Source organism: Helianthus annuus, chromosome 6 (assembly GCF_002127325.2).
Source record: "Helianthus annuus cultivar XRQ/B chromosome 6, HanXRQr2.0-SUNRISE, whole genome shotgun sequence".
Classification (NCBI taxonomy): Eukaryota; Viridiplantae; Streptophyta; class Magnoliopsida; order Asterales; family Asteraceae; genus Helianthus; species Helianthus annuus.
Genome location: NC_035438.2, coordinates 101,891,085 through 101,963,173, shown reverse-complemented (window position 1 = coordinate 101,963,173; position 72,089 = coordinate 101,891,085). Strand labels below are relative to the sequence as shown.

The 72,089-nt window shown below is 35.7% G+C and overlaps 1 long non-coding RNA gene across 2 annotated transcripts; it reads left to right on the top strand.

Annotated features, from left to right (window-relative positions):
• The first annotated feature begins 55,554 nt into the window (after positions 1–55,554).
• LOC110865775 lies at positions 55,555–59,676 on the top strand. 2 transcript variants are annotated; one of them, XR_002550954.2, is made up of 4 exons: positions 55,555–55,719; positions 55,867–56,069; positions 57,342–58,095; positions 58,295–59,676. It is a non-coding gene; the product is annotated as an uncharacterized LOC110865775 (long non-coding RNA). The 2 variants fall into 2 exon arrangements; XR_002550952.2 differs by lacking the exons at positions 57,342–58,095; positions 58,295–59,676 and having other exon boundaries at positions 55,557–55,719; positions 55,867–56,789.
• The last annotated feature ends 12,413 nt before the right edge of the window (positions 59,677–72,089 follow it).

Genomic DNA, 72,089 nt, shown 5'->3' with positions numbered 1-72,089 from the left:
AAAGTCCAAAGCAGACATGACTACAATTAAAACAGGAAAAGATAACATAGACAACAAACATTATAAAAATAAGAAAAAGAAGTTAGAAAAGCAAAATGCATACCCTGACCATCCCTTATGAGTACAGGATCCCGGTCTGGTTTATCCCATAACTTGCTTATCCCCATTAAAACCAATAAAGGTTTAGGAAAAGGGTGAAGCCTAGAAGGGCATGCCCTGATTGATTTTAAGAACCAACTGTCTAACTCGATATCGGAGGGTTCAAGTTCATTGAGGACAATTGACTCTGAAACCCAAAAGAAACGGTCTTTCCATGAACCAAGAGTAGTTACCATAGAAAAAATCAGACAAGTATCAACTTGGGACATCTCAAACGTAAACCAATCGCCATTCTTAGCCAACCGGAAGAAACGGCGAAAGGAAACTAGAGACGGGTCATACCCTGCATCACTGCACAAAATTTCAAAGTGAAAAACCCTAGCAAGGCCTTGAGGGTGCAACTGACCAAAAGAAACTCGATAATACTCAAACACATTAAAAACGAAAGTGGAAAAAGGATGACGGAGGTTTGAAAGCTCAAAGTGTTTGCAATATAAAGCAAAGGAACCAGCCGGACATTGGTCAATCGATTTGTCCAAGCCCGGAGCCTCTGGTTTAAACCGTGAATCAATCCCCCACTGAAGACAAAATGCCTCAACTTGTTCTTGTGTAAGGCTAGAAAAACTAGTGGATTGATATTTCCTTGCACCCAAGATAAACGATGATCGAAAGGAAAAAGTGAAAGAGAAGAAACTAACCTGAATGGAAGATGTGATGAAACTTGGAAGGATGGAGAGAGATTTGTAAAGTGGCTATCCTTGATAAATGAGAAAATAAATAGGCCTGACAGTTACCATAATTAACCTATGGGCTAATAACTGACGTCTGTAAGAAAACTGTCATGTCCGTCAAATCAACTGTCTTTTCAAATTCAAATCTCAGCGGTTTCGCCGCCCAACACACGAAGCTTGGAACCTTTCAAGCCTTTAAGCCTTTAAGCTAGTTAACAAAAATTGCACAAAAGACAGAAGCCTTTGGGCTTACACCACAAATACCTCTGACATGGGGGGGGGGGGCTGATGACGTGGGTAGCTCAAGCTTAATAAACTAACTATAAGTGCAAAATAGCTTAAAGGGTTAAAGGGTTCGAGTAAGCTACCAGCTGTAGTGAACAGCAAAAAGCATTACACACTGTCATGTCCCATCACACTTTACATGTGACTTCTCATACTCAGCTGCAAAAGGGGCACGTGAGAAGAGACAGTCTTTTACCCGCAGGTTCGAAGCCTTCAACCTACCAAAACGGGCAACCCCCTCACCACATCACCGGATCACTAGTCAAATGTTTCTACTCTTGGCTTCCTCTTTCCTTGTAAATGACCACCCTTGGTCGTTCAGCCAAACATTCCGAAATCTCTCTCTCTCTCTCTAGAACCTGCACATTGCATGTTCTATTCTTTACATTCAATAACACTATCACATTGCATGTATCAGATCTGGGTTGAGTCTCTCTCAACCTTGAATTCTAAGCAATTGATAAAAGAGTGATCCGACCCTATGTATTGCATACGTAGGGGGACCTGCGACCTGCGTTAGGCAAAACGAGACTCTGGAATCCTTTTGCCTAATCAGTCCCTCCACTATCCTTGGTCTCATATTTGTTGTAGCAACAGTCACTCAGTATTTCTGAATCTTCTCTTAGCTATCATCCAATCATGTTTCTCTTTTGATTTTTTTGGTATAGTTTCTTACATGGGGTGTCCGAATATCTTGGTTTAAATAAGATTTTTGATTCATAGTTTCTAATTAACTATATTGTTGATTCATAGTTTCTAAATAACTAATCATCGTTGAAGAAGGAGATGATTAAATGGGGTATCCCAATTTTTTTACGTGCAATCATACAATATTAAAAAATGATAATAAATAAATAAAGTAAAACAAATATCTAATAATTTTGTCCTCTTCTTTTTTTCATAGCTTGAAATCGTTTTATCATATCGTCGTCTTTTACTTTATGAAAAAATCATTTTCGACTGCACGAACATGGAAATGTTAAAAATTTCCGAGCCCATTCGATTGCGTAAATCCGTATTGACAAGCTTTAATTTAAAAAGACATCTTTCAACGATTGCGGTTGCAACCGGTAAAACCAAAGCTAGCTTCATTACTCGATAAACCAAAGGACAAGAAGTATGTGTTCCCATTTCAACCATAAGACACGCAAAATCACTTATTATATTATTTGGGCTTTATTAGTTATTACAATTTGAGCTTAATTATCATAAAACTAATTATTTGGGCTTTGTTACCAACCAAGTTCTGGGCTAAATGAATAATATCAAGTTTCATAATTTTCTCTTAGGGGTATACTCATATATGTTTTGGGGTATGCTTTGATAAAACCGAAAAAAATTACACCGCGAATACGGGGTTGAGCCGTAGCCCATGCTACGGCTCTTTCTACATTGGTTCGCCCCTGGTAATGGGTTTTTTAATAAATGGGGTAGATATGGTAGCACAAACAAGATTTGACTAAAATACTTCTCATGTGGAGGCATGTGACTTAATTTTAACGAATAACATGGATGAAGTTAGTGCTTGGGGACAAAAAGGTTAGAAAAAGTGACGTTGGGGGTTGAAATTTAAAAAAAATTCATTTTTAAGCTGCTATGGTTAAAGTAACTTAACCAAAGAGGCTAAAAACCATAATTTTTTACTTTTCATTAAATGGGTAAAAAAAAATCCAATTTGCCCTAATGTGCAAGACACGTGACCGGAGTTAACTCCCATTAAATGAAAAGACGTAAATTGTCACAACATATGAACACAAATGATCAACTGTGTTAATTCGTTATTTTGAGGATGAAAAGTGAATATACATAAAGACTGAAAACTCAATAAACTAGTAAAAGAATAACTTAATTAGCATCAAGATAAATCAAAATGATATTTTCTATAATAGTCGGGTTCCATTTAGAAAGCTCTTTAATTGCAGAGGGTGGTTATAGTAAAATTCGAATTAGGGTAACCTCAAACTTTCTATTTAAACAAGTCTATTCCCATTTCCATTATAACTATCTCCGCCGCACCCTTTCTTCTTTCATCCATCTCCGCCGCACCATTTCCATTTCCATTAAACAGTCGGGTTCCATCTCCGCCGCACCCTTTCTTCTTTCATCCATCGTCATCTCGACCCTAAAGATGACATCTCTTATTCAATACCAATGTAAGAGCTTTTATTTTCATTTTATATAATTTGATTTGTCTCTTAATCTTTCTTTACATTTTTTTAAAATCATTGCTTGTTTTCAAGAGGACCAGTTTGGGAATTTTTGGTTTAACTAAATTTATGGACATATATGCTTTGATTTTGTTGGTGTTAATATAACATATGTGTGTACTAACTCATATTGGTTTGAAAAATGAAGAAATTTGATATCAAATACATTTTTAGGATTTTTTATTTTCTACAAGCATGTTCTAGCATAGATCTATAAACAAATGAAGCAGAAATTGTAATCGATTTTTTGTTCCTTATTTGACGTGTAATTTTGAGGATTTTAAGTTTTCTACTTGTTTTGTTGGTATTAAATGTTAGGTTTGATGTTATTCAACCATCTCACACTAAAGATGGATTTTGCTAATCGTTTTGGTGGAGACTTTCATGGGGTTTCAAGGATCTCAAGTGATAAAGGTAAAACCCAAAGCCATTCAAATTAATTTAGAAAGTCATAAATGCAAATATAAATAAATAACAAATAAAAAAACTAGGCAGTCAAGCCCTATCATAAAATTAGAAATTAAAAAATATTGTCTTATAAAATCGTATATAGATTAAAACAAAAGTAAAACATTAAGATGTGATTTTAAGTTACTAAAATGGAAAAATGTCAAAAGAGAAATAGAAACAAAATTTGTGGTGAAAGGTAGGGGTGTTCAAAAATATCCGGATCCGAAACCGAATCCGAAATTGAAATATCTGAAAATCCGTATCCGAAATATCAGAAATTTCAGATATCCAAAAACCGGATAATCCGAATTTTCAGATTCAGATATGAATTTCACAAATTTTGAGTAATCCGATTATCCGTAAATTAATTTGTTTTTATAAATATATATATATATATATATATATATATATATATATATATATATATATATATATATATATATATATATATATATATATATATATATAGAATACGAGCATTATATTTAGTTTGAAATATAGTAAATAATCGGATTCGGATGTTGATTTATGAATATTTTTAGTTTTCAATGTTTGAAATTTGGGAAGTCGAATATGGGTTTAGTTTTAATCTCGGTTAAATTACACTTTTCATCCTTTATGTTTCAATGTTTCGACAGGTGTTGTCCTTTAACTTTAAAACTTACACTGTGTGTCCTTTATGTTTGCAATCATTAACAGGCAGTTTCTTTTCAGCTAAACCCCAGTTAACCTTTTTATGTTAAAGCCCCTCACGTATAACTTTGTAAAACTCCTTAACAGCAGGGACCATATGTGCAATATTCAAATTCTATTTTATATGAAACAACTCCAGCAAAACACCTAATTCTTCGGCCATCTTCCCCGGTCATCTTCTCCGGACCTAAGTTTACAACTTCACATGATCCAAAAGCTTCTTCCGGTCATGTCAAAGATCAATCTGGAAAATCGAGTTGGACATGGAAGCTCGACACATAGGTATATGATGGCAAAATTGGTATTTTGTTGTTTATTCTTTAACCTATATATATATATATATATATATATATATATATATATGTATATGTATATATGTATATGTATATAGGGAGAGGATCATGAGAAAACTATATCTAATTGAGAAAACTAGAAAATTAACTAAAAAATCCTAAAAAAAGCTAAAAAACATACCAATTTTTTATTTTTACATTTTTTTATAAAAAAATTGCTATTTTTTATATATAAAAAAATTCAAAAAAAAAATTTTGTTGTACTGCACATGTGCATTATATGTGTTCTACACATGTGCACTGTAGCCGAATAGTGGACATGTGCAATACAACAAAATAGGTATGTTTTTTAGGCTTTTTTAGTTAGTTTTTTTGGTTTTCTCATTTAAACTAGTTTTCTCATGATCCATCCCCTATGTATGTGTGTATATATATATATATATATATATATATGGGAGGAATATAGAGAAAACCCATTTGAGTTGTGTAAATTCAATAAACCTTTGTAAAAAAATCCATGTAACATTCTTATTTCTTCTAAAAAAATAGGAAATGTAATATACATATATCTGAACATTTTTATAAAAGAAAAACAAAAAAACACTGTGTAGTTTTTTTTTTTAAATGTTAAAAGTTTCATGATACATAATATATGTGTCAAAAAATGTAGCATACAAATTTTGAACAATATTTTGAAAAAAAGTAGGCGTTTTTTTCATTTTTTTCATAAAAATATTACATAGGGTTTATTTGTGTTTTCTCAACTCACATTGGTTTTCGATTTATCTTTCCCCTGTGTGTGATATATATATATATATATATATAGTTTTACAAATAGTTGATTTGTATATATGATTATAGGGTTATGTCCCAAGGGGCTAAAGTTTCAAATTGTTAGATATACTGAAAGGGAATGCAGGTGAATTTCAAACGTCGTCATTTATGAATATTCTTCATCTCATCGTTAGGTTTTAATTAGGTTTGTATTTATTTTGTGGCCTACATTCGGTTTTAATTAGTCTTTGCAAGGCTTGCCTTCCAGATGTTCGCAGAAGTTGTGATTATTGTTCATTTGTACTGTTCTTTGCTTGTTATCATGAGATGCATGACGGATACTTGCATTCGAAGATCGAAAATTTGAAAGAGATAAAAATGATTAGAACCAAAAGTTCAAATCATTTTTGTCATTTTTGAACGTTTTTTGAACAAGAATGATCCAATCCTTCCCCAAGGTTTGTTTTTTGAACGTTTGGTTCTAATCATTTTTGTCTCTTTTAAATTTTCGATCTTCGAATGCAAGTATCCGTCATGCATCTCGTGATAACAAGCTAAGCACAGTACAAAAGAACAGTAATCACAGCTTCTGTTTACATCTAGAATGCAAGCTTTGTAAAGACCATTTAAAATCGAATGTAAGCCACAAAATAAATACAAATCTAATTTAAACCGAATGATGAGATGAAGAAAATTCATAAATAACGTTTGAAATTCACCTGCATTCCCTTTAAGTATATCCAGCAATTTGAAACTTTAGCCCCTTGTGACATATCCCTATAATCATATATACAAATCAACTATTTGTAAAACAATTAATATATATATATATATATATATATATATAGGTAGAGGATCCTGTACAAAGTTCATCTTTTGTAAGAAGTGTAAGAAATAATTTGGGAATGACAAGTGTCCCTCATCTTAATTAATTCAAAAGGGTATATTAGTAATTGTACATTCTTGTCAATTAATTGATTTCCAATATAACTGAAGAAAAAAAAATAACTGATGATGAGAATGTTTAGGGATTGATTCGAATTTTGTATTTTTTTTTTTTTTTGCAAGATCCAATACGATTGTTATCTACGTATCATTCTTCATCAATTATAAATACAAGAAGTCTTCTGAAATCGCTAGAGACAATACAGTTGTTTAACTTCTGCGCCCTTCTTCGATTCTGGTGTTTTAAAGGGTTATATACATACAACTTCGATCTTGAATTGGTGTTTTAATGTTTTTTGGATTCCAGATAAAACACCATGACTTGAATCATAGTCATGGTGTTTTAAAATCTGGGAATGTTTCGTATTGATTGTCCAGATGTTAAAACACCATGGATGTAATCACAATACAATGTTTTCTGGATTCCAGATAAAACACCATGACTTGAATCATAGTCAATGTCTCTAGATTTTTAAGACACCACGCCATGAACAATGTCTCTAGATAAAACACCATGACTTGAATCATAGTCAATTTATCCAGTTGTTTTAAAACACCACGCCATGAATCTGATTATACAATGTCTCCATATAAAATACCATGACTTGAATCATAGATGTTTAAAACACCACACCATGAACAATGTCTCCATATAAAACACCATGGCTTGAATCATAGTCATGGTGTTTTAAAATCTGGGAATGTTTTGTATTGATAAAACACCACGCCATAAACAATGTCTCCAGATAAAACACCATGACTTGAATCATAGATGTTTAAAACACCACGCCATGAACAATGTCTCCAGATAAAACACCATGACTTGAATCATAGTCAATTTATCCCGTTGTTTTAGAACACCACGCCATGAATCTGATTATAGATCTCATTATGATAACGTATGAAGAATATGCAACCAAAGACCTCCCTACAATTAAGGTGAATAATTAATTCCGATATTTAAGGAAAAAGGAGTGAATGTAGGTGTTTTTGGTTGTGTAGGTTACGGTTACCATATTTCAAACATTGAAAAAGACACTATTGCCCTTTAATTTTTACATAAGGTCCCTCTAATTAAAACACAATTTACATTTTTATACCCTATTGATCTCAACCATTAGATCAAATATCCAATGGTTTAAAACACTTCTTACCCTTCTCACATTTTAAACACTTTTTACCATATCCCTACCCATATATATATATATATATATATATATATATATATATTGCGTAAAATCAAGAAACCTTTGTAAAAAAACCCATGTAACATTTTCATTTTTTTAAAAAAAATAGGAAATGCAATATACATATATTTGAACATTTTTATAAAAGAAAAAAAACACCTAGTAGTTTTTTTTTAAATGTTAAAAATTTCATGTTACATAAAATATATGTCCAAAAAATGTAGCATGCAAATTTTGAACATTTAAAAAGAAAACAAAACCAATAGGTGCTTTTTTTTCATTTTTTTCTAAAAATGTTCAAGTACATTCATGTTACATTCCCTATTTTTTTTTTTTTTGAAAAAAATAAAAATGTTACATAGGGTTTATTTGGGTTTTCTCAACTCACATTGGTTTTCGATTTATCTTTCCCCTATATATATATATATATATATATATATATATATAGAGAGAGAGAGAGAGAGAGTTTTACAAATAGTTGATTTGTATAAATGATTATAGGGATATGCCACAAGGGGCTAAAGTTTCAAATCTGGATATACTGAAAGGGAATGCAGGTGAATTTCAAACGTCATTTAAGAATATTCTTCATCTCGTCATTCGGTTTTAATTAGATTTGTATTTATTTTGTTGCTTACATTCGGTTTTAATTAGTCTTTGCAAGGCTTGCATTCCAGATGTTCACAGAAGCTGTGATTATTGTTCTTTTGTACTGTTCTTAGCTTGTTATCATGAGATGCATGATGGATAATTGCATTTGAAGATCGAAAATTTGAAAGAGACAAAAATTATTAGAACCAAATGTTTAAAAAACAAACCTTGGAGATATTTATCCGATGGATGTATAAGCTGTCCACCTAAGTATATCGGTGGCTGTGACAGAGGTCTTTTCCGTTTAACGTCTTTCTACCGGTTTTACCTCATGAAAGATGTAGAAGAAAGCGCACAACGTTTACTTTGTCGTATTCACCACAAAAACTGAACGGGCTATTCGATCCTTCCCCATGTTCGCTATGCTGGAGAAGATGATCGGATAGCCCGTTCAGTTTCTTGAGGTGAATACGACGAAGTAAACGTTGTGCGCTTTCTGTCACACCCCCAAAATCCACCTGCGGAGTATCACCGCTTGGGAGCGTGACTGACCAGGATCAAGCCACCAATCATATCGAACACAGCATTTAATAATAAAAGTAGATCATGTAATTCATCACGACATGATTGATGTTCAAAACCAAGCATTGTTTAAGTAGCGGAAGCATGTAAGTAAACCCAACATAAATAATAATGTATGAAATGTCATAAGTGTTTAATTAAGCATTCATGATCCATGCTCCACAACGACCTGCTCCTCCCTGTGCAAGCTCCATGTATCTAACGACCTGCAAGGCATGTAACAGAGGATCAACAACTAGTTGAGCGAGTTCACAGTTTATAGTTTAGTAATTGTAATAGTTTAGTAAGCCTTGTGTTCGTTCGTTATGTCATGTATCGTATTAGGTCGTATCGCAGCCCTCTAGGCATGTATGCGAAGATTAGGGAATGTTCTCAAGCATTCTAGACTAGGTATGTTTGTATCGCGGCCACCCGGCACCTGTGCGAAGTTTTAGTGTATAGTTCGCAGCCTTCCTAGGCATGTGTGCGAAGATTAGTCATATTATCGCAGCCAACCCTGGCATGTGTGCGAAGATCAGTCATATTATCGCAGCCAACCCCGGCGTGTGTGCGAAGATCAGTTCTATAAGCATCACTAGTCTAGAAGTATCTTAACCAATCACCTTCCTCACCCGAGGATCATATCATTACGTTCCATTATCTAGAGGAGTACAAATAAATAAATCAATCCCATTCCCACCCTGGGAACCCCATGCCTTGGCTGTGTGAACTCACCTTGGTTTGCTCGGTATGCTATGCTATACACTCACAAGTAATCAGTCAAGTCCTATTGTATGCACGTATTATAAATTAGATCAAGTTTGTAAAGTTTCACGTGCAATATTAATACCTTAGAGTATGTTTGATAATCGATATCATGCATCATTCACCAGTTAGTCACATTCGTACAGAATCCACGTTTCACATAAGGGCTTTCTCAGTTTATTCGAGCAATATAAACCATTAACATGTCTAATAGCGTTTAACAAGTTTAACGAGGTTCCAAATTTGACAAGATTTACACACTTAGCGCAGAAAGCACACGTAACAGAACCATTCAATAGTCAAAGGTCATAAGTGAGTTATTGGAATCATCAAGTAGCATTGTCATTATCCGGACATCGGTATTTCATTAAATTAAAGCAGCATTTGTAGGTTAATCATAAGTCAGACTCATGAGTATATCTGTTCCAAATTGTTGATCACTAAACAAAATATTATCTAACCATCATGCAATTTCACCCATCACCCAATCAGACTATCTAGTCACATGCTACTCAAATTACATCCTTCAACTTCAATATTAATGACATGCATGCAGACTATGTTTACAACATAAGTACTTGCCGCCAAAATAACACAGTGAGACCCCCCCCCCCTTATAACATTCGGTCAACATACAACCTCATAAAAGTCTGACCTTATCTCTTTGATACCCAAAAAGTCGGACCAAAAGCATTCTCTCATAAGGTTCGGACAGTGTATCAACACAAGGCAAAGGTCGGACCTTTGCCCCCCTTTAATAAACTCGGACACACCACACTATAATGAAACTCGGACAAGAAGTGCAAAACTCGGACCAATGTGTGGGGGACATGAAACTCGGACAGGGGTAGGGGGTTCAAAAACTCGGACCCTTCCCTATATCCTTAACAAAGTCGGACTAAGGTTGGCCAAACAAAAACTCGGACCATATAAGGGTCACAAAGGTCGGACTGATTTCTATATAAAACTCGGACTGCTTGCTTATTAACAATATTCGAACTAAATGCTTTCATATAATTCGGACATCACATTTAAATAAAGTTCGGACCACTATTCAGCCTTATATAAGTCGGACCTAAGAAATCAATACATGAAACTCGGACTTCTCATATCATCATATAATATTCGGACTTGATTCATCATTCAAAACTCAAACCCTAGTCATGTACAGAAGCATAGAATGAACAATTTAACAGTTACGTTTCAATATTACGATCAAAACCCTACTTCATGCTTTGCATAGCAATAATCAATTTAGTCAATCATTCTACCATTCTCGTATCTTACATCAGGCAATGATTACACAATAACCTTATTCATTTCTCAATAAATCAGACTAAATAAAGAATCAGAGAATATCAAATGAAACTAGGGTTTAACATGAATGAATCCATCAACAATTAGCAAAACCAATAATTAACGATTACCTTGATTTGATTCTAGATAGATTGGTAATCAAACTTGATGCAAAAGAACTTGTGAATCCAAGAATGATGAGAAGATGGTTGTAGAGAGAATTAGAGGAGGTGCAAGTACGTGTTTTGATTCTTTGTGAATGATTAGTGAATGATTAGGGTAGGAGATTAGGGTTAAGTATGATTTAGATTTCACTAATAAATCTTTACACCCTTTATTAATATGTTTTACAATAGTGCACCATCTCAAACAATTTCACAGTTTCACCACCAAGTTTATGCATTTGACAAGTCTATCACAATTAACACATAACCATGCACAATCACAAAACACTTTATTGTATCACAACGTATACAGTTTCATAGCAAACTAATTGTGCAAGTAAACAACTAAACAACCATAAACGTGCAATAAATGCGGAATAGGAATCTTGGAAATTCGAGTTGTCACATTATCCCCAACTTGAAAGAAATTTCGTCCCGAAATTTAGCATGCGGTTACTGAGGAAGCTAGGTAAGTTGTATCGTTTACTGGTTTTCCTGGGGTGTCACATCATCCCCCCGTTGATTTGGAATTTCGTCCCGAAATTCCGCAGTAGAAGCTTCAGCCTCAGTAGTAGTTGCATTGGTTTCGAATAACTGGGGGTACTTTTCTTTCATTTGGTCTTCGCGTTCCCAGGTGTACTCTGGGCCACGTTGGGAGTTCCAACGAACTTGAACAAGAGGGATACCCCAAAATCCACCTGCAGAGTATCACCGCTTGGGAGCGTGACTGACCAGGATCAAGCCACCAATCATATCGAACACAGCATTTAATAATAAAAGTAGATCATGTAATTCATCACGACATGATTGATGTTCAAACCCAAGCATTGTTTAAGTAGCGGAAGCATGTAAGTAAACCCAACATAAATAATAATGTATGAAATGTCATAAGTGTTTAATTAAGCATTCATGATCCATGCTCCACAACGACCTGCTCCTCCCTGTGCAAGCTCCATGTATCTAACGACCTGCAAGGCATGTAACAGAGGATCAACAACTAGTTGAGCGAGTTCACAGTTTATAGTTCAGTAATTGTAATAGTTTAGTAAGCCTTGTGTTCGTTCGTTATGTCACGTATCGTATTAGGTCGTATCGCGGCCCTCTAGGCATGTATGCGAAGATTAGGGAAAGTTCTCAAGCATTCTAGACTAGGTATGTTTGTATCGCGGCCACCCAGCACCTGTGCGAAGTTTTAGTGTATAGTTCACAGCCTTCCTAGGCATGTGTGCGAAGATTAGTCATATTATCGCAGCCAACCCTGGCATGTGTGCGAAGATCAGTCATATTATCGCAGCCAACCCCGGCGTGTATGCGAAGATTAGTTCTATAAGCATCACTAGTCTAGCAGTATCTTAACCAATCACCTTCCTCACCCGAGGATCATATCATTACGTTCCATTATCTAGAGGAGTACAAATAAATAAATCAATCCCATTCCCACCCTGGGAACCCCATGCCTTGGCTGTGTGAACTCACCTTGGTTTGCTCGGTATGCTATGCTATGCACTCACAAGTAATCAGTCAAGTCCTATTGTATGCACGTATAATAAATCAGTTCAAGTTTGTAAAGTTTCACGTGCAATATTAATACCATAGAGTATGTTTGACAATCGATATCATGCATCATTCACCAGTTAGTCACATTCGTACAGAATCCACGTTTCACATAAGGGCTTTCTCAGTTTATTCGAGCAATATAAACCATTAACATGTCTAATAGCGTTTAACAAGTTTAACGAGGTTCCACATTTTACAAGATTTACACACTTAGCGCAGAAAGCACACGTAACAGAACCATTCAATAGTCAAAGGTCATAAGTGAGTTATTGGAATCATCAAGTAGCATTGTCATTATCCGGACATCGGTACTTCATTAAATTAAAGCAGCATTTGTAGGTTAATCATAAGTCAGACTCATGAGTATATCTGTTCCAAATTGTTGATCACTAAACAAAATATTATCTAACCATCATGCAATTTCACCCATCACCCAATCAGACTATCTAGTCACATGCTACTCAAATTACATCCTTCAACTTCAATATTAATGACATGCATGCAGACTATGTTTACAACATAAGTACTTGCCGCCAAAATAACACAGTGAGACCCCCCCCCCTTATAACATTCGGTCAACATACAACTTCATAAAAGTCTGACCTTATCTCTTTGATACCCAAAAAGTCGGACCAAAAGCATTCTCTCATAAGGTTCGGACAGTGTATCAACACAAGGCAAAGGTCGGACCTTTGCCCCCCTTTAATAAACTCGGAGACACCACACTATAATGAAACTCGGACAAGAAGTGCAAAACTCGGACCAATGTGTGGGGGACATGAAACTCGGACAGGGGTAGGGGGTTCAAAAACTCGGACCCCTCCCTATATCCTTAACAAAGTCGGACTAAGGTTGGCCAAACAAAAACTCGGACCATATAAGGGTCACAAAGGTCGGACTGATTTCTATATAAAACTCGGACTGCTTGCTTATTAACAATATTCGGACTAAATGCTTTCATATAAAACTTCGGACATCACATTTAAATAAAGTTCAGACCACTATTCAGCCTTATATAAGTCGGACCTAAGAAATCAATACATGAAACTCGGACTTCTCATATCATCATATAATATTCGGACTTGATTCATCATTCAAAACTCAAACCCTAGTCATGTACAGAAGCATAGAATGAACAATTTAACAGTTACGTTTCAATATTACGATCAAAACCCTACTTCATGCTTTGCATAGCAATATACAATTTAGTCAATCATTCTACCATTCTCGTATCTTACATCAGGCAATGATTACACATTAACCTTATTCATTTCTCAATAAATCAGACTAAATAAATAATCAGAGAATATCAAATGAAACTAGGGTTTAACATGAATGAATCCATCAACAATTAGCAAAACCAATAATTAACGATTACCTTGATTTGATTCTAGATAAATTGGTAATCAAACTTGATGCAAAAGAACTTGTGAATCCAAGAATGATGAGAAGATGGTTGTAGAGAGAATTAGAGGAGGTGCAAGTACGTGTTTTGATTCTTTGTGAATGATTAGTGAATAATTAGGGTAGGAGATTAGGGTTAAGTATGATTTAGATTTCACTAATAAATCTTTACACCCTTTATTAATATGTTTTACAATAGTGCACCATCTCAAACAATTTCACAGTTTCACCACCAAGTTTATGCATTTGACAAGTCTATCACAATTAACACATAACCATGCACAATCACAAAACACTTTATTGTATCACAACGTATACAGTTTCATAGCAAACTAATTGTGCAAGTAAACAACTAAACAACCATAAACGTGCAATAAATGCGGAATAGGAATCTTGGAAATTCGAGTTGTCACATTATCCCCAACTTGAAAGAAATTTCGTCCCGAAATTTAGCATGCGGTTACTGAGGAAGCTAGGTAAGTTGTATCGTTTACTGGTTTTCCTGGGGTGTCACATCATCCCCCCGTTGATTTGGAATTTCGTCCCGAAATTCCGTAGTAGGAGCTTCAGCCTCAGTAGTAGTTGCATTGGTTTCGAATAACTGGGGGTACTTTTCTTTCATTTGGTCTTCGCGTTCCCAGGTGTACTCTGGGCCACGTTGGGAGTTCCAACGAACTTGAACAAGAGGGATACCCCAAAATCCACCTGCGGAGTATCACCGCTTGGGAGCGTGACTGACCAGGATCAAGCCACCAATCATATCGAACACAGCATTTAATAATAAAAGTAGATCATGTAATTCATCACGACATGATTGATGTTCAAAACCAAGCATTGTTTAAGTAGCGGAAGCATGTAAGTAAACCCAACATAAATAATAATGTATGAAATGTCATAAGTGTTTAATTAAGCATTCATGATCCATGCTCCACAACGACCTGCTCCTCCCTGTGCAAGCTCCATGTATCTAACGACCTGCAAGGCATGTAACAGAGGATCAACAACTAGTTGAGCGAGTTCACAGTTTATAGTTCAGTAATTGTAATAGTTTAGTAAGCCTTGTGTTCGTTCGTTATGTCATGTATCGTATTAGGTCGTATCGCAGCCCTCTAGGCATGTATGCGAAGATTAGGGAAAGTTCTTAAGCATTCTAGACTAGGTATGTTTGTATCGCGGCCACCCGGCACCTGTGCGAAGTTTTAGTGTATAGTTCGCAGCCTTCCTAGGCATGTGTGCGAAGATTAGTCATATTATCGCAGCCAACCCTGGCATGTGTGCGAAGATCAGTCATATTATCGCAGCCAACCCCGGCGTGTGTGCGAAGATCAGTTCTATAAGCATCACTAGTCTAGCAGTATCTTAACCAATCACCTTCCTCACCCGAGGGTCATATCATTACGTTCCATTATCTAGAGGAGTACAAATAAATAAATCAATCCCATTCCCACCCTGGGAACCCCATGCCTTGGCTGTGTGAACTCAGCTTGGTTTGCTCGGTATGCTATGCTATGCACTCACAAGTAATCAGTCAAGTCCTATTGTATGCACGTATAATAAATCAGTTCAAGTTTGTAAAGTTTCACGTGCAATATTAATACCATAGAGTATGTTTGACAATCGATATCATGCATCATTCACCAGTTAGTCACATTCGTACAGAATCCACGTTTCACATAAGGGCTTTCTCAGTTTATTCGAGCAATATAAACCATTAACATGTCTAATAGCGTTTAACAAGTTTAACGAGGTTCCACATTTGACAAGATTTACACACTTAGCGCAGAAAGCACACGTAACAGAACCATTCAATAGTCAAAGGTCATAAGTGAGTTATTGGAATCATCAAGTAGCATTGTCATTATCCGGACATCGGTACTTCATTAAATTAAAGCAGCATTTGTAGGTTAATCATAAGTCAGACTCATGAGTATATCTGTTCCAAATTGTTGATCACTAAACAAAATATTATCTAACCATCATGCAATTTCACCCATCACCCAATCAGACTATCTAGTCACATGCTACTCAAATTACATCCTTCAACTTCAATATTAATGACATGCATGCAGACTATGTTTACAACATAAGTACTTGCCGCCAAAATAACACAGTGAGACCCCCCCCCCCTTATAACATTCGGTCAGCATACAACCTCATAAAAGTCTGACCTTATCTCTTTGATACCCAAAAAGTCGGACCAAAAGCATTCTCTCATAAGGTTCGGACAGTGTATCAACACAAGGCAAAGGTCGGACCTTTGCCCCCCTTTAATAAACTCGGACACACCACACTATAATGAAACTCGGACAAGAAGTGCAAAACTCGGACCAATGTGTGGGGACATGAAACTCGGACAGGGGTAGGGGGTTCAAAAACTCGGACCCCTCCCTATATCCTTAACAAATTCGGACTAAGGTTGGCCAAACAAAAACTCGGACCATATAAGGGTCACAAAGGTCGGACTGATTTCTATATAAAACTCGGACTGCTTGCTTATTAACAATATTCGGACTAAATGCTTTCATATAAGACTTCGGACATCACATTTAAATAAAGTTCGGACCACTATTCAGCCTTATATAAGTCGGACCTAAGAAATCAATACATGAAACTCGGACTTCTCATATCATCATATAATATTCGGACTTGATTCATCATTCAAAACTCAAACCCTAGTCACGTACAGAAGCATAGAATGAACAATTTAACAGTTACGTTTCAATATTACGATCAAAACCCTACTTCATGCTTTGCATAGCAATAATCAATTTAGTCAATCATTCTACCATTCTCGTATCTTACATCAGGCAATGATTACACAATAACCTTATTCATTTCTCAATAAATCAGACTAAATAAATAATCAGAGAATATCAAATGAAACTAGGGTTTAGCATGAATGAATCCATCAACAATTAGCAAAACCAATAATTAACGATTACCTTGATTTGATTCTAGATAGATTGGTAATCAAACTTGATGCAAAAGAACTTGTGAATCCAAGAATGATGAGAAGATGGTTGTAGAGAGAATTAGAGGAGGTGCAAGTACGTGTTTTGATTCTTTGTGAATGATTAGTGAATGATTAGGGTAGGAGATTAGGGTTAAGTATGATTTAGATTTCACTAATAACTCTTTACACCCTTTATTAATATGTTTTACAATAGTGCACCATCTCAAACAATTTCACAGTTTCACCACCAAGTTTATGCATTTGACAAGTCTATCACAATTAACACGTAACCATTCACAATCACAAAACACTTTATTGTATCACAACGTATACAGTTTCATAGCAAACTAATTGTGCAAGTAAACAACTAAACAACCATAGACGTGCAATAAATGCGGAATAGGAATCTTGGAAATTCGAGTTGTCACACTTTCTTCTAGATATTTTGTGAGATATAACCGGTAGAAAAACGTTAACGCAAAAGACCTCTTTCACAGCCACCGATATGCTTAGGTGGACAGCTTATACGTCCATCGGTTAAAAATCTCCAAGGTTTGTTTTTTGAACGTTTGGTTCTAATCATTTTTGTCTCTTTCAAATTTTCGATCTTCGAATGCAAGTATCCATCATACATCTCGTGATAACAAGCTAAGCACAGTACAAAAGAACAATAATCACAGCTTCTGTTAACATCCGGAATGCGAGCCTCGCAAAGACTAATTAAAACCGAATGTAAGCCACAAAATAAATACAAATCTAATTTAAACCAAATGATGAAATGAAGAATATTCATAAATGACGTTTGAAATTCATCTGCATTCCCTTTCAGTATATCCATCAATTTGAAACTTTAGCTCCTTGTGCCATATCCCCATAATCATATATACAAATCGACTATGTGTAGAACTATATATATATATTGCGTAAACTCAAGAAACCTTTGTAAAAAACCCATATAACATTTTTATTTTTTTATAAAAAATAGGAAATGTAATATACATATATTTGAACATTTTATAAAAGAAAAACAAAAGAACACAGAGTAGTTTTTTTTTAAATAAATGTTAAAAATTTCATGTTAGATAATATATATATCCAAAAAATGTAGCATAAAAATTTTGAACATTTAATAAAAAACTAGTAGGCATTTTTTTTTCATTTTTTTCATAAAAATATTCAAGTACATTTATGTTACATTCCCTATTTTATTAGAAAAAGAATAAAAATGTTACATAGAGTTTATTTGGGATATATATATATATATATATATATATATATATATATATATAGTTTAACAAATATTTGATTTGTATATATGATTATAGGGATATGTCACAAGTGGCTAAAGTTTCAAACTGGTGGATATACTGAAAGGGAATGCAGGTGAATTTCAAACGTCATTTCTGAATATTCTTCATCGCATCATTCGGTTTTAATTAGATTTATATTTATTTTGTGGCTTACACTCGGTTTTAATTAGTCTTTGCAAGGCTTGCATTCTAGATGTTCACAAAAGCTGTGGTTATTGTTCTTTTGTAGTGTTCTTAGCTTGTTATCATGAGATGCATGACGGATACATGCGTTCAAAGATCGAAAATTTGAAAGTGACAAAAATTATTAGAACCAAATGTTCAAAAAACAAACCTTGGAGATATTTATCCGATGGACGTATAAGCTGTCCAACTAAGCATATCGGTGGCTGTGACAGAGGTCTTTTCCGTTTAACGTCTTTCTACCGGTTTTACCTCATGAAAGATGTAGAAGAAAGCGCACAACGTTTACTTTGTCGTATTCACCACAAAAACTGAACGGGCTATTCGATCCTTCCCCATGTTCGCTATGCCGGAGAAGATGATCGGATAGCCCGTTATGTTTCTTGAGGTGAATACGACGAAGTAAACGTCGTGCGCTTTCTTCTAGATATTTTGTGAGATATAACCAGTAGAAAGAAAGACGTTAAATGCAAAAGACCTCTTTCACAGCCACCACCGATATGCTTAGGAGGCTAAAGTTTCAAACTGGTGGATATACTGAAAGGGAATGCAGGTGAATTTCAAACGTCATTTCTGAATATTCTTCATCGCATCATTTGCATTCCCTTTTAGTATATCCAGCAATTTGAATCTTTAGCCCCTTGTGCCATATCCCTATAATCATATATACAAATCGACCATTTGTAGAGCTACGTATATATATATATATATATATATATATATATATATATATATATATATATATATATATATATATATATTGCGTAAACTCAAGAAACCTTTGTAAAAAAACCCATGTAACATTTTTATTTTTTATAAAAAATAGGAAATGTAATATACATATATTTGAACATTTTTATAAAAGAAAAACAAAAAAACACAAAGTAGTTTTTTTTTAAAAAAAATGTTAAAAATTTCATGTTACATAATATATATATATCCAAAAAAACGTAGCATAAAAATTTTGAACATTTAAAAAAAAAACTAGTAGCCATGTTTTTTCATTTTTTTCATAAAAATGTTCAAGTACATTTATGTTAGATTCCCTATTTTTTTAGAAAAAGAATAAAAATGTTACATAGGGTTTATTTGGGATATATATATATAGTTTAACAAATATTTGATTTGTGTATATGATTATAGGGATATGTCACAAGTGGCTAAAGTTTCTAATTGATGGATATACTGAAAGGGAAGGCAAGTGAATTTCAAACGTCATTTATGAATATTCTTCATCTCATCATTCGGTTTTAATTAGATTTATATTTATTTTGTGGCTTACATTTGGTTTTAATTAGTCATTGTAAAGCTTGCATTCCAGATGTTCACAGAAGCTGTGATTGTTGTTCTTTTGTAGTGTTCTTAGCTTGTTATCATTAGATGCATGACGGATACTTGCGTACAAAGATCGAAAATTTGAAAGAGACAAAAATGATTAGAACCAAATGTTCAAAAAACAAACCTTGGAGATATTTATCCGATGGACGTATAAGCTGTCCACCTAAGCATATCGTTGGCTGTGACAGAGGTCTTTTGCGTTTAACGTCTTTCTACCGGTTATATCTCATGAAAGATGTAGAAGAAAACGCATATCGTTTACTCTGTCGTATTCACCTGAAGCAACTTAACGGGCTATCCGATCCTTCCCCATGTTCGCTCTGCCGGAGAAGATGATCAGATAGCCCATTCAGTTTCTTGTGGTGAATACGACGAAGTAAACGCTGTGCGCTTTCTTCTAGATTTTTCGTGAGATATATCCCGCAGAAAGACATTAAACGCAAAAGACCTCTGTCACAGCCACCGATATGCTTAGGTGGACAACTTATACGTCCATCGGATGAAAATCTCCAAGGTTTGTTTTTTGAACGTTTGTTTCTAATCATTTTTGTCTCTTACAAATTTTCGATCTTCAAATGCAAGTATCCGTCATGCATCTCGTGATAACAAGCTAAGCACGGTACAAAAGAAAAACAATCACAGTTGCTTCTGTGAACATCTGGAATGCAAGCCTTGCAAAGACTAAATAAAACCGAATGTAAACCACAAAATAAATACAAATCTAATTAAAACCGAATCATGAGATGAAGAATAGTCATAAATGACGTTTGAAATACTCCAGCATTTCCTTTCAGTACATCCAGAAATTTGAAATTTTAGCCCCTTGTGTCATATCCCTATAATCATATATACAAATCAACTGTTTCTAAAACTATCTATATATATATATATATATATATATATATGTATGTATAGGACAAAGATCCATTAGGAACCACCCTTTATTGCGAGAACCGCGAGAACGAATGTGAACACAACCAAAAATGCCTAAAAATAGCTAAAAAACACACAATTTTTTAATATTTTTTATAAAAAAAAACGCTACTTTTATTAGCCAATAATAAAAAAAAATTAAATTTTTTTTTTGCTACTAAAAGTAGCGATTTTAACATAAAAATATTTAAAAAAAATTAGGAATAAGATCGATAGAGAAGGTCTGACCAGCTAAGACGAGGTTACAGCCCTTAACTATGTGTGTGGCTTCAAGACTTTTACCATTTGCTAGTTCTACCGTGTGTTTGATGTTCAGAAGTGTTGGAGTGCGCTTAAGCATTTGGCTAACTTTTAAGGACACATAACTAGTATCAGCACCCGAATAAAATAAAACAGTAACAAAGAAGTCGTCCAGAAGAAAATTACCCATCAAAACGTTGGGATCGTTCCTCGCATCAGCCTGACCAATCACGAAGGCACGACCTCGGGCGCCATTGCCATTATTGTTACCCCTATTGTTGCCTCCATTGTTGCCTCCATTGTTGTTCCCGTTTCCTTGGTTGTTGTTGTTCTGATTCTGGTTCAGCTGAGGACAGTTCCTCTTAAAGTGGCCTTCAGCGCCACACTGAAAGCATCCTTTATTGCCCTGCTGTTGCTGCTGCTGGTGGTTCTGTGGAGCTTGTTGATGCTGTTGGCGATTCTGATTCGCAGGACGTGAGCTCCTGCAATCCTTTGCTTCATGACCAAACTTGTTAGACCTCAGACAACGACCCTTGTGGCACCGCTGGCTGTGGTGCAAATTACATCGATTGCACTTAGGGTGATTTCCCTTGTACCTACCCTGACCTTGATTCCCAGAAGACTGCTGACTGGGACCCCTGTACTCATCTATCTTTCTCTACTGAGACTGAACTGAAGTAGAACCCTTGCTCGAATTTCCATCCCACTTGCGCTTGTTATCACTGGGAGCACCAGTAGTAGTAGCACTAATACGCTTGGGCAACTTGTTCTGCTCAACTACCTGATCGGGGAGACGATGAGCCAACTTGATGATTTGCTGTATGGTGCCAAGATTAGCTGAGGTTACGTGGCTTTGAATTTCTGGCACCAAGCCCTTAAAGTACAACTCGATACGCTTGATAGGAGGATCCACCATAGTGGGACACATGATAGCTAATTCGTTTGACCTCTTTGTGTAAGCCTCGATTTTAGACCCTGTCATCTTCAGATTGAAAAATTCTACCTCCAGCTTGTGGATGTCGTCACGACTACAGTACTCTTCTTTGATCAGTTCTTTGAAACCGTTCCATGGGGTGACATTAGCAACCGCCAGCCCTAGCAGTTGAACCTGTGCTTTCCACCAGGTTAACGCAGCACCTTCGAGTGTTACAGTAGCATATTTCACCCTATGATCTTCAGGGCATTCACACATCTCAAAAATAGACTCAAGCTTCTCGAAACAATGAAGAAGGCCTACAGCTCCTTCTGTGACGCTGAAGGTACTAGGTCGGCAATCCATGATTGTTTTGAACGTGCATACAGGAGGTTGTGCATGTTGACCTGTTGCGCGAGATTAAAAGACAAGGTTAAGCACGAGGGTTGGTTTGCGAAGGTAGGACCTAAAGGTCCTAAGATGGGTTGATATGGCAGGTTATACCTCTTGCAGGGACAGCTGCGAGTGCCTCAGCAACTCGTTCATTGATCAAAGCCGTCAACTAGGCTTGAGTTAGGTTGATACGTCCTCCGCGTCCGTTCATGATCTTCACAACGAAGCAACGTAAGTGAGAAAACTGTCGCGAAAGTGCGTAAGTGTGGGTCGACAGTAGAGAGTAAGCATACAAGGTTCAAATAGCAATTATCACGTTAATTAATACACAGTGTGGACTATCTAACCAACAATATAACATAAATCATTCCACCTATTGTGTTGAGTCTTGCACGTGGAGCGAAGCGTTGTTGTGGATTGTTGAGCACTGTACAGGTTATAGTCTGGTTTTGTCAAAAAGCTTTTCTCTTTTTAAAACCAAGTTCACTATAACCAGTGGCTCTGATACCAATCTGTCACACCCCCAAAATCCACCATGCGGAGTATCACCGCTTGGAGGCGTGACATGACCAAGATCGAGCCACCAATCATATTGAACAACAAAATTAAGTAAATAAAACCAACCACAATACGATTGGTGACCAAAAGAAAGTAAACCGACTTTAGGTTAACAGCGGAAGCATAATACGTAAAGTTAAAACGTAAGTTCCATAGTTCATAAGTTTAAAGTTCAAAACGTAAGTTTAATAGGTTCATATGGATTAAATATTAAGCATGGAACATAACAATCCATATCCCACAACGACCTTCTCCTCGTGCAAGCTCCATAAGCATCTAGCGACCTGTAAGGCATGTAACAACGAGTCAACAACAAAGTTGAGTGAGTTCACGGTTGGTTGATTAGTTTTAAGTTGTTTTTGAAAACGTGGTTTGACTTTCGTTGGCTTATTTGCCGTGGGGGTTACCCCATAGTTGAAAGTATGTTTAACCAGTTCCTTTTATTACCCAAACCATATCCATAATCAGTGGGGGTTTCCCCATGTGAACCACTAGACCGTACCATATCGACTACTAACGAAAATAAGTTGTGCCTACATCAGTGTCTATCATCACTGACAGTTTGCCATAGTCCATTAGTACACGCCCGTCCGGCTGGCACGGTGTGAGGTTTGTTAAACCTAATAGCGCTATTAACTAATGACCCGCTCGCCATTGGCCTCGGCGATTAAGTCGATATAAAATGAGGGACTTCATGATAGAGTTTTCTTTAGTAAGTTTTAAGGTTGTTGTCCTACCCAAGGAGGATGAACGTACGTATTCTACCCAAGGAGAATACGCAGGATTAATATTGGCATCCTACCTATGGAGGATGGCCGTACATATCCTACCCAAGGACGATATGTAGGTTCCGTTTTAACTTTTTAACCCATTCCCAAACCACCGGGAATCCCATGCCTTAGAAAGTGTGTGAACTCACCTTGGTTTGCTCGGTTAGACTCTCTAAAATAGCTAGCAGTCAAGGTCGGTCAATCACGTCCTAGTAGGATTACCACTTAGTTTATTAGTGACTTCAAATAAGCACAAAGTTCCTACACGCGTCTATCACATAACATGCATCACTTCAATAGTTCACGCTCATATAAACATTCCACATGTAGCTACTCAAGAACAAGCATACGATATTGCACAATAATACTTTCATTGGCATATAACATGTTAGATCATCCTCAGCTAACATACTCGACATTTAGACACGCAATTTACTACTTATGTCATTTCAGCTTTAATATCCAAAACTGGGCTGTTTTCGGGCATTTTAATAAAATAGTTAACTTACTCCAAAAATTCCCAACTTTTTACAAAAGGTGCTAAACGATCCGAATGTTATTGTGTAAAAATCTCGGGATCCCATTCACTACTAATATTTTACAAAAAATCATTTACCGGACTGCAATCAGATTCATTACTTTCTGACTGCAGTCCACGGAACAATTTATTAAAAATTCATCGTAAGTCCGATTGATGAAATTCCAGCGAGAGATTTACAAAGAGATCAGTGTCCATCTACAGTACAAATTCATGACCTAATTCTACACAGATTTCAAGTTATGACGAAAAACATAACACATATTTTCTGTAGTAAAAACGCAGCTTGAGCTACTGTCCAAAAACAGACCTCTAAAAATAGTAAACGAAGTCCAAAAATTATGATTCCAGTGCCATTAGAACCGTATTTCGAAACAGTACGTTATAGACTCAAGAAAATCCGTTTTTCGTTAAATATTGACCTTTTTACAGCCAACTGAAGTTGGATATAAATGTTCGGACAGAAGCTGTTTTCAGCTTATGGTGTTCTAACGGAAGTTCTATTTGTTTCGTTAACATGTTTAGTGATCACAACGACATCAAACATCAATATTAACAAGCAAATCATCAAGTAATCAACAAGAATCAAAACAACTTCATATTAACATCGCTTCATCACATTTCAACAATATTTCATCATTAAGTTAGCTCTATGTTCAAGACTTTTGCATATGATCTTCTAGTGTTCTTAAGTTTTCATAATAATCTAACTATTAACCATCATAAATAGGAAGCAAATGAAGATCAAAGGAGCTTACCACTAGCTTTTAAGCTAGGGAAGAAACACTAGAGAAAACGAGTGGATAAAAGAAATCTAGAGAGGTCCTTCCACTTCCGAGAACACCGAGCTTCGTTGTATGCATTATAACACCTATGTATGCCCTTAGATTGGTTGAAGATGATCAAGTGATGATGGTGGTGTGTGGTGTGGTGGTCGGTCGAGACCAAAGAGGGAGAGGGAGAGAGTTTGAAGTGTTGGTGAAGGTGGTGATGAATGTGGTTCAAGTCTTTTGGTCATACTTATAATCCTCCATCACCTTATTAACCATTAGCTAAAGTGTCCCCTAAGTACTAAGCATATATAATAAACAAATGAAGAAAATCCAGGGTGGGGTACCACCCTTGAAACCGTAAGAAGGGGTGGTATAGGGTTGGGTTTCAACTATTAGTTAGTGATCTGGTTAGAATTCAAAAGTTTAGTTAGTGTCTTATGGTGTGTTGTGTAGTATATAGTGTGTTAGGGTGTTCGGGGACCCTAACTAGCTTAAACAAATAGAAACAATACTTCTAGCATTATTTTGGTGTTCCGGGTAATGTCCGGTTGTTCGGTTTGATATTGTTCCGTGAAAGTGCTTAATTAATCCGTAAAGTGTTCTATATATATATATATTTTTGTAACATTTTTAATTATCAACACTCAGGAAAGCATACCGGACTATTTAGTAACTTTTCTCTACACTACTAGTATGTTAACAAGCACATGCAAGTATAACACAGTAATCAGAAAGCAGATAAGTGATTCAGCACAGTCATCAAGCACTTTAATTATTATTAATAAATCGTACGGATACATGGAATTATGAGGATTGTCACATGAATCCTGCAGGATATTACTACAAGTTCAACTACCGAGATGCTGGAATGGAAACCTGCATTAATCTCGCAAAAGCAAACCAGATAAAAATCAAAGATCTGCCACCAAAAATACTGAATGGAGAACACCCGTGGAATAAAGAAGACCCTCAGACGATTGAATGGGAAAAGATGGTCATAGATTATTTCAATAATATTCGTGCATTTACACTCCCTCCCATGATCGTTCAACCAACTGACCCCAGGAAGAACTCGGTGTCTGGTCCTGCCCAAGACAACGAACCATACAACAAAGATACGCTCCTGTTTACTATCGAGATTCGTGACTCCGCAAAACCAAATTAAAACGGGCTATGGATGCTTTTAAGTGTGCTAATGGTGTGCTTAGGACTAAATAAAGCTTTAATCACTCTTAAAGTGATGTAAGCGCTTATGTCATGTATTTTGTTGTTTTCCTAGATATTTTCTATGTATTATTAGGAGTGATGTAAGTGTGATGTCATGGATGATGTAATCAAGCCTCTCCTTGGTCTATAAAAGGAAGGCTCCCCCTCACTTGTAAGTCATACTTGGAAAGAAATAAAATCTTCTTCTATATTTCTCTCTATATTCTCTCTTCTTTCTCACTCTAAAATCTAGAGTCATGTTCAGAGTCTTGAGTCCAAACCCTTGAGTCTGTAGGATCGCGTTCGGCCCTAATTAAGTCGATCAGAAGAATTCCTATCCAAATCAAGAGGCGGAAACTAATGATTTGGTGCTATTTCAGATGAATTCACTTTAAATTTGCTGTTGTATTGATCAATAACACGAGTACACGTTCTGACAGCACTTCGGCAGCACTTCGTGGCTCACTGGAAGAATACACCTCTAACTATGTGTCTAGTTTCGCTTGAACAGCCCCTATATATAGCCTAACAGGTTTCGCTTATACGTACATGTACGTATAAGCGGAACTACATCACTTGACTAATAAGCGAAACTATCTCCATGACACACAAGCGAAACCTAGACTATGCCCTATAAGCGAAACCTATACAATCACATGTTTCTAGGATTTCATGCCATGTCTAATCTATATAACACTAAGACTCGATATAAGACGTAGTCGACAGACGTAGTGCACCAACAGACTCCCCCTCGGATGTTGACGGAGTCTTCGAGTCTTCTCAACTGCCAACCTACAGTCTTTATCGGTCTTCAATCTTCCTCTGAAAAAATTTGTCATTTCAAGAATACTCATTCTCTATCTTCATCACTAATAAGCTTCTCTTTCTTGATAGCAAGTTCCAGGACCAGTACTGGCTCTAACTGCTTCCTCAACTTTTGTCTTCAGACTCCCCCTCTCAATCTGCTAGGATCGTAGTCTGGAATTCATAGCTTCTTTCTAAGATCGTGGACAGGCTTCCATCAGGTTCAGGATCGTTCCCTGACTCTATACTATCTCAGGATTATCACCTGGCACATATATACCTGCACAATCTCTACCCAAACATAAGTTTCTTCAAAGATTAAATCTTTTCAACAATTAAGAATCTATGATGGTAAACTACAGTAATGATTTTGCATTCAGGATCTTTTACTGACTCTTTTTCAAACAAACTTAACAACATCACATACTCTCTCCCAAACCTGTTCTTCATGTTTAGCACTTTGAATTTCAAAAATCAGCTTCTCAACACCAGTTGTCAAAAATCTTTTTGAATTTTTTTGAAACCACTTGAAGACATTAAGGAAATGCAGAAATAAAATATTTACAAACAATATTTTTGTGAGTTCGTGCAAGAGGATCATATCAGTTTTGAAACATATCACAAACACCGTTAAGCTTTAAACATTCTCAGCTCTAAACAATTTACCTAGATTGTCAGTATGTTTGTCCACTTTAATTTTTTACACAAATTTCAATTGATTCGAGATACGATATTAATGTTTTAGAAACTAAAACTTAATTGTGTATCACTCCACTTGAATATACTCCCGTATCCAGATCCCAATATTCATTCTTACAGGTGAGTATACGACAGCTGATATCTGTAAAGGGGTAATGTGCGAGGGCCGTGAGATCTCAGGTCGATACTTCCGTATACGCAGAGAGATGACGGCTTCGACTTTTGGTGGGTCCCCTTTAGAGGATCTTTTGTTACAACAGCAAAGATTATCAATTTTATTGTTTAATCAAATTGCTGAGGGAGAGCTTATATTTCAAAGCTTTTTGCAGAAAATATTATTTGGGGACTAGGTCAGTACTTCCATACAGCAGAAGTCCCGGAATAATACCCCAGATATCACTGAGTATAAAGACCTAGTATCTCAGAATACGGAACCTTTCAAACAAGATTTCGGGGGTTACCCATATATCCAAGAATAGTTACCCACGAATTAAGCAAGTTTGAATTTAGGTTTATATCTCGTTTCAATTTACTAAATGTGTAAAAATCTACTGACACATCCGCAGTAAGATTGTTTATCACATTTAAGCATTACATATCTTTAGCGTGTTGTGATAGTTCACTGATGTACTATCATTTCCTCTTTTATTCAACAAAAAAAACTCATTTTTCAGTTTTATCATGTTTTTGGCTTTTTCAAATTTTCTAAATTTTCTGATGATTTTGGATTTTCTAAAATTTCTTACTCCCCCTAAAATTCAAATACATCTAATGAAAATTGAAAACAAACTATACAGAACATGACAACTGATATCGAATCGCCTCAATTCTCCATCCGTTTGGCTTAAACAATCAGAACTCCCCCTCACAACAAACTATTTTCCCATAATGATTTCAAAACACTTAAGTTTATTTTAATCAAAATGGTTTTTCCGGAAAATAAGTTCGTTTATCAATCACTTGTAGGTTATGGAGATTAAATCATCATATTGACTTTCAACCAATTGTAGGAAAAATTCAAGTACAAATTAATGTCCTTGAATTACCATATGCAAATATGCACAAACCAAATTTCAAACCTGTTTTTCAACCAATTACCATTTGTTGGTTGAATTCTCAATGTGCCGATTCCTACTCCTCGCTTACAAACCTGGGAGTTCCGGCAAGTCCTGCAAAAATTTCTCAAACACATTATACAAACATGATAAAGAATGATGCCGATTCCTGATCCACAATTACCAACTTGGGATCTCCGGCAAGTCAGGTTTTTACTCTTTGAAAAATATATCCACCCAAGTCTGACCTTCCTTGGGTGTAACAATCTCATCATCTTTACTTTTAACGGACTTGTGAACCCCTCTTTTGGCAGCATAAAATTCTTTAACACCTTTGGCCTTACCATTCACCATTTTGCCAAAAATGTGTTTCACATTTCCGTTGAAAGTCTTTTCAACATCAAATTTCTTCTTTTCAGAATAAAATTGTTTTGACATTTCAACTTTTCCAACTTTCTTCTTAAAATTTTCAGCACACAATGGTGGAAAATTTTATTCGTTCATAGTTGGAACTTTTCTTTCAACCTTTTTATTAACATGTGGCTCCTCTGATTTTATGAAATCAGATTCATCACCAGAACTGTTACCTGAACCTTTCACAACCCATTTTTTATTTGGCACATTATCTTTTCTTTTTGAAGCACTCTTTGAACATTCTCCTTTTTCAAAAGTTGAATTTTCAAAACCAGTAAACTTCCGGGTTGAAAGTTCAGTTTTTTCGACAACTTTCTCTTTCATTTTACCAGAGACTTCCTGTTTTGGTCTAAATATCTTCGGACAATTCCTAGCAACATGACCAGCAATCTTGCACAGAAAACAGGTTCTCTTTTCAATCTTCTCCTGAACAACCTTCTTCTTTAACTCTTCTTGCTTCTTGGCAAGGAATTCCTGATTTGTCTGCCTTCTGAATGATTGTTCTTTCTCAGCTTCTGTTGTCTTCCCTGAAACAAACATAGTTTTTGGTTTATACAATTTTTCATTTTTATAGTTTTTCGGTGGAACAAAACCAAGACCTTTCTTTTTGAAATTACGATTATGGTTTGGTTTTTTTTGGAAACTATAACCACAATTGTAACCCATTTTTTCTTGTTAATTCTTTGTTGATCTCTTGAAGTGTATTGTTTAGGTTTTCCGATAAGATTTAAATTTTTATTTCAGAAATATTAATTTCTGTTATTTTGAAAACCTTTTGAATCATTGCAAATCTGACACTTCTTATTGGAAAAACTTCATCAGAATATAATTTGTCAGAATCTTTCAAAGTATATGCTATTTTGAATGATTCATCATTCAAATTAGATTTTGACATCAAAAACTCTTTATCATAAACCCGTTTGTCCTTTTTGAAGGTTGGCTTTGACGCATTGGACCCTGACTTTGACTCGGGTTTGGACTCCTCACTGTCATCTTTATCTAACACCTGATCGACCACACTTTTTATCAACTTTGACTCATGATCAGTGTCGGATGATGTGTATGTAACATCAATATTTTCTGGCAAGTTATCCGATGGCCCAGACTCCCATTATAAGTTTATTGCTTTTTCGACTCTCTCGGAATTTGAATTTCGAGGTCAATATCCATTTTCGACCGGGGGCGGACATCTATTGTAGACCACACTTGATTTCTTACCAGAAGTCTTCACTTTTTCTTCGTCTTTTGTCACAAATTTCTTTTCTTCGGACGTCTTCACTTCTTCAAACGTCTTCAAATTCTCCACAACCGGATAAATCCTGTCAACAACAAAAGTAGAACATGAGTAACTTTCTAATAACTTTTTAACTTTCTCAGTTTCTATCTTTTGTGTTGCTAACTCCAACTCCAGATCAGCACATTTCTTTATATAAAAATTTGCATCATCAAGCTGTCTCAGATACGCTATCTTCAGTGTATTCATTGCCACAGCTTGTTCACCACTCGAATCAGTATACTTGTTGATTTCCCTGTTCATTGTATCATATGATTCTTTCAATCTGTTTATGTTATGCAGCAACTCATTGTTCTGCTTGATTAAAGAATCACAATTCATGCATTTTTCTGGAACTTTTACAAATTCAGCATCAGCTTTTACTTCAAATTCAGGAACTTCTTTGACTTTTCTGTCTGGTTGGAAAAAATCAGCTCTTCTTTTTCTCTCAGCTTCAGCTTCAGCTTTTAATCTCTCTTCCTCTTCTTCCTCTTCTTCGAGCTTTCTTCGTCTTGCTTCAGCAGCTTCCATGACTTTCCTGCTTCTTTCTGCACATTTCAAATCATATGCATTAGCAAAGAAAGCATTAACATTTGAATTGTTTTTGGACATCTCTTTGGCCATGAGATCTTGATCTGGGCAAAAATCATCCCAACAGAAACCTTCAGCCAACTTCTCATCTTCTTGTTCTGCCAAACACACTTTGTTGTTTGTTAGTATATATTTATCCCATGAAAAATTTTCATATTTGCTTAGACATGCTCTTTTTGAACTATCAATCACATCTCTCCCGTGAGCAGTTTGTGCCTGATGCTGTGATGGTGGTGTGACTTGATGATAAATCGCTTTTTTGTGATAATCGTTGTTTCCAAAAGGATTTTGGGCTCCAGTAGCTTCACGATTTTTGCACTCCCTCTTGAAATGCCCCTTTTCCCTGCAACGAAAACACGTAACTTTAGATTTATCAAAGCCTAAAGTTGAAACATTTGCATCACGGAAATCATCTCTTCCCGTAATTTGTTTAAACTTCTCAGCTCGTCTCATCACGCTAGCCATACACCATTTAATGTCCTTCAATTCCATTTCCTCAGCATCAATTTGATCGTAATCCTCTTTCGTGAGCATTGGATTACCGATCTTTCCGGCCACAAAACTACTATAAGACTCAAGAACCATTCCCAACAAAGACATTTGATTTTTAGCAATCTCTTCAGTGTAATCTTGATCATTTTCAATACTAAGAACAATATTGCACTGAAGTTTTCTACCATTCTTTGTTACAGAAATATTTGGATCAAATGATAAAATCTTGTGCTGCTTGATCCCTGGGAAGATTTCTTTTCAGAAGAATCTTTAACACTAAAGGCAGTTTCGATTTTCGGAGAATGATTGGTTGATCCAGAAACACCACTCTTGTAGTACAAGCTGATACCCTGTTCTCCATCGTAATTCTTCATCCTGGCAATCTTTCTCTGCTCCATCTCTTGAGCTTCCAGGTGTTTGATAAAATCTCCCAGTGTCATATTCTTGTAAACTTTTCTGTTGGATCTCAGCATCATCAGAAACGTTCCCCATGTTTCATGTGGTAGAGCATCTGCAAGTTTTTCAACCAATTCATCAGTATCTTTCTTAATTCCAAGTTTTGACATATTTCTCACCAAGTTACAATATCTATCAATTATCTGCTTGGTGTTTTCAGATTTCAAACCACGGAATAAATCAAATTCTTTCTTCATGAGAGACATCTTATTTTTGAGCATATCATCACTTCCAACGAATTTTGCTTCCAATTCAGTCCAAATTGAATACGCAGTTCCGTCATGTTGAAGCAAAATCAGAATATCTTCTTTTATCGCTTGCTGAAGCAGACTCACCATGAGTTTCTCATCTCAATATTTCTTTTTGTCCTCAGTACTCATTTCCCGAATTGGTAACTCTTTGTTGTTTCTTGTGGGTCTTTCATATGGCTCTTCAGTGTGTTCCCACGCATCTAAATGATAAGCCTTGACCCAATTTCCGAAATGTTCAGACCACACGTTATAATCATCAATATCCATGAGTTTGGGCGGTTTCTGAGACGTCCCGGTTTCATTTTCAATCAAAGCATTTTGAGTCATTGAGATCGGGCTAGCAAAGGCGTTATAAAATTCGTTGTCCATTGTTCAAAGTTCACCGTTCACAAATTTCCAAGTTTTGACAAAATGTTCTCTCAAGCGAAACACTAACTGTCCAGAAAAGCGGAATCTTGATTGTAACTTCAAGCGAAACCCTGAGTTGTCAGTATAAGCGAAACCTTGAATGTCTTATAAGCGGAACCTTCAAGTGTCTTATAAGCGGTGTGACAACTGGCACAAAACCGGTAACTTCCGTACACTTTAATTATTATTTAATGACTGCAATTATGTGCTTAAATGTCAACATTGACTAATTAGATGCTAAGCAAGTGAATTCATGCACGTTGTATACTACAAAATATTGTTTCATGCAATCGAGAGCGCTGCGTCAGAAATATTAGTAAACTCACCGGTAAGACACACTGTGTCAACGGAACTGCAGAAAGCAGTCAGACATTAGAATTGTGGCCTAGGTGTAGGTCCTACGACAAAGGTACATTAAAACCCAAGAGTACATATCAGGGTTTAATTTATGGTCGTTACGAAAGCTAAAACACGCACTAAAAGGCACCCGAAACACACTTTAAGTGCAGAACTAATTACGACAAAACTGCGAAACGAACGTTGGTGGCCGCCCGGATAATATTTAATCCCACAAATATTCTGTTATGATTAAAATTTTATTTTAATCAGGTTCGTGTTGAAAAATAAATTAAAACGCTTAAAAACGTTATTTTTCAAGATTAAGCGCGTACCGTGAGTTCCTACGCGACACAGTGCTTACACTGCAAAACGCAGACAACGCAGAAAACCCAGGAATATACCAGGAATATACCAGGAATATGCCAGGAATATGCTAGGAATATGCTATATGGAAGGTCTATAAATACCACCATTCCATCACTCCATCTTCCTCATCACCACACTTCCACTCTCTCCCTCTCTCTCTCTCTAGAAAAGCTACGGCCAAACACCCCCTCTCAATCCATCAATTTTTCGGTTTTGATCACCACATTCCAAGTCCATACAAGTATCAAGGATCCCGTATAAGGAGGCTTGGTGCAAACGGAAAGCGAAGGACCTCATTCTCTTGCTTTTATCCACCCTATTTGCGTCTAGATTCTTCCCTAGCCTCGAGCTAGTGGTATGTTGCTTAAATCACATTCTTGAACTATTTTGAAGTGGTTAATATGATATGTAACGGTTAAAACTCGAAATCTTACAAGTTGATGCATTAAAGTCTACTAAAAACACTAATAATGATGGTTAAAAGCTCATATGTTGTGTAAATGTTGTAGTAATTGATTTGTGTGGTTATTTGGACCCGATCTATGTTGTGGTAGCTCGGATCATCATTTAACCCGGGTTGGTCATGATCATGGATCATGACATAAGGATGTTTTGAAAGAAACAAGGGTTAAAGGGTGAAACTCTACTACACATGAATCATGAACTTGTGTAAAAAGGAATTTTTCTTGTAAAATGAAGTTCTAAACTAATAGATCTAAAGATCTACAAGTGGTATTTTCGAAAGACCAACTGTAAGACGAAACCATGTTTTAAAACCGAATCTTTCATGAACTAGAGGTGTTTTTGTGAACAAACAAGTGTGTGGACACTTGTGTAACAAAAGTTTTAACAAAGAAATAATTTTCATAAAAACCGACTAGAAGTTGTGAAACTTCATATTCTTTAAAAATAAGGTTTTTAAGAAATTAAACTTATTTATAAAGATAACAAGACTTACTAAATGTTCTAGTAAATTACTACACATTTTTGTAATTATTCAAGTTCATGAAATGGGGAAAATTAGTGATCGTTGTTGATGATTATTGTTGATAATTGTTGTTGATGATTGTTGACGATTTAAAAGAAAATAAACACATGTTTTGAAAACATGGGAAACCTCCATTTTTAGGGGAAACTCTGTCAAAATTTTTATAAATTTTGACACTTAGAAAAAAAAAATATAAGTTTTTGAAGAACTTGTTCCCTAAAAATGTATTTAAGAGTATTACCAAGGTTTCCCTAATTTTTGGTGATAAGAAATGAGGATTTCTTCAAAAATAAAAATGGATATAAGTATGTATATTTTTGAGAGAAAAATATATATTATTTTATCACTAACTTTTGTGCTAAGTGGATATAGTATGTGTTATACGTGCTAGCGTATTAAGACTTAAAAATACACATACATCATACAAGATACATAATTCGGGTGCAAAGTGCAAAACACAAGATACTTATATTAATTTTAGAGAAAATAATATAAGTAAGATACTTAGTTAAAAATATAAAATATTTTTAACACAAGAATATATACACAAAAGAGAGTGACTGTACTTGTGCGATGCAAGTCTAGCGACTAACGTTAAGAAAACGCGTATAGGTTACGATGTTAATTAAGCAAATCCGGTGAAGTTTACGACGCACAGGAACCAAAGTTGTGAGTTCATGCTCCCCCTTTTCTCTTAACTGTTTTCAGTTTTATAACTTCGGGGGTGAAATACATGTTACAAATATTTTTATGTTTAACAAATGGTATGATAATAAAAAGCACACTTGGTGAGAACGAGTACCAAGTGTGTAGCGATATAAGAATACAAGAAACACACTTGGTGAGAAACGAGTACCAAGTGTGATGTGATATAAGAATACGGGAAGCGCGCTTGGTGAGAAACGAGTACCAAGTAGGATGCGCTATGAAAAATGATGCGAGGAATCGTGTCACGAATAGGGTACAGAAGCACCATTAATCAACAATATACCTAGACCGCAGAACAAAAGGTTAGATCTAACGGGTGCCGGGCAGCCACACTCTCGGTGAGGGCGAGTACCGAGTAGTGCTTTTGTGTCTCAGAATATACCAATTAAATGCCTAAGGTTTGGTGACTTCCTATGTCGTGTCACATGTTAATGGCTTTGCAACCCATTAACAATCCTGATACTTACAGGAATACTTTATTTACATAAAATTTCATACCATACTAAAACTCGATGAATACTTGAGTACGTGGGGTACTCAAGAAAAGCTTGAATTGTACTTGTAGTACGTGGGGTACTCAAGAAAATGGGAATTATACTTGAGTACGTGGGGTACTCAAGAAGAATTTGAATCATACATGAGTACGTGGTGTACACATGAAACTGGATTTATGAAAACTCCATTTATTCACAAACTATGTTTTCATACAAAGTATACAAATGTGAAATACAAAACGGCATGAATTCACACCAACATTATGTTGACGTTTTTCCAAAATTCACATGTATTTCAGGTAACTAGGATGGATGTGCGCGTGGTCTTACTTATGCTCGTGGATGTCGCTCTGTTTATTGTTAAATAAAGTTGTAACCTTTAAGACAATATGCTATCTTGTGTTGTAAACACTTGACTTATGTTTTGGCAATGAAATGTTGAAGTTATTTTCGAGCATATAGTATGTTTACCTTTCGTATGCAATGAGAACCTTTCATGATCACACCTCGTGCTTCCGCCGAAGAAAGGGGTGTGACAAGCGGAACCACGAAGTTATCAGTTCAAGCGGAACTCTTGAGCGAAACTACAACAGAGTATCTTTGAAGCGAACCCTTTGAAGCGGAACTATCAGAAATTGTCCAAATAAGCGGACCTAACTTGCACAGATAAGCGGAACAAAGTGCTATTTGGAGCGAAACCACCTGTACCTTGAAGCGAAACTAGCTGCTGAGCTGACACTGAAGCGAACCTGACTTGTTCCTTGAAGCGGAACTACCTTGTTCATTAAAGCGGAACCTATTTACGAGCAGTTTTGACCCATTTTTAATGTGAATTTTAACATCAAACTTTCCAGGGTTTGTCTATATCTTATTATGCACAATCCATGAGATTTTGAGCTTGTTTTACCGTGAAAAAATTTTTGAAAGTATGAAGAAAGTGTAGAAAAATAGATGAAATGCAGCTGAAATGGCAAGAACTCCTCCTCCTGAGCTCTGATACCACTTGTAGGATCGCGTTCGACCCTAATTGAGTCGATCAGAAGAATTCCTATCCAAATCAAGAGGCGGAAACTAATGATTTGGTGCTATTTCAAATGAATTCACTTTAAATTTGCTGTTGTATTGATCAACAACACGAGTACACATTCTGACAGCACTTCGGCAGCACTTCGTGGCTCACTGGAAGAATACACCTCTAACTATGTGTCTAGTTTCGCTTGAACAGCCCCTATATATAGCCTAACAGGATTTGCTTATACGTACATGTACGTATAAGCGGAACTACATCACTTGACTAATAAGCGAAACTATCTCCATGACACACAAGCGAAACCTAGACTTTGCCCTATAAGCGAAACCTATACAATCACATGTTTCTAGGATTTCATGCCATGTCTAATCTATATAACACGAAGACTCGATATAAGACGTAGTCGACAGACGTAGTGCACCAACAGAGTCTTTTATGTTGATCACCCTAGTCCTCCCCCAAACTTTAACATAAGGGGAGTGGGGGTGGTCATCACTCATCACTCACAACATCCAATCAAGTTCCGCCATGTCATCAACCATTATTCCATCACTCACAAGCATATCGGACTATTTAGTAACTTTTCTGAACACTACTGGTATTTTATAAAGCTCTTGTAAGTATAACACAGTAATCAGAAAGCAGTTAAGTGATTCAGCACAGTCATCAAGCACTTTAATTATTATTAATAAATCGTACGGATACATGGAATTATGAGGGTTGTCACATGAATCCTGCAGGATATTACTACAAGTTCAACTACCGAGATGTTTGAATGGAAACCCGCATTAATCTCGCAAAAGCAAACCAGATAAAAATCGAAGATCTGCCACCAAAAATACTGAATGGAGAACACCCGTGGAATAAAGAAGACCCTCAGACGATTGAATGGGAAAAGATGGTCATAGATTATTTCAATAATATTCGTGCATTTACACACCCTCCCATGCTCGTTCAACTAACTGACCCCAGGAAGAACTCGGTGTCTGATCCTGCCCAAGACAACGAACCATACAACAAAGATACGCTCCTGTTTACTATCGAGATTCGTGACTCCGCAAAACCAAATTAAAACGGGCTATGGATGCTTTTAAGTGTGCTAATGGTGTGCTTAGGACTAAATAAAGCTTTAATCACTCTTAAAGTGATGTAAGCGCTTATGTCATGTATTTTGTTGTTTTCCTAGATATTTTCTATGTATTATTAGGAGTGATGTAAGTGTGATGTCATGGATGATGTAATCAAGCCTCTCCTTGGTCTATAAAAGGAAGGTTCCCCCTCACTTGTAAATCATCCTTGGAAAGAAATAAAATCTTCTTCTATATTTCTCTCTATCTTCTCTCTTCTTTCTCACTCTAAAATCTTGAGTCATGTTCAGAGTCTTGAGTCCAAACCCTTGAGTCTTTTATGTTTATCACCCTAGTCCTCCCCCAAACTTTAACATAAGGGGAGTGAGGGTGGTCATCACTCATCACTCACAACATCCAATCAAGTTCCGCCATGTCATCAACCATTATTCCATCACTCACAACCTTTTTTTAGTGGCGGTGGTCATCACCGGTGATGGAATTCCATCACTCACAACTTTTTTTAATTTCTTTTTTTTAGAAATTAACAATAAAACATTAAAATTATAAATTATAAATTTCATTAAATAAAACATAAATTACATAGCAAAATAAAAAACAACTAGACATTTGAAAAAAAAAAACTTAAATTAAATGAACGGCATCTCCCAACCCCACCTTTCACAAATCTCGCGCTTTTATTGAATTACGACCGACTTAAACGGTTCGTCGAGATGGGCGTGCAGCTCAAACAAGATTTTTAAATCATTTTGTCTTTCTACCGTTTTCAAGTGTCCCATGTACGCGTGCTCGCGTTCAAGTTTTGCGGACACAAGTTTTTCTCTTCTTTGTTTGGAGTCGCTTATTTCCGCCAATTTCACCTCTTCGATTCTGAAGATCGACTCCGCCACCGCTTCCTTTCCTTTGCTTGATGATTCACCACTTTTCTTGCGGCGCGACCTTGTAGGGGTATCTTCTTCAATGGGGTCGTCAACGGGTTGATCGAGTTCGTCAACGGGGTCATCGTTTAAATTCATTTAGGGCAAGTTATCCGACGCGGAAGTCGTGTAGTTCCCCGAATCGGAGGTCTTTGATCTTTTCAGACCTCCTCTTTTTTTGGAGCCGTAGGCCCACCCATGTCGACCAAATCAACCGGTACCGACTTTGGGTGACGTCTCGCAACCTCCCATGCCGCCATGTGTGGAAAACTCCTCTTATGGTAGAGCCGGCAATACTCTTCGGTGGCGGTTTGCATGATAGTCGCCTCGCTCGCTCCACTTTGTGAATATCGGTTCCATAAAAAAATATAAAAAGTTATTTAAAAAATAAATAACTGTTTTTTTAAATAACTGTTTAAATAACTGTTAGATCAGCGAGTTCATGTGTTTCTGTATAAGTTCGAATAAACTTGTAAACATCTGTAGGTATGCCTTTTGTAAACCGGTATGAAAGCGTATATGAACAGATCCATTAATGTGTAGGTAATACATTAATATGTGTGCAATGGTGCGGGAAGGCTCAAACCTTGCGGATTTTGTACCGGGCGTCCGGCCGGAAGACATAGTCACCACCTTCGGCCATTTCCGGCCCAGGGGTGGGGCTCGCAACACCCAAATAGATCTATCAATCATGTTCCTCGGTCCATATACGAGGATTAATGGTCTTAAGTGTTGTATCCACCACTCACCTGATCTAACAGTTCATTCCTTAGCTAACCATACCATTTGTAAACGTTTGTAAACAATTGTAACATGTATTTCACCCCCGAAGTTACAAAACTGAAAACAGGTAAAAGAAAAGGGGGACATGAACTCACAGATTTGCGTCCTGTATCCTGTAACTCAAAGATCACTTCCAGATGTCGTACCACTACCTACACACGTGCTATGCTTTATTAGACGGCTAGGTCGTGTAACGACTCTTAATCTGAGTCTTTATGACTTATTTGGAATTCATGGTATACTTTGAGTTATGTCTTTGATGTACTTTATATAATTTCAAAGTATATAATTTTGGTTAAAATAATAATATTTAAACTTAAATTATCTTTGGTCCATTATTTGAAATATTGACAAAACAATATATTTGTAACCTGGTTTATTATATATTCCCACATGTGTATTTTCCCAAGTATGGGTGTACTTATACTTGTGTATTTTTATACTTGAGTATTTTGCCAAGTATTGGTGGCGTATTCCGGTGTGTATTTGTACATACAAGAATACGTATTTTCTTGCATTTGTTAAGTATTTTTATACTTAATTTTGTATTAAATTTTCCGGAATATTATTTTTAATCAACTAAAAATCACGAATTTATATTCTTAACATATAGGTATTTTAAGAAAACTTTTATAGAAAAATATCTATAAATCTTTCTTGGAAAAAATAATTATACTTTCATATAAATCTCAAAAATAATATATTTTCAAGATTAACTTAGAAAATATTCATAATTCCATTGTTCACCCAAAATAATATATTTTCAGTTTGTTTAAGAAAATATTTATTTCCTTCAAAAATAATAATATATCTTCTAATAATTCAAGAAAATATATATATATTTTCTCTACTCAAAAATAATATATTTTCTACTTGATAAAATATGATTTATTTGTAATAATTGTAAAAATCATATTTTCCGTTTCTTTGGTTTCCAAAATACCGTTTAACTCATTTGGCAAAATATAAATCTATTACCGGAATATATATAAGTGTAGTCTATACGTTCGTTTGTTCGATTGTCCAATATTCGGGTATGATTTATATATTTGTTTTCTTGGAATTTTGGTAATATTTTGTATTACAAATTTGGGTATTTTGGTAAGTTATATTATTTTCAAGTCCTAACATAATATAACTAATACACATAATATACAAGTAGCACACAAGTGTGACATCTAAATATATATTTTCCTAAATATATACTTAGTCACTTTTATTTATCAAAAACCAACCTCCAACATTTGTAATTTTTGTAAGAAAAATTATAGCAAGTTTTTATTTGAAAACCATGATCAAAATTCATTTATAAACACTTGTTTAAAAATATTTTTATAAGTGTTTAAATTCAATAATAATTTGGCCATAGTTTCCCCTTAAAAATGGAGGTTTCCATGCTTTAAAAGCATATCATTTTCTTTTAAAATCATCATCAATCATCAACAAATCATTCAAGACTTACCATGAGCCAAAATCATGCAATTTACACTACATCATGAACTTGAAGTTTTGTAAAAACTTGTAGTAACTTAGTATGTTATTTAGTAGGTTTAGTTACCCTTTAAAACATGGTTATTTGTTTATAAATCTCATTCTTGTAAAAGTTAGTCCTTTACAACTTGTAGGATGATTTTTCTAAAAAAAAATTCTTTTGTATTTTTCTTGTTACAAACATGTTTCTAGTCATAATTTAACACTAAAAATATGATTAGTTTCTTTAAAAATCATGATCTTGTAAATAACTTTAGTTTCTTGAGAAAATCATTTTTTAAATCATCCTTTTACAAGACTTTGTTGGTGCAATGATGTCTGTTAACTTCGTCTTTATTGAGTCTTGTATTGTAATAGATAGATCAGGGCACGGAAATCGAGAAATGTAGTTTATAGGTAATTCCGCACGGAATGATAATCTCGCATGAAAAGTTATTCCGCTTGAGTTAATTCCGCACCGAATTAAGTCTCACGTGAACCTCTCAAGCGGAATTATGTTGCCTATAAATACCTGATGTCCTGATCATTTCATACAGAATTACAGTGTGTGTTTTGAGAGCCGAGGTGCTGCCGGATTGTTATCTGAATTGTAAAAGCTCAGGAAATCAATATAAGAAGATAATTAGAGGAAAACAAGCTGTGTTACGTCAATTACATTTATTCCGCCTTTGTTTTTTGATGTTGAACTCTTCAGATTGACTCGTTAGGATCACACGACGATCCAACAGACTTATAACGTGTTTCAATCATCATCATACACAAAAACAACTTCATTTTTCAAGCTCATGTTTACATAAAGGATGATCACTTTTATTTTTACAAGATTCATCCTCTCACTTGCTAGATCATGTGTTTAATAACAATCTAGCAAGCTTCTTATGATGATCAACACCATAATCACAAGAAATCATTAATCATGTATCACACACACACTAAAATACTTAGATTCTTATGTTAGTAAACTTTATGTGAAAGTTCATCTTCATGATTCTTTATGATTGTTATGTTTAACAACTTACATAATCTTTTATCCATCAAAATAAGAAGTAAAATCAAGTTACAAGAGGCTTACTACTAGCACAATGGCTAGGGAAGAAATCAAGATGAGGTTGATGATGAAGAAGGTGGATAAAAGCTTATGGTGAAGGTCCTTCAAGTTCCAATGCCTGCAAGCTTCCTAACTTAGCTCCTAGCACCTCAGAATGATTGTTAATGGGATGAAAATGATGGTGGTGTGGTGGTGGTTTGAGGCCGAGGGCAAGGAGGGAGGAGAGGGAGTGAAGGTGTTGGTAAAATGGTGAAAATGAGTTAGTAGTTTAATCTTGTGGTTCTTTAAGACAAGTTCTCCAACAGCAATTTAACCACAAGTTCTTATGTTTCAAAAGTGGATGGCAAATCTATTAAACAAATGAATAAAAATCATGGTGTGGGTCCACCATGTTGAACCTTGAATGGGGGGGGGGGGGGGTCTTAGTTGGGGTATAATGGTTAGTTAAGCAAATCTAGTTAGTTTCCAAGGTATGATGTTTAGTGTTATATGTGTTATGATGATTTAGGGTGTATTATGATGTTCGGTGACCATAACTTGCTCGGGAATGTTAAAACAATGCTTCAAATGAAAATTTGGTGTTTCGGGTTGTGTCCGTTTGTTCGGTTGGTTACCGGTTCGTTAAGGTGCTAAATTGCGCAGTTTAGTGTGCTTTATGTAGGCTTTTATAACAGTTTTGATTCCCGACACTTAGGAAAGTATTCTGGACCATTAAACCATAATTCTGCATTGTATTTTATTATTGAAGTGCTGATTTTTGCTGAGATATGCAGAATTCTGTAGTTATTGTGAGTTTTAGGCACTTTCCTGCACTTAAGCTATCACTAGGAAGACAGTTTTATGTTCCTTACTTTCCTACACACTATACTAGTGTAACTCTTGGTTTTGGGCTCATTCTATGTCTTAACATCATGTCTGCCTGAGTACTGAACTCCCATCAGTCCTTCTATTTTGTCTGATAACTGTGCTAACTTTGTTCCGTGCACTAAATGAACCATATTGTGTTGCATGCAATAATGATAAATAATCTTGTAACATGTAATGCACTTGTATGTATATGATAGCATTCAGAAAATCATTCATGTCATTAATTAAATTAGGCACGGTCATTAATGCACAAATTACTGTTTAACATTGTACAGAATATGTGGAAAAGTTCCAGTTGTCACATCTCGTTCTTCGAAACAACGAGGCTAGCAAAAAAGAAAGCCAAGGAAAGCTTGACCCTAAGTGGGAAGGGCCGTATACCATCCTTGAAGCCCACAAAGGGGGATCATACTAGCTGGCAGACGCACAAGGCAAAAAGCTTCCCCGACATTGGAATGGTAAAAACCTTAAAAGGTTCCATGTCTAGTCAAATGTGTTAGAAAAATAGCAAAGTGTTGTTTTGTTCCCTTTGTAACCCATGCACTTTGAGGTGAATGAATGATGAAGTTCTTATCAAAACTTGTCTTTCTATCCTATAATGAGGTTGAGAACCTAGCAAAAAACTCCATGACAAGGGTCATGTAAGGGGATGAGCTCCCATGCCACATCACTCAATAGGTTCAAGGGTTTATATGGACCTATATAAGGGGTGAGTTCCTAAATCAATACAACTCCATGAGACTTAGAATTTTTTTCAAAAAATATGTCTCATGGACGGATTTGAGCAAACCACATCTAATGTTCCTTAAGCTTTAGCACTTGCTTACGAACCAAAATCAGACTAAGTAAAGTCATAAAAAGGATAGGTATTGCATATTCTTGTTAAAAATATCCTAAGGCTAAGTGACTGCAGCACTGAACCCTTTAAGGTATAAATAACATAAGGTAAACACACCATCAACAAAGACAATAGAAAAAAATAAAAACACAAGGGAATAGACGAAACAACAATGCAAAATATAACAACCCAAAGCACAAAAAAGTTAAACATAGCATAGAATAATCTAAGTTAGAGTATCAAGAGCCATAGAAGGCCATAAACATAGAACATTATTCAGGAAGCCTATAAAGCTTTAAGCAATAAGGGACCTAAACGGTTCCCTTGGATAAAAAAAGATGTTCAAAATACACAACCACAAACATTGTTCAAAAGATGCTAAGAAAGCTATTAATCAAGATACCTACTTCACTTCGCAGCATCCAACACAGTGGGTTTTGCTGCATCATCTTTCTTGCCTCTATCAATCTGAGCATTCTTAGCCTTCCTCTTCTTTCTCCCAGCTGCGGCCACCTCGGAGGCGTCAAGGCTTGAATCCTTCAAGCCATCCCCACCTTCAGAACAAGTATCCTCACTATCTCCAGAATGAGGACGTTTCTTGGAAACGGATTTAAGCATTTCATTACACACAACCTCATTAAGATGTCGAGGTTTCAAGCCCTGCAAAACGGAAAGAGGTTTTCCATAACACTCGGATACCTCACCCACATAAAGGTAAGTCAAACACTCCATCTTCACAACGGTGTTCTTAAACACCTCGAAGGCTCTAGGCTGAAAGAAAGGAGATTTATCTTTTGGAGACCTAGCTGCACCAGCATCATATCCAATAGTATAACCTTGATGTCTTCCATGAATAAGAAGTTTGAATAGACATCACCTAAGGCACTGTTAAACTCGGATGAATGAAGGAGGTAAGTAACAACCTGTTGGAAGCCATGCTAAATAAGCCACTTGTTATCTTTGGCCAATTGAGCCTAGGAAGCCTCCGACTCCTCTTTCTCCTTCAAAGAAGCTTCAGCTTGTTGTTTCAGTTCACTAGCCTCAACCTCATGCCTCTGAGTAAGTTCATGAACTTTCTTCTGCCAGGCCAACTTTTTCTCAGCAAACCCTTTTGCCTCTTTCTTCAAAGCAACCATATTAGCCTTCATAGCCTCCCTCTTCTTGGAAAAAAATTCATACTCTTGCATCCATTTTTGAAAACGGGAAATACCTTCAGGAAGCAAGGAACAAAGGTTGTAAGAAGCCATGATCATCTTAGAAATCATTTGATCATCAACCATGGGGGATGAAGAAGCACGAACAGCTTAAGGGGCTTAAGGGGCAAATTGGTTGAGAACATCTTCACAAATGGCAGGGGACTTGAAGCTATCAGAAATAATAACCTTCCAATCAGCACGTATATCTCCTCCGAATCATCATTTGAAGAACTCTCAATAGCCTTACCCGAAGGCTTTGACCCTCCAACCTTTTTACCCAATGCCTTGGTATGCTTACCCACCACCAAAGGCAACTCTCCCTTCTTCCCATCGGTAGGAACCTCTGTATCTTCAACTTCCAAATCATCACCAAGATCAATCGTCTCAGAACTTGAAGGTTGTCCAGCACCTTTACGTCGAGTAGAACGACGAGTAGACTGCTTCGAAGCAGGAACCTTCAGAAAACCCTTCACATTTGGAACACTAACATAGCCCGATCCTTCAAACCTATGCTCAGAACCCCTAACCACAACATCCTCACCCTCAGCAGAAGCAGCATCAGCAAACACAACATCCGATGTATCATCACTCTTGATAAAGTCCAAAGCAGACATGACTGCAATTAAAACAGGAAAAGATAACATAGACAACAAACATTATAAAAATAAGAAAAAGAAGTTAGAAAAGCAAAATGCATACCCTGACCATCCCTTATGAGTACAGGATCCCGATCTGGTTTATCCCATAACTTTCTTATCCCCATTAAAACCAACAAAGGTTCAGGAAAAGGGTGAAGCCTAGAAGGGCATGCCCTGATTGATTTTAAGAACCAACTGTCTAACTCGATATCGGAGGGTTCAAGTTCATTGAGGACAATTGACTCTGAAACCCAAAAGAAACGGTCTTTCCATGAACCAAGAGTAGTTACCATAGAAAAAAATCAGACAAGTATCAACTTGGGACGTCTCAAACCAATCGCCATTCTTAGCCAACCGGAAGAAACAGCGAAAGGAAACTAGAGACGGGTCATACCCTGCATCACTGCACAAAATTTCAAAGTGAAAAACCCTAGCAAGGCCGAGGGTGCAACTGACCAAAAGAAACTCAATAATACTCTAACACATGAAAAACGAAAGTGGAAAAAGGATGACGGAGGTTTGAAAGCTCAAAGTGTTTGCAATATAAAGCAAAGGAACCAGCCGGACATTGGTCAATCGATTTGTCCAAGCCCGGAGCCTCTAGTTTAAACCGTGAATCAATCCCCCATTGAAGACAAAATGCCTCAACCTGTTCTTGTGTAAGGCTAGAAAAACTAGTGGATTGATATTTCCTTGCACCCAAGACAAACGATGATCGAAAGGAAAAAGTGAAAGAGAAGAAACTAAGCTGAATGTAAGATGTGATGAAACTTGGAAGGATGGAGAGAGATTTGTAAAGTGGCTATCCTTGATAAATGAGAAAATAAATAGGCCTGACGGTTACCATAATTAACCTATGGGCTAATAACTGACGTCTGTAAGAAAACTGTCATGTCCGTCAAATCAACTGTCTTTTCAAACTCAAATCTCAGCGGTTTCGCTGCCCAACACACGAAGCTTGGAACCTTTCAAGCCTTTAAGCTAGTTAACAAAAATTTCACAAAAGACAGAAGCCTTTGGGATTACACCACAAATACCTCTGACTGGGGGGGGGGGGGCTGATGACGTGGGTAGCTCAAGCTTAATAAACTAACTATAAGTGCAAAATAGCTTAAAGGGTTAAAGGGTTCGAGTAAGCTACCAGCTATAGTGAACAGCAAAAAGCATTACACACTGTCATGTCCCATCACACTTTACATGTGACTTCTCATACTCAGCTGCAAAAGGGGCACGTGAGAAGAGACAGTCTTTTACCCGCAGGTCCGAAGCCTTCAACCTACCAAAACGGGCAACCCCCTCACCACATCACCGGATCACTAGTAAAATGTTTCTACTATTGGCTTCCTCTTTCCCTGTAAATGACCACCCTTGGTCGTTCAGCCAAACATTCCGAAATCTCTCTCTCTCTCTAGAACTTGCACATTGCATGTTCTATTCTTTACATTCAATAAGACTATCACATTGCATGTATCAGATCCGGGTTGAGTCTCTCTCAACCTTGAATTCTAAGCAATTGATAAAAGATTGATCCGACCCTATGTATTGCATGCGTAGGGGGGCCTGCGACCTGCGTTAGGCAAAACGAGACTTTGGAATCCTTTTGCCTAATCAGTCCCGCCACTATCCTTGGTCTCATATTTGTTGTAGCAACAGTCACTCAGTACTGAATCTTCTCTTAGCTATCATCCAATCATGTTTCTCTTTTGATTTTTTTGGTATAGTTTCTTACATCTGGTGTCCGAATATCTTGCTTTAAATAAGATTTTTGATTCATAGTTTCTAATTAACTATATTGTTGATTCATAGTTTCTAAATAACTAATCATCGTTGAAGAAGGAGATGATTAAATGGGGTATCCCAATTTTTTTACGTGCAATCATACAATATTAAAAAATGATAATAAATAAATAAAGTAAAACAAATACCTAATAATTTTGTCCTCTTCTTTTTTTCATAGCTTGAAATCGTTTTATCATATCGTCGTCTTTTACTTTATGAAAAAATCATTTTCGACTGCACGAACATGGAAATGTTAAAAAATTCCGAGCCCAATAGATTGCGTAAATCCGTCTTGACAAGCTTTAATTTAAAAAGACATCTTTCAACGGTTCCGGTTGCAACCGGTAAAACCGAAGCTAGCTTGATTACTCGATAAACCAAAGGACAAGAAGTATGTGTTCCCATTTCAACCATAAGACACGCAAAATCACTTATTATATTATTTGGGCTTTATTAGTTATTACAATTTGAGCTTAATTATCATAAAACTAATTATTTGGGCTTTGTTACCAACCAAGTTCTGGGCTAAATGAATAATATCAAGTTTCATAATTTTCTCTTAGGGGTATACTCATATATGTTTTGGGGTATGCTATGATAAAACCGAAAAAAATTACACCGCGAATACGGGGTTGAGCCGTAGCCCATGCTACGGCTCTTTCTACATTGGTTCGCCCCTGGTAATGGGTTTTTTAATAAATGGGGTAGATATGGTAGCACAAACAAGATTTGACTAAAATACTTCTCATGTGGAGGCATGTGACTTAATTTTAACGAATAACATGGATGAAGTTAGTGCTTGGGGACAAAAAGGTTAGAAAAAGTGACGTTGGGGGTTGAAATTTAAAAAATTCATTTTTAAGCTGCTATGGTTAAAGTAACTTAACCAAAGAGGCTAAAAACCATAATTTTTTACTTTTCATTAAATGGGTAAAAAAATCCAATTTGCCCTAATGTGCAAGACACGTGAGAGGAGTTAACTCCCATTAAATGAAAAGACGTAAATTGTCACAACATATGAACACAAATGATCAACTGTGTTAATTCGTTATTTTGAGGATGAAAAGTGAATATACATAAAGACTGAAAACTCAATAAACTAGTAAAAGAATAACTTAATTTGCATCAAGATAAATCAAAATGATATTTTCTATAATAGTCGGGTTCCATTTAGAAAGCTCTTTAAATGCAGAGGGTAGTTATAGTAAAATTCGAATTAGGGTAACCTCACACTTTCTATTTAAACAAGTCTATTCCCATTTCCATTATAACCATCTCCGCCGCACCCTTTCTTCTTTCATCCATCTCCGCCGCACCATTTCCATTTCCATTAAACAGTCGGGTTCCATCTCCGCCGCACCCTTTCTTCTTTCATCCATCGACATCTCGACCCTAAAGATGACATCTCTTATTCAATACCAATGTAAGAGCTTTTATTTTCATTTTATATAATTTGATTTGTCTCATAATCTTTCTTTACATTTTTTTAAAATCATTGCTTGTTTTCAAGAGGACCAGTTTGGGAATTTTTGGTTTAACTACATTTATGGACATATATGCTTCGATTTTGTTGGTATTGATATAACATATGTGTGTACTAACTCATATTGGTTTGAAAAATGAAGAAATTTGATATCAAATACATTTTTAGGATTTTTTATTTTCTATAAGCATGTTCTAGCATAGATCTATAAACAAATGAAGCAGAAATTGTAATCGATTTTTTGTTCCTTATTTGACGTGTAATTTTGAGGATTTTAAGTTTTCTACTTGTTTTGTTGGTATTAAATGTTAGGTTTGATGTTATTCAACCATCTCACACTAAAGATGGATTTTGCTAATCGTTTTGGTGGAGACTTTCATGGGGTTTCAAGGATCCCAAGTGATAAAGGTAAAACCCAAAGCCATTCAAATTAATTTAGAAAGTCACAAATGCAAATATAAATAAATAACAAATAAAAAAACTAGGCAGTCAAGCCCTATCATAAAATTAGAAATTAAAAAATATTGTCTTATAAAATCTTATATAGATTAAAACAAAAGTAAAACATTAAGATGTGATTTTAAGTTACTAAAATGGAAAAATGTCAAAAGAGAAACAGAAACAAAAATTGTGGTGAAAGGTAGGGGTGTTCAAAAATATCCGGATCCAAAACCGAATCCGAAATATCTGAAAATCCGTATCCGAAATATCCGAAATTTCAGATATCCGAAAACCAGATAATCCGAATTTTCAGATTCAGATATGAATTTCAAAAATTTCGAGATCCGATTATCCGTAAATTAATTTGTTTATATATATATATATATATATATATATATATATATATATAGAATACGAGCATTATATTTAGTTTGAAATATAGTAAATAATCGGATTCGGATGTTGATTTATGAATATTTTCAGTTTTCAATGTTGGAAATTTGGGAAGTCGAATATAGGTTTAGTTTTAATCTAGGTTAAATTACACTTTTCGTCCTTTATATTTCAATGTTTCGACAGGCGTTGTCCTTTAACTTTAAACATTACACTGTGTATCCTTTATGTTTGCAATCATTAACAGGCGGTTTCTTTTCAGCTAAACCCAGTTAACTTTTTTATGTTAAAGCCCCTCATGTATAACTTTGTAAAACTCCTTAACAGCAGGGACCACATGTGCAATATTCAAATTCTGTTTTAAATGAAACAACTCCGGCAAAACACCTAATTCTTCGGCCATCTTCTCCGGTCATCTTCTCCGGTGACCTAATTTTTCATCTTTCTCCGGCCATCTTCTCCGGTCATCTTCTCCGGACCTAAGTTTACAACTTCACATGATCAAAAGCTTCTTTCGGTCATGTCAAAGATCAATCTAGAAAAAAATAATCGAGTTGGACATCTCGACACATAGGTATATGATGGCAAAATTGGTATTTTGTTGTTTATTCTTTAAACTATATATATATATATATATATATATATATAGAGAGAGAGAGAGAGAGAGGATCATGAGAAAACTACATCTAATTGAGAAAACTAGAAAACTAACTAAAAAATCCTAAAAAAAAGCTAAAAAACATACCAATTTTTTATTTTTACATTTTTTATAAAAAAAATTGCTATTTTTTATATATAAAAAAATTCAAAATTTTTTTTTTTTTTTGTGGTACTGCACATGTGCATTATATGTGTACTACACATGTGCAATGTAGCCGAATAGTGGACATGTGCAATACAACAAAAAGATTTTTTTTTCCATTAAAAAAAATAGATATGTTTTTTAGGCTTTTTTAGTTAGTTTTTTGGTTTTCTCATTTAAACTAGTTTTCTCATGATCCATCCCCTATGTATGTATGTATATATATATATATATATATGGGAGGAATATAGAGAAAACCCATTTGAGTTGTGTAAACTCAATAAACCATTGTAAAAAATCCATGTAACATTCTTATTTCTTCTAAAAAAAATAGAAAATGTAATATACATATATCTGAACATTTTTATAAAAGAAAAACAAAAAAACACTGTGTAGTTTTTTTTTTAAATGTTAAAAGTTTCATGATACATAATATATGTGTCAAAAAAATGTAGCATACAAATTTTGAATAATATTTTGAAAAAAAGTAGGCGTTTTTTTCATTTTTTTCATAAAAATGTTACATAGGGTTTATTTGCGTTTTCTCAACTCACATTGGTTTTCGATTTATCTTTCCCCTGTGTATATATATATATATACACATATTTATACATATATATATATATATATATCTACAAATAGTTGATTTGTATATATGATTATAGGGTTATGTTCCAAGGGGCTAAAGTTTCAAGTTGTTGGATATACCGAAAGGGAATGCAGGTGAATTTCAAACGTCATTTATGAATATTCTTCATCTCATCATTCGGTTTTAATTAGGTTTGTATTTATTTTGTGGCTTACATTCGGTTTTAATTAGTCTTTGCAAGGCTTGCCTTCCAGATGTTCGCAGAAGTTGTGATTATTGTTCTTTTGTACTGTTCTTTGCTTGTTATCACGAGATGCATGATGGATACTTGCATTCGAAGATCGAAAATTTGAAAGAGACAAAAATGATTAGAACCAAACGTTCAGAAAACAAACCATGGAGCTTTTTATCCGATGGACGTATAAGCTGTCCGCCTAAGCATATCGGTGGATGTGATAGAGGTCTTTTGCGTTTAACGTCTTTCTACTGGTTATATCTCATGAAAGATCTAGAAGAAAGCATACAATGTTAACTTTGTCGTATTCACCTCAAGAAACTGAACGGGCTATCCGATTCTTCCCCATGTTCGCAATGTCGGAGAAGATGATCGGATAGCCCGTTCAGATTCTTGAGATGAATACGACGAAGTAAACGTTGTGCGCTTTCTTCTAGATCTTTCGTGAGATATAACCGGTAGAAAGACGTTAAACGCAAAGACCTCTGTCACAGCCACAATATGCTTAGGTGGACAGCTTATACGTCCATCGGATAAAAATCTCCTAAGGTTTGTTTTTTGAATGTTTGGTTCTAATCATTTTTGTCTCTTTCAAATTTTTGATCTTCGAATGCAAGTATCCGTCATGCAACTCGTGATAACAAGCTAAGAACAGTACAAAAGAACAATAATCACAGGTTCTGTGAACATCTGGAATGCAAGCCTTGCAAAGACTAATTAAAACCGAATGTAAGCCACAAAATAAATACAAATCTAATTAAAACCGAATGATGAGATGATGAAGATTCATAAATGACGTTTGAAATTCACCTGCATTTCCTTTCAGTATATCCAACAATTTGAAACTTTAGCCCGTGTGACATATCCCTATAATCATATATACAAATAAACTATTTGTAAGACTAAATATATATATATATATATATATATATATATATAGAGAGAGAGAGAGAGAGAGAGAGAGAAAGTATAATGTACAAAATGGCTTAACCTACATTAACATACGCGACAGAATTTATAACATGCGTAATTATTTTTTTCACCATTATAACGTGCGTGATTATCACCTCCATGCGTGATTATCACCTCCCATGCGTGATTATCACCCAAAAACTGCCCCCATGCGTTATTAGGGCTCCCATGCGTGATTATTGCCCAGATCTGATGGTTGAGCGCGTCGCGTACGTGAAGTAGGATAAGGACTTTTGTATGTTAACCTTTCCCTATATATATATACATATTGTGTAAACTCAAGAAACCTTTGTAAAAAACCATGTAACATTTTAATTTTTTTCAAAAAAATAGGAAATGTAATATACATATATTTGAACATTTTTATAAAAGAAAAACAAAAAAACACAGAGTAGTTTTTTTTTAATGTTAAAAATTTCATGTTACATACTATATATGTCCGAAAAAATGTAGCTTACAAATTTTGAACATTTAAGAAAAAAACTAGTAGGCGTTTTTTTCATTTTTTTCATAAAAATGATCAAGTACATTTATGTTACATTCCCTATTTTTTTAGAAAAAAAATAAAAATGATACGTAGGCTTTATTTGGGTTTTCTCAACTCACATAGGTTTTCTATTTATCTTTCCCCTATTTATATATAGTTTTACAAATAGTTGATTTGTATATATGATTATACGGATAAGTGACAAGGGGCTAAAGTTTCAAATTGTTGGATATACTGAAAGGGAATGCAGGTGAACTTCAAACGTTATTTATGAATATTCTTCATCTCATCATTCGGTTTTAATTAGATTTGTATTTATTTTGTGGCTTACATTCGGTTATAATTAGTCTTTGCAAGGCTTGCATTCCAGATGTTCATAGAAGCTGTGATTATTGTTCTTATGTACTGTTCTTTGCTTGTTATCACGAGATGCATGATGGAAACTTGCATTCGAAGATCGAAAATTTATAAGAGACAAAAATGATTAGAACCAAACGTTCAAAAAACAAACCTTGGAGATTTTTATCCGATGGACGTATAAGCTATCCACCTAAGCATATCGGTGGCGTGACAGAGTCCTTTTGTGTTTAACGTCTTTCTACCAGTTATATCTCATGAAAGATCTAGAAGAAATCGAACATCGTTTACTTTGTCATATTCACCTCAAGAAACTAAACAGGCTATCCAATCCTTCCCCATGTTCGCTATGCCGGAGAAGATGATCGGATAGCCCGTTCAGTTTCATGAGATGAATACAACGAAGTAAATGTTGTGCGCTTTCTTCTAGATCTTTCGTGAGATATAACCGGTAGAAAGACGTTAAACGCAAAAGACCTCTGTCACAGCCACCGATACGCTTAGGTGGACAGCTTATACGTCCATCGGATAAAAATATCCAAGGTTTGTTTTTTGAACGTTTGGTTCTAATCATTTTTGTCTCTTTTAAATTTTCGATCTTCGAATTCAAGTATCCGTCATGCATCTCGTGATAACATGCTAAGCACAGTACAAAAGAAAAGTAATCACAGCTTCTGTTTACATCTGGAATGCAAGCTTTGCAAAGACTATTTAAAATCGAATGTAAGCCATAAAATAAATACAAATCTAATTTAAACCGAATGACGAGATGAAGAAAATTCATAAATAACGTTTGAAATTCACCTGCATTCCCTTTAAGTATATCCAGCAATTTGAAACTTTAGCCCCTTGTGACATATCCCTATAATCATATATACAAATCAACTATTTGTAAAACAATTAATATATATATTGCGTAAACTCAAGAAACCTTTGTAAAAAAACCCATGTAATGTTTTCATTTAAAAAAAATAGGAAATGTAATATACATATATTTGAACATTTTTATAAAAGAAAAAAAACACCTAGTAGTTTTTTTTTAAATGTTAAAAATTTCATGTTACATAAAATATATGTCCAAAAAATGTAGCATACAAATTTTGAACATTTAAAAAAAAACTAGTAGGTGCTTTTTTTCATTTTTTTCTAAAAATGTTCAAGTACATTCATGTTACAATGTTACATTCCCTATTTTTTTTTTTAAAAAATAAAAATGTTACATAGGGTTTATTTGGGTTTTCTCAACTCACATTGGTTTTCGATTTATCTTTCCCCTATATATATATATATATATATATATATATATATATATATATATATATATATATATATATATATATATATATATATATATATATATATATATATATATATATATATATATATATATATATATATAGATTTACAAATAGTTGATTTGTATAAATGACTATAGGGATATGCCACAAGGGGCTAAAGTTTCAAATCTGGACATACTGAAAGGGAATGCAGGTGAATTTCAAACGTCATTTAAGAATATTATTCATCTCATCATTCGGTTTTAATTAGATTTGTATTTATTTTGTTGCTTACATTCGGTTTTAATTAGTCTTTGCAAGGCTTGCATTCCAGATGTTCACAGAAGCTGTGATTATTGTTCTTTTGTACTGTTCTTAGCTTGTTATCATGAGATGCATGATGGATAATTGCATTCGAAGATCGAAAATTTGAAAGAGACAAAAATGATTAGAACCAAATGTTCAAAAAACAAACCTTGGAGATTTTTATCCGATGGACGTATAAGCTGTCCAACTAAGCATATCGGTGGCTGTGACAGAGATCTTTTCCGTTTAACGTCTTTCTACTGGTTTTATCTCATGAAAGATGCAAAAGAAAGCGCACAACGTTTACTTTATCGTATTCACCACAAAAACTGAACGGGCTATCCGATCCTTCCCCATGTTCGCTATGCCGGAGAAGATGATCGGATAGCCCGTTCAGTTTCTTGAGGTGAATACGACGAAGTAAACAGTGTGCGCTTTCTTCTAGATATTTTGTGAGATATAACCGGTAGAAAGATGTTAAATGCAAAAGACCTCTTTCACAGCCACCGATATGCTTAGGTGGACAGCATATACGTCCATCTGGTAAAAATCTCCAAGGTTTGTTTTTTGAACGTTTGGTTCTAATCATTTTTGTCAGTTTCAAATTTTCGACCTTCGAATGCAAGTATCCGTCATACATCTCGTGATAACAAGCTAAGCACAATACAAAAGAACAATAATCACAGCTTCTGTGAACATCTGGAATGCGAGCCTTGCAAAGACTAATTAAAACCGAATGTAAGCCACAAAATAAATACATATCTAATTAAAACCGAATGATGTGATGAAGAATATTCATAAATGACGTTTGAAATTCATTTGCATTCCCTTTCAGTATATCCAACAATTTGAAACATTAGCCCCTTGTGTCATATCCCTATAATCATATATACAAATCGACCATTTGTAGAGCTATATATATGTATATATCTATACTATATATAATATACATATCCAAAGGACTTCTTAAGGTCTTTAAAATTTCCTTAAAACACCCCTAAAGCATAATGTACAAGTGTTTTAACCATCAGAAAACATCCATTTCCACTTATACCCTTCAACTAAAAAAAACACCGATACATCAGGTTTCACTCTCATTTCAAAACATTTCAAAATGCCCGCTTCCCTGCTCCTCTCTCTCTCCGGCGATTCCAGATCTGGATCTAGGGTTTTTCTCCATCACGTTTCTACTACTCCAATTCCTCATGGAAATCATTGGAATCAAACTCAAGTCTAGGTTTTGAACTTCACGGAGTAAGTGCTTTTCTGGATTTTGTCCAAATTCATTGGAATTTTATATTGTAGATCTAGGTTTCAAACTTTTGATATGAACCGATTTCGTTGAGGTAATTATTGTTTGGATCTGTAAATATGAAATCCGTACCATTTGTTTTGTTACAGGAGTTGAAGATGATGCAAGCTGTTGTTTTAATTGGTGGTGGTTAGCAACGATAGAGATGGTGGTGGTCTGCGGCTTGTGGTGGTAATGGTTAGCGTCAACAGATTCTGGTGACCCAACCTAGGGTTTAGAGTTTCGACCAGATTCTGGTAGCCCTATCTAGGGTTCTGACCATAACCCTAATCCGGTGAAAGTTGTAGATCTGGTCAGTAAGGGAATGAAAACGAATTTCGTGTTGTGTGGTATACTGTATCTCTCATTTCACCATTTTTAAAAAATTTTAAGTTATAGCAAAAGATGAGGTTTTAATTTTAGCTAAGGTTCATAAAAACTTCATTAGAGATGATGGGGTTTTAGTTTTTGAAATGGGGGGTTTTGAGTTTAATGGGGTTTTAGTTTTTGAAATGGGGGGTTTTGAGTTTAATGGGGTTTTAGTTTTTGAAATGGGAGGTTTTGGGTTTAACGGGGTTTTGAAGGGATAGCTCAAAGGTAAATATTTGGGTCCTGTCAAACCGGGTTAGGTTGACCTGGAATTTACCTGGAACTTCAAAGAAAATGAAGAGGTTCTGACCATAACCCTATCTGTGTAATTTACCGGTGAAAGCTGTGTAATTTGTTCTGAAAGCCACCGGGGTGATGCTCGAAAATGGCAGTGGTGATGATGGTCATAGGTGGTGAGACAGTGGTTAGAGTGGTGTTAAAGTTGGATCTCCTAATCTTACTGTGTTAGTTGTGGTTTGGAGCCGGTTTCGTTAGAAATCTGAGAAAATTGTGAGGGTTTCGTGTTGAGTATGCGTAAATTTGTGCTGACTTTGGTTGTACTGATGTTGAAAACAATTTATTATGTGATAATTAAGAAAGTTATAGTGATTGATCGTTTAATGTTGATATGGAGATTAGCAATAGTAAGGAATTGATCGATGAATTTGGAACTGGTAAAGTTTTCGTGCTAGCAATCGTCTTAATCGGTAAAGTTATCGGATACTGATTTGCTTCTTTTTCTATCATGGATGTGAATAATGCAGGTTTAGTTTTAAATCTACTTGTTGTTTATCGTCTGTGAATAAGTTTGGATCTGGTTTCGTTTGCGATCTGAGTAAGGTGTTAGGTTTTGTGTTGAATATGCTATTTGTTAAAGAGGAAAATTTAGTATGTGAATTAAGCAAGTCATTGTAGCTGATCGTTTAATGTTGATATGGAGATTAGGAATAAAAACAGGGGTGCAGTTTTGAGTTTTATATAATCACCTATTTGTTGTGACGTGCTGTTGTAACTACCTTGTAAATATGCTTGCATGTTTTCCCAGCCAAGAATAAGTGTTACCATAAGTGAAGAATTTGATATGTCAATCAGTCAATTTGGGTATTATATAATGTGCAATTGATTGTGTTCTGTATAATGTATAAGTTGTGTTTTTTTTTTTTTCAATTGGTGATTAGATTGATCATGTTTATGTGCTAACAATGATGTGTTACAGGTTGACTATTTGCAATTTCAATCGCAAAAGCCAACAAGTTAGGAACTGTTATTGGGACTACCTATTCTTGTGTTGGTGTCGATAAGAACGGTCACGTTGAAATCATAGCCAACGACCAAGGGAATCGTATCACACCATCATGGGTGGCTTTCACCGATTCCGAGAGGTTAATTGGTGAGGCAACAAAGAATCAAGCGGCTGTAAACGCCGAACGAACTATCTTTGATGTTAAGAGACTTATAGGGAGAAAGTATGACCTTATCAAACATTTTTTCACAGATTCTCGCTTCCGATATTTTGGCCGAGATTTTAAACCGAGATTCTGGCCAACCTCCGATAACCGATATATCGGTGATATAGCGCCGATATTGACTGCATAGGTTGCCAGTATCTTGACAATTGATAATGGTGTTTTTGAGGTTCTTGCCACAAATGGAGAGACCCATCTTGGAGGTGAGGACTTTGACCAAAGAATTATGGAATACTTCATCAAATTGATCAAGAAGAAGCACAGAAAAGACATTAGCAAGGACCACAGAGCTCTTGGAAAGCTAAGAAGGGAAGCTGAGCGGGCCAAGAGAGCCTTGAGGAGCCAGCACCAGGTCTGTGTTGAGACCGAGTCACTCTTTGACGGATTTCTCCGAGCCATTGACCAGAGCTCGATTCGAAGAGCTGAACAATGACTTGTTCAGAAAGACAATGGCAATTTCTACAGTTGAAAATGTATGATGGTGCTGATATGGACGTCTTCCAGGTTACAAGCTACTTGAACTCTAGCGGCAATTTCTACAGTTCTTTATTAGTTTCTTAAAAGTTCATATATATATTTTTTTCTTTTATGTTTTTACCAAATTGATCTCTCTAAATAAACTATGAATGCTATGATTGGATCTAAATGATAAGCAGATCTAACATTTATGTTATGCTGATGATATACACCCTTTGTGTTACAGAACTAACAAATTTTTAAGAGTTGCAACTTTCCTCGACCAAAGTGACATATCATGGGGTTGTGTTTCTACAACTTTAGTGAAGCAGAAACTAGAGCTAAAAGCCAAAAGCATGGAAGAAGAGATTTCCAGATTGCAAAAGAGTTTAAGGTGCTGTTTGTTTTTTCAGATGTAAAATGTCTGTAGTCTGCGAACCACATCTGCAGGCATCTGCAAGAGAAGATGTGGCCCAAATATCTGCAGTCTGCAAGAAGAAGAGGGTTTGTTTTTTTTCTTCAAAAACAACTTCAACCACACAACACACACAACCTCCATCTCCGTTGGTCAGCCCACCCTCATCGACACCAACCTCCATCTCCGTTCAAAACCCATTCAGTGTGGTCATGCTCAGTTCAAACAAAATTATTGTAGCAAATCAATTCCAATTCAAGTGTTTGACCAATATTCATATGATGAAGCTCTACCTTATTCTTGGTTAATTCAAACCAATTTTCTTGAATTAGGACTGTTTAGTATGGTAACAGTGAAGTAGGGTTCAAATCGGTAACATGTTTTAACTCAAGTTTAAGGAAGATGAAAGGATTGGCCAATCGAGGATGTTGAGATACGGCACCAATTTGTTGTCACAGGAGTAAGGGCTACGGGTGTCTCGGAACATTGGTAGAGAGAAAGAAAGAAGAGGCAGAGACATACCTGATGGCGGCGACGTAGAAAGGTGCTGCAGTGGTGACAGGCGGCGGTTGATGATGATGTCCGGCGGTCGTTCAGAGTGCGAAGGATGGAGGTGAGCGGTTCAGGTTAGAGGGCGGTGGTCGACGGCCGGTTCCGGTGCGGATGAGAATGAACCGGCGGTGGTTGTGAAAACCGGCGACTGAGAGGGGTGTGGTTGACCGGTGGCGAAGACGGCTGAAGATGAAGGCCGGCGACGGGCGGCGATTCAGAACGGAGATGGAGGTTGGTGTCGATGAGGGTGGGCTGACCAAGGGATGAAATTGGTGGTGGCAGGGGAGAAGAGGAAGAAGAAGGGTGTGTGAAGATCTGATTTGTTTGTGAAGCTATTATCCATAGCTTTTTTTTTAAGCTATTAAAAGCCATTTTAAGGTCTTCTTTTTTTTTTTTAAACAAACAGTCTTCAAGGGCTTATGTCTGCCCGCCCGCAGACATAAGCTCTTTGTAGACGATATAAGCAAAAACAAACACAACCTAAATGAGAGAAATCTGTAGCTTCACGCATCATCATCTGATGCTGCAAAGGTTTACATTCTTCTTTCATTAACATTTTTATAAAAACATACTGCATAGTGTGATTCTTGCATTGCATCTAAGTTGCTTGATTTGATCATGTTTAGTTTAAAGATTTATACAAATTTATGATATCGAAACAATCTTTTCTGGGCTACATTTTGTCTGTTTCTCTTCAATTTTGAGTGATTTTTTTTTTAAAGTGGAACATATTATTGTTTCAGTTTATGGCTTGTTCTATGAATGGTTCAAAGAGTGTGTTTTCCAAATCTATAATACTCTGTAAGTTACCCATTTTGGCCATATTGCACTTAGTATTCCATTTGTTTGTTCTTATGGCCCAACTGGTCTTTTGCTCTGTCAGTTTGGAAGATTCTTTATTTCAAGTCGTTTTGTTTGATTTTATTTGAATCATGGGACGTCATTCTCGTTAGCATGATGGTTCTGTTAATTTTAATTAGGAGATGGTAAAATTTAGAAGACTGGGCTTTGTTAATGGTTTCGCATGGTGATAATGGGACCAGTTTAATTTGTGTTTGGAGAGTTCACTTCAATACCAGCAAAGGCACGGAGAATAGCAGGTTTCTTGTTTGCTTAGGTTTTATTTGTGCGGGCATTATGTTGGTCCAGAAAGTTGACTTAATTACTGGATTTTGGAAGCCCTTTTATAGATATAGCGACCCTTACCGTAGGCCCATGTATGGGATTGTGACAAAGCTTATTAAGAGGGGCCTTAAATGTTGGTGTATGAGCAACCATCCTGTATAGAGGTGCACAAATAACCTGAACCCGGAACTGAACACGGAAAAAAAACCCGAACCTAGGTATTAGAAAACTGGGTTTTTTAAAACCCGAACCCGACCCTACCCGTAGGGTCGAGACCCTACAGGGCTTTTTAGATCAATTTCTTGGTTTTAGAACATAAAAAGGATCTGTTTTGTCACTTTCTTTATGATCTGAGTGTTTGTTTTTTGAAATAATCTTAATAGTTTATGAAGTTGGTTTTATAAAAACAATTACGTTATCCTACACCAACTTTTAAACTCGTAGTTTATGAAGTTGGCTACACGTAACTAACAACCTTTAATTTTCTTTGTTGTAGAGTACGGGCTTGGTCTCACAATAATGGGCTTATATTTGTAATAAAAAACGAGTCTAGATTTGAAGTTTTAAGTAAACTAAAGCAAATAATGTTAAAGAGTTAAAGTTCATGTACAAAGAGCCTTATCGTACAAAACAAAAGTTCATGATCATTTGTAGGGTAATTTTGATAATTACTTTACGAGGAAATAATGACCCATCATGCTTTTTTATCTTTTCACCCTATTCATACGTTTTGTATAATAAGAGTATTTGTATTTGATTTTTGTCATAACATTTAAGCTCTTCTCACACAACAGTTTACAACTTCTCTATAATTACAAGTTTCATACAATCTGTCAACCCATCTACTACATGTATAACTCACACTGATACTAAAAGAACTACTATAATAAAACATTGTTGTTAATAGTTAAGCTTGCATTCTTAATGAGTACTGCATCAATTATGGTTGGTTAAATAAACTTTCATAACCGAAACTCAGTATAGTTAACCCTCAATAATAAACCGACTTTGCACACTCCTACTTTGTGCTTTGTGTAATTTTGCTACGTCTTTGTAAATTGTCTCCATTGTCAACAATTCAAATGGGGCTTAAGTTGTGGCGCCTTTACATGCGAGAAAAAGCTATGTAGGCTATGGGTTTATGTTGCGACACCTTTGCATTTGCTGAAATGGGGCTAACCATCTTGAATCGGTTCCTATTAAATATGTGATGGATCCACGTATATGTTTAAAATTTAGACAACACAAACTGTGGGTTTGTAACTATGGACATAACTGCATTTTTATTTGTCATCTAATTACATTTTCGTTTGAGTACTATACAGTGTATCAAGAGATAATCAATAAACTAACAACAAACGAGTATCGTATTGCAAAGTTTCACCCTTAGAATTACTAACAAGTGTTGTGTTTTCCGTTGCATCGCGAATTTGGATTTGGTTATGGCTCAAAACCGAACTGCCACGTACATAACGCTAAACTCACCAACCTAAGTGATATGTTTCCTGCCGCATCGCGCGGGTAAACGACTAGTATATATATATATATATATATATATATATTGCGTAAACTCAAGAAACCTTTGTAAAAAACCCATGTAACATTTTTATTTTTTATAAAAAATAGGAAATGTAATATACATATATTTGAACATTTTTATAAAAGAAAAACAAAAAAACACAGAGTAGTTTTTTTAAAAAAAAATGTTAAAAATTTCATGTTACATAATATATATATTCAAAAAAATGTAGCATAAAAATTTTGAACATTTAAAAAAAAACTAGTAGGCATGTTTTTTCATTTTTTTCATAAATATGTTCAAGTACATTTATGTTACATTCCCTATTTTTTTAGAAAAAGAATAAAAATGTTACATAGGGTTTATTTGGGATATATATATATATATATAGTTTAACAAATATTTGATTTGTATATATGATTATAGGGATATGTCACAAGTGGCTAAAGTTTCTAATTGGTGGATATACTGAAAGGGAATGCAAGTGAATTTCAAACGTCATTTATGAATATTCTTCATCTCATCATTCGGTTTTAATTAGATTTATATTTATTTTGTGGCTTACATTCGGTTTTAATTAGTCTTTGTAAAGCTTGCATTCCAGATGTTCACAGAAGCTGTGATTATTGTTCTTATGTAATGTTCTTAGCTTGTTATCACGAGATGCATGACGGATACTTGCGTACGAAGATCGAAAATTTGGAAGAGACAAAAATGATTAGAACCAAATGTTCAAAAAACAAACCTTGGAGATATTTATCCGATGGATGTATAAGCTGTCCACCTAAGCATATCGATGGGTGTGACAGAGGTCTTTTGCGTTTAACGTCTTTCTACCGGTTATATCTCATGAAAGATGTAGAAGAAAACGCATATCGTTTACTGTGTCGTGTTCACCTGAAGCAACTTAACGGGCTATCCGATCCTTCCCCATGTTCGCTATGCCGGAGAAGATGATCAGATAGCCCGTTCAGTTTCTTGTGGTGAATACGACCAAGTAAACGATGTGCGCTTTCTTCTAGATCTTTCGTGAGATATAACCCGTAGAAAGAAGTTAAACGCAAAAGACCACTGTCACAGCCACCGATATGCTTAGGTGGACAGCTTATACGTCCATCGGATGAAAATCTCCAAGGTTTGTTTTTTGAACGTTTGTTTCTAATCATTTTTGTCTCTTACAAATTTTCGATGATCTTCGAATACAAGTATCCGTCATGCATCTCGTGATAACAAGCTAAGCACGATACAAAAGAAAAATAATCACAGCAGCTTCTGTGAACATCTGGAATGCAAGCCTTGCAAAGACTAAATAAGACCAAATGTAAACCACAAAATAAATACAAATCTAATTAAAACCGAATCATGAGATGAAGAATAGTCATAAATGACATTTGAAATTCTCCAGCATTCCCTTTCAGTACATCCAGAAATTTGAAACTTTAGCCCCTTGTGTCATATCCCTATAATCATATATACAAATCAACTGTTTGTAAAACTATCTATCTATCTATCTATCTATCTATCTATCTATCTATCTATCTATCTATCTATCTATCTATCTATCTATCTATCTATCTATCTATCTATCTATCTATCTATCTATCTATCTATCTATCTATCTATCTATCTATCTATCTATCTATCTATCTATCTATCTATCTATCTATATATATATATATATATATATACGACAAAGATCCGTTAGGAACTACCCTTTATTGCGAGAACCGCGAGAACGAATGTGAACACAACAAAAAATGCCTAAAAATAGCTAAAAAAACACACAATGTTTTTTTAATATTTTTTATAAAGAAATGCTACTTTTAGTAGCCAAAAATAAAAAAAAAACATTAAAAAAATTTTTTTGCTACTAAAAGTAGCGATTTTAACATAAAAATATTTAAAAAGAATTAGGAATAAGATCGATAGAGAAGGTCTGACCAGCTAAGACGAGGTTACAGCCCTTAACTATGTGTGTGGCTTCAAGACTTTTACCGTTTGCTAGTTCTACCGTGTGTTTGATGTTCAGAAGTGTTGGAGTGCGCTTAAGCATTTGGCTAACTTTTAAGGACACATAACTAGTATCGGCACCCGAATCAAATAAAACAGTAACAAAGAAGTCGTCCAGAAGAAAATTACCCATCACAACGTTGGGATCGTTCCTCGCATCACCCTGACCAATCACGAAGGCACGACCTGGGGCGCCATTGCCATTATTGTTACCCCCGTTGTTGCCTCCATTGTTGCCTCCATTGTTGTTCCCGTTTCCTTGGTTGTTGTTGTTCTGATTCTGGTTCAGCTGAGGACAGTTCCTCTTAAAGTGGCCTTCAGCGCCACACTGATTCGCATGATGTGATGGTGGTTCTGTGGAGCTTGTTGATGCTGCTGCTGGTGGTTCTGTGGAGCTTGTTGATGCTGCTGGCGATTCTGATTCGCATGACGTGAGCTCCTACAATCCTTTGCTTCATGACAAAACTTGTTAGACCTCAGACAACGACCCTTGTGGCACTGCCCGCTGTGGTGCAAATTATATCGATTGCACTTAGGGTGATTTCCCTTGTACCCACCCTGACCTTGATTCCCAGAAGACTGCTGAATGGGACCCCTGTACTCATCTATCTTTCTCTGCTGAGACTGAACAGAAGTAGAACCCTTGCTCGAAATTCCATCCCACTTGCGCTTGTTATCACTGGGAGCATCAGTCGTAGTAGCGCTAATACGCTTGGGCAACTTGTTCTGCTCAACTGCCTAATCGGTGAGACGATGAGCCAACTTGATGATTTGCTTAATGGTGCCAAGATTAGCTGAGGTTACGTGGCTTTGAATTTCTGGCACCAAGCCCTTAAGGTACAGCTCGATACGCTTGATAGGAGGATCCACCATAGTGGGACACAGGATAGCTAATTCGTTTGACCTCTTTGTGTAAGCCTCGATTTCAGACCCTGTCATCTTCAGATTGAAAAATTCTACCTCCAGCTTGTGGATGTCGTCACGACTACAGTACTCTTCTTTGATCAGTTCTTTGAAACCGTTCCATGGGGTGACATTAGCAACCGCCAGCCCTAGCAGTTGAACCGGTGCTTTCCACCAGGTTAACGCAGCACCTTCGAGTGTTCCAGTAGCATATTTCACCCTACGATCTTCAGGGCATTCACACATCTCAAAAACAGACTCAAGCTTCTCGAAACAATGAAGAAGGCCTACAGCTCCTTCTGTGACGCTGAAGGTACTAGGTCAGCAATCCATGAATGTTTTGAACGTGCATACATGAGGTTGTGCATGTTGACCTATTGCGCGAGATTAAAAGACAAGGTTAAGCACGAGGGTTGGTTTGGGAAGGTAGGACCTAAACATCCTAAGATGGGTTGATATGGCAGGTTATACCGCCTGCAGGGACAGCTTCGAGTGCCTCAGCAACTCGTTCATTGATCAAAGCCGTCAACTGGGCTTCAGTTAGGTTGATACGTCCTCCGCGTCCGTTCATGATCTTCACAACGAAGCAACGTAAGTGAGAAAAGTGTCGCGAAAGTGCGTAAGTGTGGGTCGATAGTAGAGAGTAAGCATACAAGGTTCAAATAGCAATTATCACGTTAATTAATGCAAAGTGTGGACTATCTAACCGACAATATAACATAAATCATTCCACCTATTGTGTCGAGTCTTGCACGTGGAGCGAAGCATTGTTGTGGATTGTTGAGCACTGTACAGGTTATAGTCTGGTTTTTTCAAAAAGCTTTTCTCTTTTTAAAACCAAGTTCACTATAACCAATGGCTCTGATACCAATCTGTCACACCCCCAAAATCCACCATGCGGAGTATCACCGCTTGGAGGCGTGACATGACCAAGATCGAGCCACCAATCATATTGAACAACACAATTAAATAAATAAAACCAACCATAATACGATTGGTGACCAAAAGAAAGTAAACCGACTTTAGGTTAACAGCGGAAGCATAATACGTAAAGTTAAAACGTAAGTTCCATAGTTCATAAGTTTAAAGTTCAAAACGTAAGTTTAATAGGTTCATATGGATTAAATATTAAGCATGGAACATAACAATCCATATCCCACAACGACCTCCTCCTCGTGCAAGCTCCATAAGCATCTAGCAACCTGTAAGGCATGTAACAACGAGTCAACAACAAAGTTGAGTGAGTTCACGGTTGGTTGATTAGTTTTAAGTTGTTTCTGAAAATGTGGTTTGACTTTCGTTGGCTTATTTGCCGTGGGGGTTACCCCATAGTTGAAAGTATGTTTAACCAGTTCCTTTTATTACCCAAACCATATCCATAATCAGTGGGGTTTCCCCATGTGAACCACTAGACCGTACCATATCGACTACTAACGAAAATAAGTTGTGCCCTACATCAGTGTCTTTCATCACTGATAGTTTGCCATAGTCCATTAGTACACGCCCGTCCGACTGGCACGGTGTGAGGTTTGTTAAACCTAATAGCGCGCTATTAACTAATGACCCGCTCGCCATTGGCCTCGACGATTAAGTCGATATAAAATGAGGGACTTCATGATAGAGTTTTGTCTAGTAAGTTTTAAAGTTGTTGTCCTACCCAAGGAGAACGAACGTACGTATTCTACCCAAGGAGAATACGCAGGATTAATATTGGCATCCTACCTATGGAGGATGGCCGTACATATCCTACCCAAGGAGGGTATGTAGGTTCCGTTTTAACTTTTTAACCCATTCCCAAATCACCGGGAATCCCATGCCTTAGAAAGTGTGTGAACTCACCTTGGTTTGCTCGGTTAGACTCTCTAAAATAGCTAACAGTCAAGGTCGGTCAATCACGTCCTAGTAGGATTACCACTTAGTTTATTAGTGACTTCAAATAAGCACAAAGTTCCTACACGCGTCTATCACATAACATGCATCACTTCAATAGTTCACGCTCATATAAACATTCCACCTGTAGCTACTCAAGAACAGGCATAAGATATTGCATAATAATACTTTCATTGGCATATAACATGTTAGATCATCCTCAGCTAACATACTCGACATTTAGACACGCAATTTACTACTTATGTCATTTCAGCTTTAATATCCCAAACTGGGCTGTCTTCAGGCATTTTAATAAAATAGTTAACTTACTCCAAAAATTCCCAATTTTTTACAGAGGGTGCTAAACTATCCAAATGTTATTGTGTAAAAATCTCGGGACCCGATTCATTACTAATATTTTACAAAAAATCATTTACCGAACTACAATCAGATTCATTACTTTCTGACTGCAGTCCACGGAACAATTTATTAAAAATTCATCATAAGTCCGATTGATGAAATTCCAGTGAGAGAATTACAACGACGTCAGTGTCCATCTACAGTACAAATTTCATGACCTAATTCTACACAGATTTCAAGTTATGAGAAAAAACATAACACATATTTTCTGCAGTAAAAACGCAGCTTGAGCTGCTGTCCAAAAAACAGACCTTTAAAAATAGTAAACGAAGTCCAAAAATTATGATTCTAGTGCCATTAGAACCGTATTTCGAAACAGTACGTTATAGACTCAAGAAAATCCGTTTTTCGTTAAATATTGACCTGTTTACAGCCAATTGAAGTTGGCTATAAATGTTCGGACAGAATCTGTTTTCAGCTTATGGTGTTCTAACGCAAGTTCTATTTGTTTCGTTAACATGTTTAGTGATCACAACGACATCAAACATCAATATTAACAAGCAAATCATCAAGTAATCAACAAGAATCAAAACAACTTCATATTAACATCGCTTCATCACATTTCAACAATATTTCATCATTAAGTTGGCTCTATGTTCAAGACTTTTGCATATGATCTTCTAGTGTTCTTAAGTTTTCATAATAATCTAACTATTAACCATCATAAATAGGAAGCAAATGAAGATCAAAGGAGCTTACCACTAGCTTTTAAGCTAGGGAAGAAACACTAGAGAAAACGAGTGGATAAAAGAAATCTAGAGAGGTCCTTCCACTTCCGAGAACACCAAGCTTTGTTGTATGCACTATAACACCTATGTATGCCCTTAGATTGGTTGAAGATGATCAAGTGATGATGGTGGTGTGTGGTGTGGTGGTCGGCCGAGACCAAAGAGGGAGAGGGAGAGAGTTTGAAGTGTTGGTGAAGGTGGTGATGTATGTGGTTCAAGTCTTTTGGTCATACTTATAATCCTCCATCACCTTATTAACCATTAGCTAAAGTGTCCCCTAAGTACTAAGCATATATAATAAACAAATGAAGAAAATCAAGGGCGGGGTACCACCCTTGAAACCGTAAGAAGGGGGTATAGGGTTGGGTTTCAACTATTAGTTAGTGATCTGGTTAGAATTCAAAAGTTTAGTTAGTGTCTTATGGTGTGTTGTGTAGTATATAGTGTGTTAGGGTGTTCGGGGACCCTAACTAGCTTAAAAAAATAGAAATAATGCTTCTAGCATTATTTTGGTGTTCCGGGTAATGTCCGGTTGTTCGATTTGATACTGTTCCGTTAAAGTGCTTAAGTAATCCGTAAAGTGTTCTATATATATATTTTTGTAACATTTTTAATTCTCAACACTCAGGAAAGCATACCGGACTATTTAGTAACTTTTCTGTACACTACTAGTATGTTAACAAGCACATGTAAGTATAACACAGTAATCAGAAAGCAGTTAAATGATTCAGCACAGTCATCAAGCACTTTAATTATTATTAATAAATCGTACGGATACATGGAATTATGAGGGTTGTCACATGAATCCTGCAGGATATTATTACAAGTTCAACTACCGAGATGCTTGAATGGAAACCCGCATTAATCTCGCAAAAGCAAACCAGATAAAAATCGAAGATCTGCCACCAAAAATACTGAATGGAGAACACCCCTGGAATAAAGAAGACCCTCAGACGATTGAATGGGAAAAGATGGTCATAGATTATTTCAATAATATTCATGCATTTACACACCCTCCCATGATCGTTCAACCAACTGACCCCAGGAAGAACTCGGTGTCTGGTCCTGCCCAAGACAACGAACCATACAACAAAGATACGCTCCTGTTTACTATCGAGATTCGTGACTCCGCAAAACCAAATTAAAACGGGCTATGGATGCTTTTAAGTGTGCTAATGGTGTGCTTAGGACTAAATAAAGCTTTAATCACTCTTAAAGTGATGTAAGCGCTTATGTCATGTATTTTGTTGTTTTCCTAGATATTTTCTATGTATTATTAGGAGTGATGTAAGTGTGATGTCATGAATGATGTAATCAAGCCTCTCCCATGTCTATAAAAGGAAGGCTCCCCCTCACTTGTAAATCATCCTTGAAAAGAAATAAAATCTTCTTCTATATTTCTCTCTATCTTCTCTCTTCTTTCTCACTCTAAAATTTAGAGTCATGTTCAGAGTCTTGAGTCCAAACCCTTGAGTCTTTTATGTTTATCACCCTAGTCCTCCCCCAAACTTTAACATAAGGGGACTGGGGGTGGTCATCACTCATCACTCACAACATCCAATCAAGTTCCGCCATGTCATCAACCATTATTCCATCACTCACAACCTTTTTTTAGTGGCGGTGGTCATCACCGGTGATGGAATTCCATCACTCACAACTTTTTTTAATTTCTTTTTTTTTTAGAAATTAACAATAAAACATTAAAATTATAAATTATAAATTTCATTAAATAAAACATAAATTACATAGCAAAATAAAAAAACAACTAGACATTTGAAAAAAAAAAACTTAAATTAAATGGACGACATCTCCCAACCCCACCTTTCACAAATCTCGCGCTTTTATTGAATTACGACCGACTTAAACGGTTCGTCGAGATGGGCGTGCAGCTCATACAAAATTTTTAAATCATTTTGTCTTTCTACCGTTTTCAAGTGTCCCATGTACGCGTGCTCGCGTTCAAGTTTTGCGGACACAAGTTTTTCTCTTCTTTGTTTGGAGTCGCTTATTTCTGCCAATTTCACCTCTTCGATTCTGAAGATCGACTCCGCCACCGCTTCCTTTCCTTTGCTTGATGATTCACCACTTTTCTTGCGGCGCGGCCTAGTAGGTGTATCTTCTTCAATGGGGTCGTCAACGGGTTGATCGGGTTCGTCAACGGGGTCATCGTTTAAATTCATTTGGGGCAAGTTATCCGACGTGGAAGTCGTGTAGTTCCCCGAATCGGAGGTCTTTGATCTTTTCAGACCTCCTCTTTTTTAGGAGCCGTACGCCCACCCATGTCGACCAAATCAACCGGTACCCACTTTGGGTGACGTCTCGCAACCTCCCATGCCGCCACGTGTGGAAAACTCCTCTTATGGTAGAGTCGGCAATACTCTTCGGTGGCGGTTTGCATGATAGTCGCCTCGATCGCTCCACTTTGTGGATATCGGTTCCACAAAAAAATATAAAAAGTTATTTAAAAAATAAATAACTGTTTTTTTAAATAACTGTTTTCTGTTTTTTTAAACAGTTTCTTTTTCTGTATTTTTTAAGAAAAAGTTTCTGTTTTTTTTTAATAACTGTTTTCTGTATTTTTTAAAAATAAGTTTCTGTTTTCCGTATTTTTTTAAAAACAGTTTCTGTTTTTTTTTAAATAACTGTTTTTTGTATTTTTTTAAAAACAGTTTCTGTTTTTTTTTAAATAACTGTTTTCTGTTTTTTAAAAGACACTTTATGTTTTTTTATAAAATATCTGTTCTCTGTTTTTTTAAAAAAAAGTTTCTATTTTTTTTTAAATTACTGTTTTCTGATTTTTTTATAAAAAAAGAATTCTGTTTTTAAAATAAAAAAGCAGTTTTAAACTTTATAAAAGAAACGTACCTTTTGAAGGAAACAACCGTTGAATTTACTAATTTTCCCGTTCAAATCCGTCCATTTCGACGTCATTTGGTCCATGTTTCGTTTCGTTGAACCTGATGTTCATCCATGCATAAGTGTAAAAATGTTACAAAACACAAGTCATTTGATTTTCAACCAACATATCCTCAAGTCATGTTACACAACAAAAGTGGATGACATCTAAACTTGGAATTTACGTCTCGAAAATAACACCAGCGTCCAAGATCCATCTTATTTCCTGAAATACATGTAATTTTGAAAACATCAACAAAAGTTGAGCGAGTTCATGTGTTTCTGTATAAGTTCGAATAAACTTGTAAACATCTGTAGGTATGCCTTTTGTAAACCGGTATGAAAGCGTATATGAGCATATCCATTAATGTGTAGCTAATACATTAATATGTGTGCAATGGTGCGGGAAGGCTCAAACCTTGCGGATTTTGTACCGGGCTTCCGGCTGGAAGACATAGTCACCACCTTCGGCCATTTCTGGCCCTGGGGTGGGGCTCGCAACACCCAAATAGATCTATCAATCATGTTCCTCGGTCGTTTGTAAACAACTGTAATATGTATTTCACCCCCGAAGTTACAAAACTGAAAACAGGTAAAAGAAAAGGGGGACATGAACTCACAGATTTGCGTCCTGTATCCTGTAACTCAAAGATCACTTCCAGATGTCGTACCACTACCTACACACGTGCTATGCTTTATTAGACGGCTAGGTCGTGTAACGACTCTTAATCTGAGTCTTTATGACTTATTTGGAATTCATGGTATACTTTGAGTTATGTCTTTGATGTACTTTATATAATTTCAAAGTATATAATTTTGGTTAAAATAATAATATTTAAACTTAAATTATCTTTGGTCCATTATTTGAAATATTGACAAAACAATATATTTGTAATTTGGTTTATTATATATTCCCACATGTGTATTTTCCCAAGTATGGGTGTACTTATACTTGTGTATTTTTATACTTGAGTATTTTGCCAAGTATTGGTGGCGTATTCCGGTGTGTATTTGTACATACGAGAATACGTATTTTCTTGCATTTGTTAAGTATTTTTATACTTAATTTTGTATTAAATTTTCCGGAATATTATTTTTAATCAACTAAAAATCACGAATTTATATTCTTAACATATATGTATTTTAAGAAAACTTTTATAGAAAAATATCTATAAATCTTTCTTGGAAAAAATAATTATACTTTCATATAAATCTCAAAAATAATATATTTTCAAGATTAACTTAGAAAATATTCATAATTCCATTGTTCACCCAAAATAATATATTTTCAGTTTGTTTAAGAAAATATTTATTTCCTTCAAAAATAATAATATATCTTCTAATAATTCAAGAAAATATATATATATTTTCTCCACTCAAAAATAATATATTTTCTACTTGATAAAATATGATTTATTTGTAATAATTGTAAAAATCATATTTTCTGTTTCTTTGGTTTCCAAAATACCGTTTAACTCATTTGGCAAAATATAAATCTATTACCGGAATATATATAAGTGTAGTCCATACGTTCGTTTGTTCGATTGTCCAATATTCGGGTATAATTTATATATTTGTTTTCTTGGAATTTTGGTAATATTTTGTA